Source organism: Talpa occidentalis, unplaced genomic scaffold (genome assembly GCF_014898055.3).
Source record: "Talpa occidentalis isolate TD23 unplaced genomic scaffold, MPIMG_talOcc4v2.1 talOcc4.16, whole genome shotgun sequence".
Taxonomy (NCBI): domain Eukaryota; kingdom Metazoa; phylum Chordata; class Mammalia; order Eulipotyphla; family Talpidae; genus Talpa; species Talpa occidentalis.
In genome coordinates this window covers 68,420,036-68,490,637 of record NW_023601653.1, presented here as the reverse complement: position 1 = coordinate 68,490,637, position 70,602 = coordinate 68,420,036, and the positions used below count along the sequence as shown (strand labels likewise).

The following is a 70,602-nucleotide window of genomic DNA, read 5'->3' as shown; positions in this document are numbered from 1 at the left end:
ACCTAAAGGCCTTATTTCCTCTGTTGAACTGTGTTCTCTTTGACACATTACCAAAATGGACCCTATGCTGCAATCACACAGGATAATGTTGAAAAGTATGAATATCTAAATGATTTATAAAGGGTATTATTTTTTTCCATCTGTTTTGAAATTATTTCTAACAGTTTCTAAAGACATGGTCACAGCTGCCTGAAGCATGTCTTCTTCACTCATCGTATCACCGAGTTCACAGCCAAGTGCTCCTGAACTTGTGGTTGGCCTTTCACAAGGATGTGAAAGCTGACCTGGTAGATCTTATTGTTGTTGCTGCTGCTGCTGCTTTTCAAAGTAGGCTTCTCTTCTCTTCCGTAGCTCTTCTGAACTAAGATGTGTACCTGCTGTCTGTGGAGTATCTTGAGATGTATTTCTGGAACTACTTTCTCGTGGAAGATGGACTCCATGTTTATTTGTCTGGGGCCAACGGCCCCCGCGCCCAGCCAACCTAAAAGGAGTACTTTAAAAGCTTGCATTAAATTAAAAAAAAAAATTAGTATATTTAAGTTGTCTTATGCTATTTCCAAAAAAAGATTATTTATGCATACAAGAGCTGCTCCCAGAGGAGCAGGGGTTGAGAGGATTCACCAGAGACAGAGTGGGGAGCAGACAGGCAGACTGAGTGAAATACACTGCTGAGGGGAGCAGCGGGAGAGTCAGGAGAGGTTTGCTGCGCCATGTGGGTTGCTCCCTGGGGACCGGGGATCAAACTCCTGCTGCAGAGGCTGCAGATTGCTTCATAGTGCTGAGATTAACCCTTTGCACCAATAGGGAGGCCCGGGATTTGTCACTTTAGAACAACCTAATATGATTTCCAGAATTTGTCTAATGTATATTGAAAGCTTATAGACCAGAGCTCCTTATTTTATAGTCTAATTCACACCTTTTTTTGAAGACAAACCACCTCGACCTGAGGACGTTGTCAACATGTCCACTAAGTACGGGTTATTATTGATGATGTTTTATATTTTACAGTCATATAAATGCCATGTTCTTGTTAGTAGACATGAATAAATTTAGGATATGATGATCTGGAGCAATCGTCCCAGAAATACCATTAACAGGTATAATAAGTAATATAGCTGAGAAGGAAACTGCTGGCAAATTGATCTGCGGCTCTTTATCAGTCCAAGAAGCAGATTGACCGCTGCTGGGCTACCTGTTTAGCAGAAAGACACCAAGAGTGTCACAGAGAGCCCTCTATGTGGAGGTGCAGGAGCTTCCTTTTCAAGCAAATCTAGAAATCTCTTCAGCATCTAGTACAAAAAGCAGTACCACCATTTGCTCATTTCTCAGGTGGAGGATTGATATTTTCTTTTCCCATTCCAATTGTTCAGAAACTCTCTTCTTAAAATATTCTCCTCTTATTAGTTTGGAACTTCTCAGAACTGCTTCTTTTGTTTGTTCAGCTTTGAGGGTGCAGACCTTCCTAACAAAAACCTGTTTGTAAAAAAGAATCTTGGAAATATAAGAAGATATTCTTCCTCCCCTTAAACTACAAAAACCAAACCAAAACAAACAACACCACCAAAAATCCCATACAGTCTGCCTCATAAAACTGTCTTTATATGAAAAGTCCAATTCCTTTCCAAGGTCAACACCTTCTGTTTTGTACATGCTCTTATCCTGCCTAACTGTTCAAGGACATTACTCTGGGAATTCTCCCTGCTTTCACTGCATCATAGATATTTCCTTCAGTACTTGCTTGATCTTTCTCATCAGCACACAACCATGCTATTAGGCAAAATTCTAGAGCCATCTGGGAATATCTGGTAGTAGTCATTAAAATCCCTAAATCTATTAAAAAACTTTCCTTCAGGTGGTTCTAGAAAGCAAGAGCATTTCAATTTTTTTTTTAAGATTTATTTTTAAAAAAGATTTATTTATTTATGCATACAAGAGCTGGGGTGCAGGCCAGAGATGCAAGGGGTGAGAGGATTCACCAGAGACAGAGTGGGGAACAGTATAGGCCAATTAACTGAAGTACACTGCTGAGGGGAGCAGCAGGCGAGACAGGAGAGGTCTGCTGTGCCATGTGGGTCAGCTCCTTGTTGTACCCATGTGGGATGAAGGTCTTGCCACAGTGTCTGGTGCTTGATTGTGCTGAGACTTCAACCCCTGTGCCACCAGGAAGGCCCAATATTCTTTACTTTTAAAAAGGCCACCTGAGCGGCCTCCCTCGGTAGCAAAGTGGTTGAGTGCTGGGCTGCGAAGCTGCCCGCAGTCTCTTCAGCTCCGGTTCAATCCCGGGCCACCGGGGAGGGTCCCACATGGTACGACAGACCTCTCCTGCCACGCCTGCTGCTCCCCTCAGCAGTGTATTTCTTCGTCAGTCTGCCTGCTCTGTTCCCTGCTCTGTCTCTGGTGAATTCTCTCACCTTCCCGCACTTTTGACTGTACCCAGTGCTTGTATAAATAAATAAATAAAAATCTTTTTTCTTAAAAAAAAAAAGGACAGCTGAAGAGAGAGTCAGATCTAGATTTGTTGAATCAGCTAGAGCGATCTCAGTCTGTCAGTCACATTTCCTTCAGGTAACAATATCTCTAGGTATCTTTTTTCTCTAATGGAATCATCTCTTTCTTCTTGGATCAGCTATTAAAGTTTGAAAGGCTGTGTCCTTTTATCTAGGCTGATGATTATGTCACTGATGCTTGTTTAAGAAAGTGTAAGAAGGAGCATTAGAAACTGTTGAAAGAAGAAAGCAAAGAAGAAGCATTATGTTAAAATAGAAACACTCCAGACTTAACTGTCACTGGACTAACACACTCCTTAGCAGATCCACGATAAGTTATGGGGAATTCACTGGAGGTGGGAGATAATAGAGTAGTTGAAGCACTTGGCTCTCAGATGTGGAGAGGCAGGAGCTGATTAACTTTTCCAAGGATACACAGCACTTCCTGGGACATTAGTCTTGTCTTTTAATCAGATTACAAGGTACTATTTAGCTATTGCCCTGTCAATTAGCCACTGTGCATATAATGGAAAGAGTGAAAATACATTCAGTTGAATGTTCTCTGTATTCAGGATATGCCTGTGTCTCCTGGAAGGTAATTAATTTATAAAGAAGATTGAAAACAGGTGCAGTTGATCCTTACTTCCTTTATCTGATATGCCTGGTTCCAATTAACCTTCCCCCAAACCTCTTGACCATTGTGCTTCTTTGTATTAGAGGCATCACATATCATTTACCAATTCTCACTAAGGTGTGACAAAATAGAAGCTGTAAATATATCCACAGGTATATGCAAATATTAGATTAAACATGCCTTATTATAGAATTTCATTTTTAAATTTTTATTATTAATTTTATTTATTTTTTAAAGATTTATTTATTCATGCATACAAGAACCGGAGTACAGGCCAGATGTGCGGGAGGGTGAGAGGATTCACCAGAGACAGAGCGGGGAGCAGAACAGGTGGATTGGCTGAAATACGCTGCTGAGGGGAGCAGTGGGTGAGACAGGAGAGGTCTGCTGCGCCATGTGGGATTCTCCCTGGCTGGCCGATATCAAACCCACGCTACAGAGACTGCAGACAGCTTCACAGTGCTGCGCTCAACCACCTGCGCCACCAGGGAGGCCCCAGAATTTCATTTTTATTAAGAAAAACCTGTCCATGGTTGGCTAAGAGCTTTAAGTCCTGGTGCTCTTTGTGAAACACAACATATTGATTGATTTAATGCAGCCACATAATGAAAAATTTACTAGCTCTAAATTTTACTAAAACATTACTATCAGTATATTTGAACATGGTTACCTATAAAAATATGTAAAGGGCCTCCCTGGTGGTGCAAGTGGTTAAGACACAACCTATGAAGCTATGAAGCTATCCACAACCACTGCAGCATGAGTTCGATCCCCTGCCAGGGAGCTACCCACATGGTGCAGCAGACCTCTCCTGACTCACCCGCTGCTCCCCTCAGCAGTATATTTCAGTCAGTTTGCCTGTTCTGCTCCCCCCTGTTTCTGGTGAATCCTTTCACCACCCGTCCCACACCTCTGGCCTGTACCCCAGTTCTTGTATGCATAAATAAATAAATCTTAAAAAAAGGTCAATAATTTCTTAATATGAAACCTTAGTTTCATTCTTGGCTTCCTTGACCTGTGGTTTCCCTACTACTCTGAACATTTATTTCTTGTGTTTTTTGCAGCTTCACCTTTGATATAATTCCTCCTCCTTCTCCTTCTCCTTCCCCCCACCATAATCCTTCATTCCTAGTTTCACATTAAATGTCTTACAGTTTATACTTTATTTATTTATTTGTTTGTTTGTTTTGTTTTTTGTTTATACAAGCACTGGGTACAGTCAGAAGCGCGGGAGGGTGAGAGAATTCACCAGAGCCAGAGCAGGGAGCAGAACAGGCAGAAGGACCGGAGTACACTGCTGAGGGGAGCAGCGGGCGGCAGGAGAGGTCTGCGCGCCATGTGGGACCCTCCTCTGGTGGCCTGGGGAGCAGCCGGGGATCGAATATTAAACATTTATCCAGTTATGAAGGCCTGTGCCTTTCAGAGACACATTATTTCAATCCAGTAAGAAAATCAGAGAAACTGCCTTTAGAAAAAAACCCAAGAAACAAATAACCAAACTCTCAGGTTTAATTGTGTTATCTCATTCTTTAAATTATTGGTCCTTTCCTGCTTTGCTTTCTTGTCTCCTTCCGGATTGGACCTAGCTTCAACACGATCATAATCCCTGACTTGGAAGTTGGGTATGGGCTATGTTAGTGTCAACCCCTCTGTGAGAGGTGGCCAGTCACCTGGTCCCTTTACAATTAGGATGACTCAGTTAAGGGGTAGTGTTCATCTTGCAAAAGAGCAAAAGGTGTAGGGTATGTCTGGTAGCTGAACCTACCAGGATTTAAAATTCCTATCAGATCAGCTAGATCAACTAGAATCAGGGATTTTGCTGATTTCAATGAGGAACAACACCTGCATTCATCTTTTAAATTGATTACACCAGTATCTCCAGAATGCTTTCAGCACTTTTTTCCAAGTTGTATGTGATGCAATGGCTCCATCTGCTGTCAGGAAAAGGAACATCATGTCATCCCTCACATTTTAGTTAGTACTGCCAAGGCAATCAGCGGTGATGGGGAACTAGCTGCCTCCTGATGTTTAATGAGAAAACTCTTGCGCTGATGACTGAATGGATGGCTTTTGTGGCAGTGTTTATTTTCTCTGATTAGTTTTCTGTTTTTTTCTTTTTTCTTATGGAGGTAATTGGTTTACAGCACTGGATATGTTTTAGGAATACAGGTTCACACCTCTTCAAATGTAAGTTTCCATATTCACCCACCTAAGGTGCTAATAACTCTATTTTTAAAAATGATTTAATTATTTATGGATACAAGAGCTGGGGTACAGGCCAGAGGGGGGTGTGTGTGTGTGTGGCGGGGTGGAGGGGGGTGAGAGGATTCATCAGAGACAGAGTGGGGAACAGAACAGGCAGACTGACTGAAGTACACTGCTGAGGGGAGCAGCGGGAGAGTCAGGAGAGGTCTGCTGTGCCATGAGGGTAGCTCCATGGCCGGCTGGGGAATCGAACTCATGCTACAGAGACTGCGGACAGCTTCCTAGGTTGTATCTTAAGCCCTTGAGCCACCAGGGAGGCACAGTGTTAATTACTCTAAAGCACACTCCACTGGGTCGCCTCCTTCAGCTCTCACTGCCTCCCCCCAACCTCAGTGCTGAGTGAGAATCCAAAGGTTGGTTTGGTTTAGTTTTGTCTGTTCCTTTGCTTTGTTTCTTGATATCTCACATATGATTACATGATTGAAGTACTTGTCTTTCTCTTTCTGGCTTTATTTTATTTTTTTAAAAAATTTATTTATTTATACATACAAGAACTAGGGTACAGGCCAGAGGTGTATGTGTGTGTGTGTGTGTGGGGGGGAGTGAAAGGATTCACCAGAGACAGAGTAGGGAACAGAACAGGCAGAATGACTGAAATATACTGCTGAGGAGAGCAGTGGGCGAGTCAGGAGAGGTCTGCTGCGCCATGTGGGTAGCTCCCTGGGCAGGGATGGAACTCATGCTGCAGCAGCTGCGGTGATCTTCATAGGTTGCGTCTTAACCCCTTGAGCCACCAGGGAGGCCCTGGCTTTATTTTGCTTAGAATATTCCCTCCAGCTCTATCCATGTTGTTGCAAAGATTTCCTTCCTTTGAATATATAGTATGCTAATGTGTACATGTACCACATCTTCTTTATCTAATCCTCTGTCTTTGAGCACTTAGATTATTTCCATATCTTGGCTATTGTAAATAGTGTTACAATGAACATAAAAGTGCATATATATCTTTGAATTAGTGTTTTCATAGTCTTCAGATGCAGACCTAGGAGTATAATTGCTGGATCATATGGTGATCTAGCTGTGACTGTGTTTATATTTTAAGCCTGTGACTGCTATTAAATTAACACTCCAACTTATTGGGCCTCCCAGGTAGCACAAGGGGTTAAGCACAGCACTATAGAGCTATCCTCTGCCTCTGCAACATAAGTTCAATCCCTGGCCTGCTAGGGAGCTACCCACATGGCACAACAGACCTCTCCTGTCTTGCCTGCTGGTCCCCTCAGCAGTGTATTTCAGTCTGCCTGTTCTGTTCCCCACTCTGTCTCTGGTGAATCCTCTCGCCCCACACACCTCTGGCCTGTACCCTAGTTCTTGCATGCATACATAAATAAAATAAATCTTTAAAAAAAAAAAGAATGGAGGGCTTCCCCAGTGGCGCAGTGGTTGAGCGCTGTGTTGAGAAGCTGCCTGCAGCCTCTGCAGCGCTGGTTCGATCCCTGACCCCCGGGTGAGTGTCCCACATGGCGCGCAGACCTCTCCTGCCGCCCGCTGCTTCCCTCAGCAGTGTATTTCGTCCGTCTGCCTGTTCTGTTCCCCGCTCTGGCTCTCTCACCCTCCCACGCTTCTGACTGTACCAGTGCTTGTATAAATAAATAAATAATTTTTTTTTTTTTAAAGGGGCATGTATTTTTATTTATTTGTTTGTTTGTTTGTACATGCACTGGGTACAGTCAGAACGCGGGAGGGTGAGAGAATTCACCAGAGCCAGAGCGGGAAGCAGAGCAGGCAGAAGGACCGAAGTACACTGCTGAGGGGAGCAGCGGGCGGCAGGAGAGGTCTGCGCGCCATGTGGGACCCTCCTCTGGTGGCCGGGGAGCAGCCGGGGATCGAACCGGCGCCACAGAGGCCGCGGGCAGCTTCGCAACCCAGCGCTCAACCGCTGCGCCACCGGGGAGGCCAATAAATAAATATTTTTTAAAAAGGAGAAAATATGAATAAAAATATAAGATAGAAACACAACAATGGATAATGAGATGCCATGCATGTTTGCTTTCCCTCCAGCCTTTTATTTTATTTTTAAAGATTTATGTATTTATGCATACAAGAACTGGGGTACAGGCCAGAGGTGTGGGGTGAGAGGATTCACCAGGACAGAGTGGGGAGCAGAACAGGCAGATCCACTGAAATACACTGCTGAGGGGAGTATCTGGGAAGATAGGAGAACAGCTGGGGAGACAGGAGAGCGCTGCTGTGCCATGTGGGTCAGTTCCCTGACCCACAGCCCTGCAGAGGGCTTTTCTTCCTTCATTGAGAAGATGGAAGGGATTGTGTGATTTCCCATATATTTTCCTCTCATTCATAGGTTCTCTCTGCTCTCATGCTATCAGCTCTAAGGCTGAGGTGCTCTACATCCCCTTTCTCCTTTTCCCTGAGGCCAACCACTCACCAGAACCCTGAGGTTCCTCTTCCACAAAATTCAGGTTTACTGCTTCCTCTTTCTAATAACACGCACAATTCCACCTTACGTAATACCAGAAAGCCCAACCCTAAACTTGTCAACTATCATCCATCCTCTGCCCATCCATAATTCTCAAAAACAATATTTATATTTGCTGCCTTAAATTTCTTGCAATTCCATAGAAATCGCTCAAATTTACATCACCAACAATTATCTTCATATTTTGGGAAATAATGAATGGTTTTCAGCCTTTCATCTTAAAGGTTTCTTTGTTGACTGTGATTTTGTTATTGGGAATCATCTGAGCAACACCCTAAAGAGTCCACCTCCTCAGCCCATTATTCTGGGGTACAGGTGAAGGATTCATAAATGTATAGTTTCCTTTTTGACCCCTTATTCACTTTAGGGGTATCTCCATTTTAGTGCAAGCATGGAAACACCAGAGATTTAAAATGTTTGGGTTCTTCTGTTTATTGCTGGATGGAAGATGGAAGTGATTTGAAAGGTGTACACAGGCAGCACAAGCTTCATCCTAGCCCCCTCCACACCAGATGACCCTTTGAGAAGTAGAGGGAGTTGGGATACAGATTTCTTTTTTTTTTAAGTTTTATTTATTTTTGCATACAAGAACTGGGGTTCAAGCCTGAGGTGCGGGGGAAGGGTGAGAAGATTAACCAGAAACAGAGTGGAAAGCCTAGCAGGCAGACTGACTGAAATACATTGCCGAGGGGAGCAGCGGGTGAGAGGGGAGAGGTCCATGTGGGTCAGCTCCCTGGCTCAGGATCGAACTAGTGCTGCAGTGGCTGTGCTAGCATCATAGTGCTGAGACTTACCCCTTGAGCCACCAGGGAGGCCCCTTGTAATTTATTTTAAACCATTTCAGTATAGACAGCAGGATATATTGTAGGCACTATCTAGTTTAAACTTGAGGAGTAGTTAGCTGCTTTCAACCAATATCCATACTTCAGTGGTAGTCAGGTTTACGTAAGATAGACCACATTCTGGAGACACTGAAGTCCAGGATGGGTAGGGTGACAAGCTTCTGCATATGAACTGTTTAAAACCCTGCCACTTCTGTTTTTTGGGCTCAGATTTTTGGGGGCTATCCTACTGAGCCTGCCGGTGTGACGAATAATTCTCTCTCTTCCTCTCTAAGTGTCTCCTGATCTCTCTGGGAAATTGCCATAACAGTACCCATGAAAAAATTTTTTCATTACTTCTTCTTGATTAAAACCTGAGACTCTGTGAATTTGCAGAATGAATATGAGAAGTTGGTTTTTATTGGTGAAATTATAGACTGATAGCTAGCATCTTAAATTTTAGAAATGGATTCTTCATTGAAAATAAAGGTATTTAAGGGCCTCCCCGGTGGCGCAGCGGTTGAGCGCTGGGTTGCGAAGCTGCCCGCGGCCTCTGCGGCGCCGGTTCGATCCCCGGCTGCTCCTCGGCCACCGGAGGAGGGTCCCACATGGTGCGCAGACCTCTCCTGCCGCCCGCTGCTCCCCTCAGCAGTGTACTTCAGTCCTTCTGCCTTCTCTGCTCCCCACTCTGGCTCTGGTGAATTCTCTCACCCTCCCACGCTTCTGACTGTACCCAGTGCATGTATAAACAAAAACAAACAAATAAAATAAATAAATAAATAAAACATGCCTCTAAAAAAAAAAAAAAAAGAAAAAAAGAAAATAAAGGTATTTAAGGGCCTCCCTGGTGGTGCAAGAGTTGTTAAGCACAGCACTCTGAAGCTGTCAACAGCCTCTGCAACAGGAGTTAAATCCCTGGCCAGCCAGGGAGTTACCCATATGGCGCAGCAGACCTCTCCTGACTTTCATGCTGCTCCCCTCAGCAGTGTGTTTCAGTCAGTCTGCCTGTTCTGCTCCCCACTCTGTCTCTGTCTCTCTCACCCCCTGCACCTATGACCTGTACCCCAGTTCTTCTGTGCATAAATTAATAAATCTTTAAAAAAATAAAGAACAGAAAGGTATTTAAGATATGTGTATTGGCAAAAATATCTTAAAGACAAGCTCCTTTCTTGCAGGGAGAAGGAAAGAGAACTCAACAAGACCTGAGGGCTTTTCCATAGTGAAGGGCTGAGCACTAACATTTCCTGTTTGACAGAAGTTTTCTGTTGCTTCTGGAATATTGTCACATCTGCCCTGCATGGACCTCTCATGAAAGGAATTAGAACCAGGGACCTAAAAAGAAGAAATGTGGGTCCGCAGAGCTTGTAGAACAGTTTGTTTTAGAACAGGCAGTTATGTGTATCCTCACTAATGAATAATTGTCATATGTCTGAATGTGACTCAGTGTTCAGTTTGGAAACTTGCTTTCCTTATAACCTGCTAGTGAGGGTGTGATGGGCGAACCTTGACAATTTTTCACCTCTACTTTCATGTACTTCTTTAATCATTATTTTCCTCTTGAATCTTGGGTATATAGAAACGGATCAGTAAGAGTCTTTGGTTTATAACAGAGTCAAGTTATCACTAGTTCACAAATGACCTACTTTTATTTATTTAACAAATATGCCATCACCATGCTTCCCCCTTTTTTCTACAGGGGATTCATGCAGAGGGGATGCTTGAAACCACAGATAGAACTGACTATATATAAATGTGTGTGTGTGTATATATATATATTTATTTATTTATCATATATACCTATGATGAAGTTTAACTTATAAATTAGGCATGGTAAGAGACTAACAACAACAATAAAAAATAGAGCAATGGATACAATATATTGTAATAAAAGTAATGCAAACATAGTTTCTCTCAGAATATCTTGTGCACAGTATTTTCCAATTCTAGGAAACTGAAATTGCAGAAAGCAAAACCACAGATGGGATGGGGGTGGGGAAGGATTGCTGTAGTTAGTTTTAATAATTCTTTTTAAAGATTTATTTATTTATGCATACATGAGCTGGGGTACAGGCCAGAGGTGTGGGGGGTGAGAGGATTCACCAGAGACAGAGTGGGGAGCAGAATAGGCGGATCCACTGAATTTAACTGCTGAGGGGAGCAGTGGGGAGACAGGAGAGGTCTGCTGAGCCATTTGGGTATCTCCCTGGCTGGGGATGGAACTTGTGCTGCAGTGGCCGTGGATAGCTTCATAGTGCTGACACTTAACCCCTTGCACCACCAGGGAGGCCCCAGTTTTAACAATAAAATGAGCATCATGAGACTTGCATTCAAAACAAACGCCAACACCTTGTACTTTGGACAGTCCTGTACACTGTGGGTGTCTGGCAGCATTCCTGACTTCCACCCAACAGATACTGATAGTACAAGCCATGAGAAGCAAAAATGTCTCCAGACATTGCTAAATGCCCCTTGGGGGAGAAAAGTGCCCCTGATTGAGAACTACCCATTTATTCACGCTGTCTCCTCCCACAGTCTTAATTTCTGTTACTGTGGCAACAAATCACCACAAATTTAAGTGACTTGAACCAACAGTTTTGTGGTTCTATACTGATAGATCTCCAACTGCCTTTGATAAGCCTGTCTTCCCTATTGGAGGTTTTAGAGAGGAATGTTTTTCTTGCCTTTACTAGCTTTTAGCAGTCACTGGCATTCCTTGGCTCCAGGTACCCTCTCCGTTCCCCATCACAATATCCTGAATCATTCTACTCCCTTAACAGACTCTGACTTTGTCTGTCTGACTCATTCTTGTTTTCTGCTTCCATTATTCTTCCATTTTTATTTATTTATTTGTTTTTTAAATAGTGATTCTTTTTTTTTTTTTTTTAAGATTTATTTATTTATTTATACAAGTGCTGGGTACAGTCAGAAGCGTGGGAGGGTGAGAGAATTCACCAGAGCCAGAGCGGAGAGTAGAACAGGCAGAGTGACGAAGTACACTGCTGAGGGGAGCAGCGGGCGCTGCAGGAGAGGTCTGTGCGCCATGCAGGACCCTCCTCCGGTGGCCGGGGAGCAGCCAGGGATTGAACCGGCGCTGCAGAGGCTGCGGGCAGCTTCTCAACCCAGCGCTCAACCGCTGCGCCACCGGGGAGGCCTTTCACTTAATATTTTTTACTAAGATTCATCTACCATATTGCGTTTAACTGTACTTCATTTATTTTGATTTCTGAATCAAGTGGGTAAATATGTCACAAATTACTAATCAACTTTCCTACTGATGGACATGCATCCAGGTTTTAGTCACTGGAAACAAAAGTGTTATGAACATCCTGGTTTTGTCCTCTGTTGCATATCACCGAAAATTTCCCTTGGATTTGAACTTATGAGTATAATATCCATGTCATGAGTTTGCGAAGTTTTTTTCTTCTTCTTTTTTAAAGATTTGTTTATTTATGCATACAAGAGCTGTGGTATAGGCCAGAGATGCAGGGGTGGTGGTGGTGGTGGTGAGAGGATTCACCAGAGACAGAGTGGGGAACAGAACAGGCAGACTGAAATACACTGCTGAGGGGAGCAGTAGCCAAGACAGGACAAATCTGCTTCTCCATGTGGGTTGCTCTCTGGCTGACTGGGGATTGAACTCGTGCTGCAGAGGCTCGGAGGCTGCTTAACCCCTTGTGCCACCAGGGAGGCCCTTTCATTTTTTTAAAAAAAGATTTATTTTATTTATTTATGTATACAAGAGCTGGGATGTAGGCAAAAGGTGCAGGGGTGAGGGGACTCACCAAAGACAGGGTGGGGAACAGAATAGGCAGACTGACTGAAACACACTGCTGAGAGGAGCAGCGGGCAAGACAGGAGAGGTCTGCTGTGCCATGTGGGTAGCTCCCTGGCTGACCAGGGATCCAACTTGTGCTGCAGAGATGCAGACATCTTAACAGTGCTGTGCTTAACCCCTTGCGCCACCAAGAGGGCCCTAAAAGTATTAGTTTTATAAGAATTAACATGATTTCATGATGATAGATAAGGGGACCTCTCCTGTCTCACCCACTGCTCTCTTAGCAGTGTATTTCAGTCAACCTGCCTGTTCTGCTCCCCATTCTGTCTCTGGTGAGTCCTCTCACCCTCTGCACCTCTGGCCTAAACCCCAGTTCTTGTATGCATAAAAACCCAAAAATATGGCCTCCCTGGTGGCGCAAGGGTTAAGGTGCAACTTATGAAGCTGTCAGCAGCCTCTGCAGCACGAGTTCGATCCCCTGCCAGGGAGCAACACACATGGTGCAGCAGACCTCTACTGTCTCGCCTGCTGCTCCCCTCAGCAGTGTATTTCAGTCAGTCTGCCTGTTCTGTGCCCCACTCTGTCTCTGGTGAATCCTCTCACCCTCCACACCTCTGGCCTGTACCCCAGTTCTTGTATGCATAAATAAATAAATCTTTAAAAAAAAAAGGGAACTAAACAAAGATCAGAGATGCACTTGTGAAATTTTTCATGAAGTTTCAACTTCCTTTTTGTGTGTTCTCATTTCTGAAGATAATGTTTATTTTAAACAGAAAACTTTATCTCATCAAAGGAAGGCTTCTATGACACAACTCCTAGCTTTTTTAGATAAGGTACAGGAGGAACTACAAATTTAGCCTCTTTGAATTAAGTCAGAGAGACATCAATGAGAGCGATACACCAACTCTGAACTCCTGGCCAGAGGGAACCAAAGTGAGTGCACACACAATGGTAGAAGGACAGCCTCAACATAGAGGTGAGCACTTGATGTCTTCTGGGTTCTAGAGAAGATGGCGGGGGCATAATGAAGTAAGAGAACAGGCATGGAAGTTGTAGGGATGACTGGGAGAAGAGATAGACAATTCATTTTTTTTTATAGAGGCATGTATTTTTATTTATTTATTTGTTTGTTTGTTTGTTTGTACATGCACTGGGTACAGTCAAGCGCGGGAGGGTGAGAGAATTCACCAGAGCCAGAGCGGGGAGCAGAGCAGGCAGAAGGACTGAAGTACACTGCTGAGGGGAGCAGCGGGCACCATGTGGGACCCTCCTCCAGTGGCCGGGGAGCAGCCGGGGATCGAACCAGCGCCGCAGAGGCCGCGGGCAGCTTCGCAACCCAGCACTCAACCGCTGTGCCACCGGGGAGGCCCTTTTTAAAGTATTTTTAAAAAAAGATTTATTTATTTATGCATACAAGAACTGGGGTATAGGCCAGAGGTGTGGGGGGGTGGTGAGAGGATTCACCAGAGACAGAGTAGGAAGCAGAATAGGCGGATCTACTGAAATACACTGCTGAGGGGAGCAGCAGGCAAGGCAGGAGAGGTCTGCTGCACCATGTGGGTTGCTCCCTGGCTGGGGATCGAACTTGTGCTGCAGTGGCTGCAGACAGGTCATGTCTTAACCGCTTGCGCGATCAGGGAGGCCCCCCAGATAGACAATTCTTTTTTTTTTTTTTTTTTTTTTTGCTAACATTGTTGTTTTTTTTTTTTTTAGAGGCATGTTTTATTTATTTATTTGTTTGTTTGTTTGTTTTGTTTATACATGCACTGGGTACAGTCAGAAGCGCGGGAGGGTGAGAGAATTCACCAGAGCCAGAGCAGGAAGCAGAGCAGGCAGAAGGACCAAAGTACACTGCTGAGTGGAGCAGCGGGCGGCAGGAGAGGTCTGCGCGCCATGTGGGACCCTCCTCCAGTGGCCGGGGAGTATGCGGGAATCGAACCTTCGCCGCAGAGGCCGCGGGCAGCTTCTCAACCCAGCGCTCAACCGCTGTGCCACCAGGGAGGCCCCAGATAGACAATTCTTAATGAAAGAATGGTGATAAAGTAATCCCAAGGAGAGGGGAGGATCCAGATTCCCTGTCCCAACCTAAGGAAGGGTGGAGCTGGGCAGGGAGTTGAAAAGACTGGGAAAAGGACTAAAAAGGCAAAAGAAGTTGAGGAAGAGTAGGAAGATGAGAGGTGAAGAGAGGACCTGGAAGAAGCACATGCAGACAAGGCATGTGAAGAAGAAGCTATGCTTGCTTTTTGGCTGTGGACTTGTACCAGGGACTTGGGGGACATGGAAGGAGACCCTTGAAACAGACTTGGATGAGAAACTGTGGGGAGGCTGACAATGGCAGCTTTTATCTTGATTTTACTCTTTTCCTACCAGACTTGCCTGGCCCCTTCTGCCCTTTTCTGTGGGTCCCCACCACCCAGGTGCCTTAGACTTGTGGCAAACTTTCTTGGACCTCAGTGGTCCTGCTTTGGGCTAATCCTGTTTGACTGGACATTTACCCATGAAGGGTTGAATATCTTTGGGTGTTTCATGTGGAAATTATTTTAACTATATTCTTTGTCTTCTCTTCATCACAAAATTGAAAACGTGAAGACATTCCCTTATAACAACTAGCATTGCATTAAAATTGTTTTCTACTGAAATTCTTACATACTAGAGTATGTTTTGTCTTGATGGGTAGATGGCAGAACCTACTTAGAGCAAGCAGCTTTGGTGATCTCGGGGTTCCCTTCACCCTGCCCACTTACAATAACATAATTAAAATAGATGTGGAACCAATATGCTGGGATCAGAATAAGATGAAGGGGAAAGCAAAAACAAAATGACCCTGAGCTAGAAACCTTTGAAAGAATAAGAATGTGACTGTATAAAGAGAAGAGAAACTGAAGACCAAATTATATATATTGGAGAAAAGTTGGACATCCTGGGAAACATAAGAGATTTACGGGGAGAGAGAATAGGGAATTGGAAAGTGCAGTTTATTCTGGATGAATTTTTTTGCATTTGTTTTGGGCTCCTCGTTATTTTCTGTTCATTTGTTATAAGAGAATGTCTTTACTTTTTCACAATTTTCTTTTTTTAAATTTAGTTGTTCATAGTCTGACTTCACTTCTGAGCAGCTTGGGACTCTGGTTTTCCTGGCTCTCTGGCAGTGAAGATTGTAACTCTGTCTATTTGTCATGTAGATCTGCCAGAAAGAAGGGGCTTGTGGCTCCAGGTGAAGGATTGGGCTCCTATTTTAATATGCATCTCGCTCCTCAGCACCTGTTTTGTGGTGAACGTGTTGGGTAAGTTCTTGATGGAAGTGCAGCCATCGCTGGATCCTTTTCTTACTCAGATTTTGTAGATTTCCTGAAAAGATAGTTTTCCCTTTCCTGCTATGAAACAGCAACCCTTACTAGATAGTCATACTTCTTACAAAATAAGTTGTTATTTTTATTTATTTATTTTGTCTAGGATAATTGTCTGTACTTCCAGATTTACGTTATCTAGTTTTATTGCATTTCTCCAATTATAATCACAACTGTCTTAGTCAGCTCGGGTTGCTATAACAAAATGCCGTAGACTAAATGGCTTAAATAGCAGAAACTTATTTTCTCACAGTTCTGGAGTCAGGAAGTGAGAGATCATGAGGCAGGCAAGGTTGGGTTCTGGAGAGAACTCTCTTCCTACAGATGACTGTTCTTATGTGATAGGATAGAGATTGAGATAAAGATAAAGGTAGAGGTAGAGATAAGCTACAGAGAGCCAAAAGTAGAGAGTTAAAGGTTGAGGTAAATAGCTGGCGAATATTAGATAGATAGATAGATAGATAGATAGATAGATAGATAGATAGATAGAACAAGCGCTATCATGGAAATCCCACCCTTATGCCTCTTCTGATCCTAATTGTCTACCAAAGTTACTATGATACTGTGACTAAGGTTTCAACAGGTTGGAGGGACACAATTCAGTCCATAGCAATAACTCTCCCTCTGTGTGTGCAGTTGTAGTCACCATGTAAGATAACACCTCTCAGTACTAGGTTTATAGTCATAGTGTTCAGTTCACTGGTGTTGATCTGTTCCTTTGTTTTAAAAAGTCCTCTTTGACAGCAGAACTGCCGTTCCTTCTGCTTGTGTCTATGCAAGTGTCTTTTACTCTTCTGTCCCTTTTCTAATAAACCTGCTCTTTCAAATATATATATATGATCAGATTTTTATCTTATATATATCTTTTATATATATTTTATATATAGATATATATCTTTTATATATATAAAAGATAAAATCTGATCTTATGATTATATGATTTCTATTTATTATTCTATTTGTGATTATAAATAGAAATAATGTATTCCTGAGGAAGTTACTGAATCTAACTTCCTATGTCAAGTGAAAACATGTAGTCCCTCTTAGTTATAAATATATTTCTGTTTTGTAGTGTAACCCTGAGACCAAAATATGACTACAGTTAAATTGTTTTACTTTTTTAGTCAAGGACAGGAGACAGAGGGGTTAAAGGATGCTTATTTATTATTTGAGAGGGGAAAAGACCTGCAAGAATGTAAAGACATAGGGCCTCCCTGGTGGTGCAAGGTGTTAAGACTCAACCTATGAGGCCTCTGCAGCACGAGTTCGATCCCCCTGCCGGCCAGGGAGCAATCCACATGATGGAGCAAATCTCTCCTGCCTTGCCCACTGCTCCCCTCAGCAGTGTGTTTCAGTCAGTCTGCCTGTTCTGTTCCCCACTCTGTCTCTGGTGAATCCTCTCATCCCCTACACTTTTGGCCTGTACCCCAGCTCGTGTATGCATAAATAAATAAATCTGAAAAAAAATTTAAAGACATAAGGAGCCTCCCCAGTGGTGCAGCGGGTTGAGCGCAGCACTGTGAAGCTGTCCACAGCCTCTACAGCGCGGGTTCAATTCCCAGCCAGCCAGGGAAATACCAACATGGCGCAGCAGACCTCTCCTGTCTCGCCCACTGCTCCCCTCAGCAGTGCTTTTGGTCCATCTGCCTGTTCTGCTCCCTGCTCTGTCTCTGGTGAATCCTCTCACCCTCCTGTGCCTCTGGCCTGTACCCCAGTTCTTGTATAAAAATAAATAAATCATTTTAAAAAAAAAGAAGAAGAAGAATTTAGGGCCTCCCCGGTGGCGCAGCGGTTGAGCACTGAGTTGCGAAGCTGCCTGCAGCCTCTGCAGCACCGGTTCAATCCCTGGCCACCGGGCGAGGATCCCACATGATGCATAGACATCTCCTGCCTCCCGCTGCTCCCCTCAGCAGTGTATTTCGTCACTCTGTCTATTCTACTCTCCGCTCTGGCTCTGGTGAATTCTCTCACCCTCCCATGCCTCTGACTGTACCCAGTGCTTGTATAAATAAATAAATAAATCTTTAAAAAAAAAAAAAAGAATACAAACCCTCTCTTAAAATAAATAAATAAAATAAAATAATTTAAAGACATAAATTAATAGAAAGAGAAAGGCTTGTCTGGGTTTCATCTCAAAATCAGAATGTGAGATAAATGAGTAAAAAATGAAATGAGGGTAAATGAAAGGTTAGATCTTGTTCAGGGTGCATGCCGATTGAACACAAGAGACTTGTTTTTAGTAAAAATTATAAAAGGTTCCACCTTATTTTAAATTTTAACTCATCTACTTAGAGTTAAAACAACTAAGAGAACAATTCATAGAATTAGGGAAAAGCTGTTAGCCAGTAAGACAACAAACCCTTATTGAATATTTACTCTTTTTAGCAGATCACTATTCTAGGTGCTGGGTATACAATGGAATTCCTTCCCTAGACTGTAGTTTACATTTTAGAAGGGGCAGATCAATATATGTAAACTTGTTACAGGGCAACCCCAGGACAGATGTAGGCAACCCATGTTTAAGTCCTTACCCCTGCACCTAAGAACAGGGGAGAAGACCAAAAGCAGACATACAGAGAGAAAAAAATCTTTAAATTTATTTACAAAGGAAATGAGAAAAGGAAGAGAGATCAACTGGCTTATACTTCTTACCAGCAATGCTGTCTGTCTGAGCTGAGACACCAGGATGTAAGTTGAAGCCAGAACAGCAAGCGAGTGAAAGCACACATGTGTTCAGTTATAAGCCCAGTATGGGTTCTTAACTCCCTTCCTAACTCCCAGCAAACATCTACTCATGAAGTCAGGTTCATGGCATGCTGGGAATTATAACCCTTGACACCTGAGGCCTCCTTGGCACAGAGATAGGGATGGAATCTGGTTCAGAATATCATTAACTGTATTGGAGTTTGCCCCTCACTGTTCATCTGATAATCTCATAAACAAATAAGTGGGTACCATAAAGTAGAGTGGGCGACACTTTTTTTGTGTGTGGGACTTACACAGAAAGAAGCATGACAGGCAGTGTGGTGGCGATTGTAAGAGCATGAGGCGCTACAGCCCAACATGGAGATGATTAAATGACAAGAACTAATCTTTCTTTCTCTTTCCCAGTGATTCATAGTATCTCTGAGTACAGCAAAATTGGCCAGAAACTGACCAAGTTATAAGAACATCCAGGTTATTTACCCTGGAACTGCATCATCAAAGGAAAGGCAGGAAAAGGTACAGATTTACAATGAGCAACAAAGCTTCCTTTCCTATGAATCAAATTCCTAATCTAATATTTTATGTTTTTGGCATTGAAATTTTCAAGCTCCAGACTTTTTTATCCTACTGCTCTATTAAACTGTCTGATTGGATATCTAAATAGACATCTCAAAATTAAAATATCAAACCAGTTCCTAGACTTTTTTTTCTCAAAACTGTCTCTTCTCCCTGCCCTATCATTGTTCGAATCTAAAACTTCAGACTCAGACTTATTCTAGACTTATTCTTTGTGATGGTTTGCTAAACTTTGAAGGGTATTTACATTTATTAATAGGAGGCTTTAAAAATAAGTAGAAACTTGCCAAGATTATTTTTACCAAAGGTGTGGACATGGGCCATAGAAGACCCCCATGAATGATGAACTGGAGCCAAAATATTGATCTGTAGGATAATTTTTGTGGATTTAAAGCAGCAGTTGGGGGACCTCCCTGGTGGCGCAAGGGGTTAAAACTCAGCACTGTGAAGCAATCTGCGGCCACTGCTGCATGAGTTCGATCCTGGGCGGGGAGGTGACCCACGTGGCACAGCAGTCCTCTCCTGACTCGCCCACTGCTCCCATCAGCAGCGTATTTCAGTCAGTCTGCCTGTCTGTTACCCACTCTATCTCTCTGATGAATCCTCTCACCTGCAGTACCTCTGGCGCAGTTGTTGTAAGTATAAATAAATCTTAAAAAAAAAAAAAAAGTAGCAGTTGGAAAACTAAGGTTCAAAGGCCAAACCTAGCTGGATGCCTGCTTTTGTAAAAGAAATTTTATTAGACAGAGCCATGCTCACTCACTCACAAACTGTTTATATGTGCCTTCGTGCTATATCCCAGCAGAGCAGTTGCAAAGGAGGTTGTATGACCCACAAATCCTAAAATATTTGCTCTCTGGCCTTTTTCAGGAAAAATTTGCAACAGGCTCTAGTTGAGAGTAAAATTATCTAGGCTTTAGTAAATACACCAGTATATGAATTCAGCTCTGGAAAATTAGGAGGGTCATCGATAAACCTAATTTAAACTTAGTGAGTCATAACTTCATATGAAGAGTCTTCCCTCTTAATATTTTTTTTTCTTCTTCTCCTATACTTACTCTGGAAGATTGGAGCTGTTGCCCTGTTGAATGGCTTCCTTTTGGGTCCAGCTGCTACAGTATTTCTAAAACGAAGAAATCTTGGACCCAGAGTCAGAAGAACTGCTTTGGAATGGGGGCTAATCTGATGGTGAACGTTTCTAAGACTGAGAAGGTATTTCCTAAAAGGTCTGATGTCACTCTTAGTTGAGAAGTTCTCTTATTGCTGTGAACTGTAGAGACCAGGAGAAAAGTCTTCTGGGGAAGGAAGGAAGGAAAGTTGAGTTTGTAAAACCCTGGTGTGGGAAATTAAGGTGTGGAAATGGGGCCTCTCTGGTGCCACAAGGGGTTAAGTTGCAACACTATGAAGCTATCTGTAGCCACTGCAGCACGAGTTCAATCCTCAGCCAGGGAGATACCCACATGGCACAGCAGACCTCTCCTGTCTGGCCTGCTGCTCCCATCCGCAGTGTATTTCAGTAGATCTGCCTGTTCTGGCTCCCACTCTGTCTTTGGTGAATCCTCTCACTCCCCACACCTCTGGCCTGTACCCCAGTTCTTGTATGCATAAATAAATAAATCTTAAAAAAAAATTTTCAGTTCAACTTGAGTATTCTAAAGGTTTATGACTTCTTTCTTTTTTCCCTTCAGGATTTCATCACCAAGAAACTGGAGAACAAATATCCTTATTTTATGGGGTGTTCATACCTAACAGGAAATAGCCAACGGCAATGGGTTAATCAGACACAATACAATGAAAGTAACGCGTGAGTATGGAATTAGATAAGGGAGCCCTGAGTCTTGGACCATTTTGGCATTTTAGGGTCCTCCAACTATCAGCTGTTAAGCCAAAAAAAACCTGCCACACTTTTTTATAAAATTTTAAAAAAAGATTTATTTACTTATGCATACAAGAGCTGGAGTATAAGTCAGAGGTGCAGGGGGTTGAGAGGATTCACCAGAGACAGAGTGGGGAGCAGAACCAGCGGATCTACTGAAATACACTCCTGAGGGGAGCAGCGGGCCAGACAAGAGAGGTCCGCTGCACCTTGTGGATCAGCTACCTGACCGGGGATCCAACTCATGCTGCAGTAGCTGCGGATTTCTTCACAGTGCTGTGCTTAACCCCTTGTGCCACCAGGGAGGCCCCACAATTTTGTTAACTCCCAGACCTTGAGCCACCAGGGAGGCCCAGTCCCCAAATTTTATGATCAGAAAACTAAGAGGAATGTCTCCCTGGTGGTGGAAGGGGTTAAGTGTCAACACTATGAAGCTATCTGCAGCCACATCAGCATGAGTTCGATCCCCTGCCAGGGAGCTGACCCACATGGCATAGCAGACCTCTCCTGACTCTCCCAGTGCTCCCCTCAGCAGTTTATTTCAGACAATCCTCCTGTTCTGTTCCCGACTCTGTCTTGGGTGAATTCTCTCACCCTCCACATCTTTGGCCTACATCCCAGCTCTTGTATGCATAAATAAATCTTTAATATATATATATGTATATATATATACATATATATATATGGCCTCCTTGGTGGCACAAGGGATTGAGCGCAGCATTGTGAAGCTGTCCCAAGCCTCTGCAGTGCAAGTTCAATCCCCAGCCAGGAAGCTACCCACATGGCACAGCAGACCTCTTCTGACTTGGCTGCTGCTCCCCTCAGCAGTGTACTTTGGTCTATCTGCTTGTTCTGTTCTCCATTGTCTCTGGTGAATCCTCTCACCTCCCACACATCTGGCCTGTACCCTGGTTCTTGTAATCATAAATAAATAAATCTTTTTTAAAAAAATAGGAGAGGGGCCTCCCCGATAGCACAGCGGTTGAGGGCTGGGTTGCAAAGCTGCCCGCAGCCTCTGCAGCACCGGTTCGATCCCCGGCTGCTCCCCGGCCACTGGAGGAGGGTCCCACATGGCGCACAGACCTCCCCTGCCGTCCGCTGCTCCCCTCAGCAGTGTACTTCGGTCCTTCTGCCTGCTCTGCTCCCAGCTCTGACTCTGGTGAATTCTCTCACCCTTCCGCGCTTCTGACTATACCCAGTGCTTGTATAAATAAATAAACAACAACAAAAAAACAAGAGTTCTCCTTAAAAAAAAAAAAAAAAAAGGAGAGAACTTAAAAAAAAATAAAATAAAATAAAAAATAAGCAGAAAACTAAGAATCAGGGGGATGAAATTACTAATCCTAAAATAATAGGGTGTAATTGCAAATCCTGAGATTTTTAACTAGTCCTTCAGATTCCAAAAGGAACACATTTTTCAAAAAAGTAATGAGCTGGGGCCTCCCTGGTGATGCAGAGGTTAAAGTCACAGCACTATCAAGCTATCACCAACAATTGTTACAAGAGTTCAATCCCAGACCAGGGAGGTGACCCACATGGTGCAGCAGATCTCTCCTGTCTCTCCCGCTGCTCCCCTTTGCAGTGTATTTCAGTAGATCTGCCTATTATGCTCTCCACTCTGTCTCTGGTGAATTCTCTCACCCCCCCCATACCTCTGGCCTACACCCCACTTCTTGTATGCATAAATAAAAATAAATCTTAAAAAAAGAGAAAGTAATGAGCTGTATTAATTGTTAGCACCAGGGGGAGATTATTATTTAAGAAAACCCAACAGGATTGGAAGTTCAGTGGGGATAGAATATAAGGTGGATAAATAGGAGGAAGGCTCTAGATATCTGTCTGTTGGGAGGAAATTTACTGAGTACTGAGTTACATAAGATGACAGAGCATATTGGGTGATGTTGGCCTAATTTTCAAGGGAAATGCCAGAAGCACAGATGGAGAACCTGCCCAATCATGAAGACCTTTATAAAATGTGTCAACAGAACTAGGGAAGTCATATTTGGTGTACATCTGACCTTGACTTAGACTCAGTGCAACCCCAGCCCCCTCAGGGTCTCTAACCTTTTCTCAGATTGAAGAAACACCACCATCTCTTTTCTTCCTTTCAGAATTTGGCACCAAGGTGAACACAACAGTTCTGAAGACCTTTGTGCTACACTCACTCATTCAGGAAAATGGACCTGGAAGAATGTTTCTTGTAACACATCTTTGAGATTCATTTGCAAGATGATGAAGCAATACTTATAATGGAAACATACTCCATGAAAATGTTTGAATTGGCATCCGCCATTATAAAGATAGTTCATTTGAGGCCCTCCCCGGTGGCGCAGTGGTTGTGCGCTGGGTTGCGAAGCTGCCCACAGCCTCTGCAGTGCTGGTTTGATCCCCAGCTGCTCCCCGGCCACCAGAGGAGGGTCCCACATGGCGCGCAGACCTCTCCTGCCGCCCGCTGCTCCCCTCAGCAGTGCACTTCGGTCCTTCTGCCTGCTCTGCTCCCAGCTCTGGCTCTGGTGAATTCTCTCACCTTCCTGCACTTCTGACTGTACCCAGAGCTTGTATAAATAAATAAATAAATCTTAAAAAAAAAATAAAGATAGGTAATTTATTTCTTATATTATTCACTCTTAGAATAAACACTTACTGAGCATTTTCCTTGTACTAGAGCTGTGTTGGAGAGCCCTTTGCAGACAAATTGAGGGGGCATGAGCTTTTTTTTTTTTTAAATTTTTTGCCAACATGTCAAAAAGAGCCTTTATTCCTTTTATAATATCCTCATGTTTTCCTGCCAGATGTCTTTGGAGCAGGTGATTTCTATACTGGACCTTTCTGACCCGGTTCTTCAGTGACAAGTCTGAACTCTCATAAAATCTTGTCTAAGGAACTAGGTACTTTTTAATGAGCTGAATTTTGCCCTCTCAAACACTTCTGTTGAAATCTTAACTCCCAATACTTCAGAATGTGGCTGTAGATAAAGATACAGGACCATTAAAGATGTGATTTCATGCTTCCCTAGTGGCACAAGGGGTTGACCTCAGCGCTGTGAGGCTGTCAGCAGTCTCTGCAGCATGAGTTTGATCCCCTCCCCACCCTAGGGAACTACCCACATGGCGCAGCAGACCTCTCCTGTCTTGCCTGCTGCTCCCCTCCGCAGTGTACTTCAGTAGATCCACCGATTCTGTTCCCCAGTCTCTGGTGAATTCTCTCAACCCCCCCACACCTCTGGCCTGTACCTGTTCTTGTATGCATAAATAAATCTTTGAAAAGCCCACTTTAGGGCCTCCCCGGTGGCGCAGCGGTTGAGCGCTGGGTTGCGAAGCTCCCTGCAGTCTCTGTGGCACCAGTTCTATCCCCAGCTGCTCCCCAGCCACCGGAGGAGGGTCCCACAGGCCACAGGAGGAGGGTCCCACATGGCGCAGACCTCTCCTGCCGCCCGCTGCTCCCCTCAGCAGTGTACTTCGGTCCTTCTGCCTGTTCTGCTCCCCGCTCTGGCTCTGGTGAATTCTCTCACCCTCCCGCGCTTCTGACTACCCAGTGCACGTATAAACAAACAAACAAATAAATAAACAAACAAATAAATACATGCCTCTTAAAAAAAAAAAAAGAAAAGCCCACTTTAAATTTTGACTTATAGGGCCTCACTGGTGGTGCAAGGGGTTAAGACAGCTTATGAAGTTGTCCGCAGCCATTGCACCATGAGTTTGATCCCCGGCCAGCCAGGCAGGTGACCCACATGGCACAGCATACCTGTCTTGCCCGCTGCTTCCCTCAGCAGTATATTTCAGTAGATCTGCCTGTTCTGTTCCCCACTCTGTCTCTGGTGAATCCTCTCAATCCCCACACCTCTGCCTTGTACCCCAGCTCTTGTATGCATAAATAAATCTTTAAAAAAAATAAATTTTAAGTTATGTGCAATTCAGAGCTCTTCCTTTTTGGTGGCAGACAAGGGTTGTTTGGGTCCTTACTAGTGAATGACCATCTTCCCTCTCTAAAAATGGTCTGAGTCTTGCTTATTTCATGGGTCATATTTATTGGAGAGCCCCCTGGGCATCTCCCCTTGTCTGGTCTTTTGTCATAGAAATAGACCTAAGACACAAACTTTTGCTCCTTCACTTCCCACAAACTTTGTTTTTGAGAATCTCACCTAGTTCCTTCTGAGTGGACAGTCAGTAGCTGCTGACAAGGTGATTTGGGGTTCCAGCCACTTCCTGAACTTTACTTGCCTCAACAAATAGCAATATTATCTCAACATCTGACCCACATTATCCTCATGGCTACCTCCTTTTCTCAGTCATCATTTATATTAGGCCTGGGCAAATCAGGCTGTCCACCAGTTCAAACTAGAGAAGACCACCAGCTCCCAGCTTTATGAGGCCACAGAAAATGAAGTGGTCACGCCAGTCGCTGTAGGAAGATGAAATCCGTGTTAAACATCCTTCCCTTTCTCCACTAAAATGCAGTAGAGGGCCTCCCCGGTGGCGCAGCGGTTGAGCGCTGGGTTGCGAAGCTGCCGGCGACCTCTGCGGCGCAGCGGTTCGATCCCCAGCTGCTCCCCGGCCACCGGAGGAGGGTCCCACATGGCGCACAGACCTCTCCTGCCGCCCGCTGCTCCCCTCAGCAGTGTACTTCGGTCCTTCTGCCTGCTCTGCTCCCCGCTCTGGCTCTGGTGAATTCTCTCACCCTCCCGCGCTTCTGACTGTACCCAGTGCATGTACAAACCAAACAAAAAAAAACAAACAAATAAATAAAAAAAAAAAAAAAAATGCAGTAGAGACAGGATTTTCAAAAACCTCTGTTCCCAAATGTTTTGTCCTATCCTATCTCTGATCTCCTTTAACAGAGGACCATATGTCCTCATGTCTGCCCTCATTAAATGGTGCCCTCAGCTAACTGCAGGGAGGAACAGCTGGGGTACCTCAGAAAAGAAATGTGAGTCCTGGTAACCAGGACACAGGAGAGATCTCAGTTAGCACTTTATTAGCAAGTTGCACACATTTCCTTCCAAAGTTATGACTAGATGTTCACATCTTGGGGAGGGGGGAAGGGTTGCTTCTTAAGATAACTTATCCCAAATCAAGACTGCGGTACTAGCATAAGAACAACTATATAGATCAAGTATATAGTATGCCACTTATATTTCAAAAAGGCTGTTATCAAAAAACTTTTTTTTTAAAATATACTTTTTTTTTATTTGTTTATTTTTTTTTATTTTATTTATACAAGCACTAGGTACAGTCAGAAGCGCGGGAGGGTGAGAGAATTCACCAGAGCCAGAGCAGGGAGCAGAGCAGGCAGAAGGACCGAAGTACACTGCTGAGGGGAGCAGCGGGCGGCAGGAGAGGTCTGCGTGCCATGTGGGACCCTCCTCTGGTGGCCGGGGAGCAGCCGGGGATTGAACCGGCACTGCAGAGGCTGCGGGCAGCTTCGTAACCCAGCGCTCAATCGCTGCGCCACCAGGGGAGGCCCTCAAAAAACTTTCTTAAAGATGACAAAAAGAGGGCCTCCCGGGCAGCTCAACCTATGAGGCTGTTCATAGCCACTGCAGCAAGAGTTGGATCTCCGGCCAGGGAACTACCCACATGGTGCAGCAAACCTCTCCTGCCTCCCCTGCTGCTCCCCTCAGCAGTGTATTTCAGTCAATCCAAATCCTGTAAAGTTTCTTCCCAATAGAACAATGTCATAAAATATTAGAATGTCAGATACTTATATATTAATGTGACGAGGATAAGACTTATGGTTCGTTGACTACACAGTTAGCAAAAACAAGTTAAATGAACAAGTTTCTTAAAGACATCTCATTTTTAATAAGACTTTTTAATACACACATTTGTTTGCTCCTGAAAATTGAAATTGCAAATCAAAAACCATTACAATTCAAATTTTTGAAAACCAGGAACTCAAAAAAAAAAACCAAAACCAAAAAACCACAAAACAAAAATACAAACCAGGAATTCTAGGTAGAACCTCTTACCCTAATTATATCCTAGCCAAAACACCAAATAATTGTTTTTATTGACTCAGACCTTCTAAAATACTCAAGCAACTGTAGTGCTTCTTTGAGTGAGATTTAAAAAAAAGAACTGGAACTAAAGTATATTTGAAGTCACTAAATGCAAGCTGTTAAGATTCCTTTTAAGTTACTGGAATCAAGTTAGATGCAAGAAAAAAAGACATCATAGAACTTCTATCACAGGTTAACAAAATACTGGCATATAGTCCATCAGAGCATAAGTAATGTTCCCAAACTGCTGCATAATGATCCTAAAATAATCATCAAGAAAAAGCAGTACAATTAAATGTGATTAGGACTAAATTGAATCAGTGTCAGAATTCTTCTCCATGGTTGTCTTCTCCTCGGGAAACTCTCTGTGATATAGGCAATAATGACAGCTACACTGAAATTTTTTTATCCTTTTTTCAATCTGAAAAAAAAAAAAAAAAAAGAATTGGGTCAATAATTTAATGAAATGGATCATACCTTCAAGGAGATATAACAGCCCTCAATGCTAATGTTGGTTATTAAACCAACTAAAAAAAGGGCAAAACCAAAACATTTTTCTGGGGTGGAGCGGGCAGGGAGAGGAAAATTATAGTATTATAATATTCGGGGTGGGGAGGGGAGTCGGGGGGATGACCTCCCTGATGGTACAAGGTGTTAAGATGCAGTACTATGAGGTTACCCGCAGCCATTGCAGCACGAGTTGAGGGGATCTCTGGCAGCTCCAGAGGTGTGGGGGGTTGAGAGGATTCACCAGAAACAGTCAGGAACAGAGAAGGCAGACTGACTGAAATACATTGCTGAGGGGAGCAGCAGTGAGACAGGAGAGGTCTGCTGCGCCATGTGGGTCAGCTACCTGGCCGGCCGGAGGATTGAACTTGTGCTGCAGAGGCTACAGACAGCTTCATAGGTTGTATCTTAACCCCTTATGCCAACAGGGAGGCCCATAAATTAATCCTTTTTTTTTTAAAAAAAAAGAAAATGTTAATCAACATTACTTTGTTTAAAATACATGGGTATCAAAGAATGCCAGATTGTGTTATTTTTGTAATAGCAACAGTGGCTGATTATCAATAAAAATGTATTTTAGGGCCTCCCCTGGTGGCACAGCGCTTGAGCTCTGGGCTACGAAGCTGCCCGCAGCCTCTGCAGCGCCGGTTCGATCCCCGACTGCCAGTGAGGGTCCCACGTGGCGCGCAGACCTCTCCTGCAGCGCCTGCTACTCCCCTCAGCAGTGTATTTCGTCTGTCTACCTGTTCTGCTCCCCGCTCTGGCTCTGGTGAATTTCCTCACCCTCCTGCGCTTCTGACTGTACCCCAGTGCTTGTATAAATAAATCAATAAATCTTAAAAAAAATTAATCTTAAAAAAAAATGCATTTTAGTGTCATTTCCCTGAATGTCATAATCAGGAGTTGACTCATTCAGCTGCTGGCCACTCTGTTCAGGTGTTTGTCCTCTTTCTAATAGTATCATGAAGATTGTGTTTGTTATAGCACATGAAAAAGTCCAAACACAAACAAGACAACCTTAATGGAAACTACAAATTTCCAGGTGAGGGTGTGTCAATGTAAGTCACCAACTGGAACTAACACTCTGGTGTGGGATGCTAATTAGTGGGAGGGTGGAGTGTGTAGGGTGGGGGAATATAGGGGAACCCTGCACTCAATTTCCCCAATTTTGTTGTGAATCTAAAAAAGCAGTTTAACAAACTGACTTAACTCCAGAGATCCAGCAAGTCCAAGCCCTCTCCTCTCCAAAAGTATCGACCAAACAAAAGGAAAACAAACCTGACACCAACCCACGAGTGTAGTCAAAAAAATGTTTTATTTACCTCCATTTCCTTCCTCCGTATTTCTTCCTGCAGCTTCATGGAAAGAAAAATAAAATATTGAGAACAATTAAGAAAGAGTTAAAATACTAATATTACACCTCTAGTACTTGAGAGGAGTTGGAGAATCTTCAAAATGCCTGCCCACACCAACTTACCAGAGAAAATCGGTTAAGATATTGGTATCTGATTTTTACCATCCTTTCCCTCAGTTCTTTCCTCACAGACAGCAGTGTCCTTACTCCCCGCCTCTTGTAGGGTGTGCCCTGTAGGGTATTTTCTTGATTCTGCTGTTGGGATGGATATTCTGGTAGAGGGGATGGAAGTGTGATATTAGGGTTGAGAGTCAAGTTACTGAGATTCTTTATTAATCCTTCTGAGACGGGTTGAGAAGTAGCTGAAAGAAAAGTGAAAATGAAGATCCATTAAGGGGGATTGTATTTTGCAGAAGTTACCCCCCTCATATTTGGTCAGTCTGCTCTCAAGCCAGAGAACCACAACGGGTTCTTCTTTAGGTGCCAGATCATTTATATGACAGCATGAACCTCACCTACTGTGCTCCCAAAAGCCACTATGATGGCTAATGGTCCACTGTCCAAAAAAACAAACAAAACCTCTTCTTGTAATCACTTGCTTCAATATTAGAGATTCCCCCACCACCTCCTGGTCAAAGGTACCGGGGAGTAGAGTATGTACCAAATGGGAAAACAATGGGCAGAAAATTTGAGGACATAAAGCATTACAATACAAGTCAAAATGTTCTGGTGAACAAATTTTAGTTTATCTTTATGACAATTATAAACAGACCGGTTAGTTTCTTTTGCAGGGGGGCAGGAGGGCGACAAAAAACATCAACAACGCAGCCTATGACAAAGAAAGAAAAAAACTCAAAATTCAAGTCTCCCCCCAAAGTTGCATTGGTAAGCAGAACTAGGACAGGAAGAAGTTATCATCCTCTGCAGCTAAACTGAGCTTTTTCATGGTATCAGATCTTTCTGTTCAAACTCAGTATTTTTGGAAATCGAACACTCACTTTTGCCTCTTCCTATCCCAACTATTATGCATAAACACACACCTCCTACACTAAGACAGTTAACATTAATTTTTTCCCTGTGTGTGAAAGTATTCAATTAAGTCAGTATCCATTCAGCTTCTAGGACTTTGATCCCTGGTTGTGGAATCGTCAGACACATCAAAGGAAAAGCACAAAAACCTTGGACACACCCAAGGTTTATTATAAAAATATTCTCTTCATTAATTCCCTCCACCTTCATTCTCTTTTATCTATCGACCAGGGTTCCTTCCTCAACCTGCCTGTACTGTGGCCGATGGGATGCAATGCAGCTGACGCAGCTTCACAGCCTTCCACTGGGTAGTTGGGGCTGTGGGCTCCAGACCACCCAAGCAGCACCCTACACCACCCAACCCTGCCATTAACCAGGGGTTCAAACATGGCGATTGGTTCAGAGCAAACCCCAAACTGGCTTAGACTCTAAGAAATCCACAGAACCGAGGCAATATTTTTGGCGCGCATTTTCTAAAAAAAAGCAGCCCTCCAGCTTACACCCTGCAAATTTACATTATAGAGAACATTCACTGGCTTTTATGAAACTACCCCCCCCCTTCCTTCAATTTCCTCTGAAGAGCCATTTCCCCATTTATTAACATTCCTAAAGGGTAAATTTCGCTGAAAAGCCACCCCCCAGAAGTTGGGCGAGATTAAGAAAGCCTTTAGGTGAAATTGAACTTCAGATCTCTTGTCTTTTGTCCCTTTCTAACTTTCTTGGTGGATAGGGGAAAAACTGATCGCAGATGCTCTGAGCCAAGTTCTGGGGGGAATTTCAGTTGCTTTCTCCCACAAACTGGATTTAAGAGATCCAAGTATTCCCGAGCATAGTAAGCAAATAATACAATCCCCCACCCCTCGTTTTTCCCCCTTATCGATTGAGAAATCATTTTATTTTTAATTGGAAGGACCAACAAGTCCTGGCCCTTCTTTTCTTGCTTTTTACAAGACTGAAGTCAAAAATATAAAAAAGCAAGCATTAAAAGGAAAAAAAAAAGACTGCCATCAATATAAGAAAGGAAGGGAGCCTCTTCACTCTTCCCGAACCCCTAGTCAAGGAGGCACCCTCTAGCTTACCTGAATCTTCCTGGGAACTGTCTTCAGTGCACATCTGAAAAGACTCAGGGCTCAAGGTTGGGTTCAAACTCTTTGAGGAGTCCATTGGAAGTCTGGTCACAGCTTGAAGCTCCTCCAAGATCTTTGGGTTTGGGCGGAAGGTGATGTTCAAATTACAGGTCAGACCCTGGAAAAACAACTAGAGAGTCCAGAAAAGAAAAAAACCTGAGCTCCAACAAAGCGTGGTGAAGAAAGGAATTAACATCAAAATTTCCGTCCTGTCCTCCAGAACTCCAGAAAAGCCAATCTGCCGCCTATTTTAATGTAAATGACTAATGATTAAAGGGATTAAGGTGAGTGGGCGTAGACCTATCCGTGAATTAATAGGCTAACTCCTCATCTGCTCTGCATTAAAATAATCAAGACTTCGTCAAGTCCATTGGAAAAATTTATGAAGCACGCCTCAAGGATTGTGTCTTCATAAGGTTACCTTAAAATTCCATTTCCCCCCAAACTCTATGTGTGGAGATGGATAATGATTTGTGAACTGCGCTTTAGGTGTTTTAGAGCAGTGAGGGTGCTCCCCCAAATTCAGATGAATTTCCAATTACCTGAGAAAGTTTCCCTGCTTTACTTTGTGAACTAGTAAAAACAGGAGACATAAAGCGCTAGCAACAGTTTAATAGCTTGATACACTTAAGGATGTGTATTTTGCAGCTGTAGTTTTAGTTTGTTTTATAGACTGTCTATTTAATTGCATTTAACATTTGGGAGTAACTGAAAGCTAAGTTTATACACTGCTACCTTCAGATATCTCAGTATCTCAGTCAGATACTTGAATGAATTCTAGCAAAGAGCCAGACATTAACTGCTGATTATCTGCAGGAGGTGGGAGAACCTGTCTCCAACCGCCCCACCCTTTGTTTTACCCATCTCCTATTCAATGCCCAATCTCCCCCATTCTCCCTTTAGTTGGAAACTAGGAAGAAGTACTCCAAAGCAATCTTGTTTTACTTTTAGTAAAAAAGCAAAAACAGAAGTATTGGTAGGGGGTGAGGAGAAGCCATAAATCTTTGCCCTGTTACAACACTTTATTCCATTGGTTCTCAAAGGTATGGCCTCCAAGCAGCATCTGTAGCATCTGGGAACTAGTTAGATAAGAAAAAAATGTGTGGAACTCCAAACAAGACCCACAGAATCAAAGACCCGGGGTCCTGCCATCCTGTGTAAACAAACTTCCCAGGTGATTCAGATCCAGGCTGAGATTGAAGAAGCCTGGCTTGGAGGCACACTTAACTTCTTCCTCCTGCCCTGGGAGCCTTTCCTGGAGCAGACCCTGAGAATTCCATTATGAAAGGCCAGGGCAGGACCTCCCCAGTGGCGCAGCGGTTAAGCGCTGGGTTGCGAAGCTGCCCGCAGCCTCTGCAGGACCAGTTCGATCCCCGGCCGCGTGGCGAGGGTCCCACATGGCGCACATACCTCTGCCGCCCGCTGCTCCCCCCAGCAGGGTACCTCGGTTCCTCTGCCTGTTCTGCTCCCCACTCTGGCTCTAGTGAATTCTCTCACCCTCCCGCACTTCTGACTGTACCCAGTGCTTCTATAAATAAATAAATCTTTAAAAAGAAAGGCTAGGGCAAAAACCAGATTGCAACGAGACACAGACTCTCATTCAAGAAACCGGGTTGAGCGCAGCGCTGGGAAGCTGTCTGCAGCCTCTCTGCAGCATGGGTTCAATTCACCGTTGGCCAGGGAGATGCCCACATGGCACAGTAGACCTCTCCTGTCTTGCCTGCTGCTCCCCTCAACAGTATATACTTCAGTCCGTCTGCCTGTTCTGCTCCCCGCTCTGTCTCTGGTGAATTCTCTCCCCCTCCCGTGCCTCTGGCCTGTACCCTAGTTCTTGTGTAAAAATAAATAAATCTTTAAAAACAAAACAAGAAACCAGGGCTTAAGAAAGAAAAGTGAGGAATTTAACTTGCAGAAGTTGAGCCCCAAACTAGAGAAAGTGAAAATACTGAGAGAATTGAGAAAGCATAATCCCTAAATATGTTCAAAAGATAAGATTAAAAATCTAAAAATAATTTCACGCTTTTTATGATATATATGCTTTATATGATATGGAGTATGAGATTAAAAGCCAAACAGAATGAAGGAACTTGAAAAAACAGACTAAAAGATTAAGTTTAGAAAACTACTATTAATTTCTTCAAAGGTAAGAAATGATATATTACTTGTATACAGGATGCGCTTGAAACAGTGGAAACTCAGCCAAAAAAAAAAAAAAAAAAGAGTACCTGGAAATTGGGCCTCCCTGGTGGTCCAAGGGGTTAAGTCTCAGCACTATCAAGCTATCTCCAGCCACTGCACCACAAGTTCAATCCCCATCCAGGGAGCTGACCCAAATGGGCAGCAGACCTCTCCTGTCTCGCCCACTGCTCCCCTCAGCAGTGTATTTCAGTAGATCTGCCTGTTCTGGTCCCCACTGTCTTGTGAATATCCACATCCCCCCTCCCCCCAACCTCTGGCCTGCATCCCAGTTCTTATATGCATACATGAATAAAGATAAGTCTTAAAAAAAAAAACAAACTTGTAAATTCTGCCACTAGTTTTGAAACAACAAAAATAAACTTGGAGCTTCTAAATCTCAACAGAAGTCATACAGTTTAGTTCAAAGAGTAAATGTCAGGAAGGACATCTTTTTAATGACCTTTTGAATACTTTCAAGAATTTGTTATCTAAGAATGCAAGTCTTACAAACATTGGTATCCACATCAATAAACTGACCTTACCAGTTCTTATCAGCTGCAAATTATACCTTTGCAGGAAAGGAAAACTATCTTGCTTTCTTTACTCTAGGCTAGAGGTTAAGGATTAGTCTTTTAGATAAGACAATTTAGACATTGAAGCATTTATTTTTTTTTAATCCTTGCCTTTGGGGAAAATCAAGAAAATAGGCTATTCTGATTACAAACATCTTCTGAGCATATCAGTTTATAGAATAAAGCTAGCAATTTCCCTTGTTGTTGTTGTTGCTTTTGGCTTTTCACTATTTATGAAAAATATTCACATTCCTGATCTCCCCTTCAGAAGTTCCTTGAGACTATGTTTGGGTCTTGGCCAGTCCATCTGACAAGCCCATCATGCTAATGGCCCTGCAGCCCTGGTAGGTTTTAAACTGGCCTTTGAGCCTGCCTGTCACCTTGTCAATATCCTCCACTCCTCGTCCTTCTGGATGGTCCCCTGGTCCTGAGTGTGGATCACGTGGTTGGTTGCTGGAGAAGCGTTTCCTCCGCTTGTTCAGGTCCACCAAATCACTTCTAGCCTTCTTCAAAGTGAGGATGCCCCAGCTGCCCCCACCACGAGCAGAGAGACTGCTTCTTTGAGAAGAATGAAAGGGCTTCGTTTTTAAATTCACCTTAATTCTCCAAGAGAAACATGAAAATGCCAAGTCATCCTGGTCAATGATTCTCAGACTGTGACTTAAAATAAAACAATAGCATTTTGGGGCCTCCCTGGTGGCACAAAGGGTTAAGACAATACCTATGAAGCTGTCCGCAGCCGCTGCAACGTGAGTTCAATCCCTGGCCAGGGAGCTAACCACATGGCTCAGCAGACCTCCCCTCTCTGGGCTGCTGCTCCCCTCAGCAGTATATTTCAATCAATCTGCTGTTCTGCTCCCCACTATGTCTCTGGTGAATACTCTTACCCCACCCCCCACCTCTGGCCTGTACCCCAGGCCTTGTATGCATAAAGAAATAAATATTAAAAAAAAAAAAAGAGTATTAATGAAAAAAACACTACCATTTAATCTCACCATCATTTCATGAAATATATATTAGGGTCCTCCCTGGTGGTGCGAGCGGTTCAAGTGTCAGCACTATGAAGCTATCCGCAGCCTCTGCAGCATGAGTTCGATCCCTGACCAGGGAGGTGACCCACATGGGGATCGAAGATCTACTAACAGTACATCCCCCACCACATGCACCACACACCGCTTCACCAATACTGTTTTTGTCTTCTTAATCCATAAGAAAAAACGTATGATTGTTTTTCATTTAAATGTATTGCAGGGGCCTCCCTGGTGGCACAAGGGGTTAAGCACCGCACTATGAAACAATCCGCAGACTCTGCAGCACAAGTTCAATCCTCGGCTGGCCAGGGAGCTACCCACATGGCTAGGCAGACCTCTCTTTTCTTGCCTGCTGCTCCCTTCAGCATTGTATTGCAGTCAGTCTGCCTGTTCTGCTCCCCACTCTGTCTGTGGTGGATCCTTTCACCCCCTGCATCTCTGGCCTGTACCCCAGTTGTTGGATGCATAAATAAATAGACAGGCAAATAGATAAGGTGATTTAGATGATCTGATGGGTAGTAACTGAGATAGCTAAAACTCATAAAAAGCAACAGAGGGCTTTTTAATTTTATTTACAACTTGGAACAAATAATTTGCTTACCATTTGGACCTGACATGTGTATTTGTGGAAATCAGGTCTGTCTGGTATAGTCAAGAATCGGGCTTGGGGATAGGGGGTTTGGGGGTGGTGGGATGATTCACCAGAGACAGAGTGGGGAAGCAGAACAGGCAGATCTACTGAAATACACTGCTGAGGGGAGCAGTGGACGAGTTGAGTCAGGAGAGGTCTGCTCTGCCATGTGGGTGAGCTCCCTGGCCAGGCATTGAACTCATGCTGCATGCTGCAGTGGCTGCTGCTATCTTCATAGTGCTGAGACTTAAACCCTTTGCTACCAGGGAGGCCCTGTAGATGTTATTTTTTAACTTTGTTTTGTTTTGTTTTCAGTAGGAAGGTGATGTGAATGTCAATGTTGGGGAAGTTTAATTAGGGAAGTTTCATTATATGTTTGATGTTTCCTTAGTTGTTAATATACATTTTCCCAGTTCTTTACCTATGAATCTTTATTGCTAAGTCCTGGTACTTAGAACAGTTTTCTAGGCAGTAAATATCTGCTCACTGACCAGTAAAAGCACCCACATCACTCCATATATTGGTGATAACGGTATTATTTTGTATAATATTTCAAAATCTGCTTTTATTTGCCTAACAATATTCGTATGTAGGTTTCCATGCCATTAAATATTCTTGCACACATATGGCTGAGTGAATGTGATTTATGGATTTGCTATAACATCTTCACTATCATACTGTTTGTTTTCAAGTTTTTTCTGAGGAATCAACTAGTAATTTATAATAAAATGAATAAATTTATAATTTTTTTAAAGATTGATTTATTTATGCATACAAGAACCGGGGTACAGACCAGAGGCATGGGGGGGTGAGAGGATTCAGCAGAGACAGAGTAGGGACCAGAACAGGCAGATTGAAATACACTGCTGAGAGGAGCAACAGGCGAGCCAGGAGAGGTCTGTTGCACCATGTGGGTTGATCCCTGGCTGGGGATGGAACTCGTGCTGCAGTGACTGCCGATAGCTTCATAGGTTGCGTCTTAACCCCTTGCGCCACCAGGGAGACCCATCTTTTTTATGTTATTGAAATACCTTTGCATTATAATGTTATATAAGCTTCAGATGTGATTCACTTTTAGTTTACCACTAAATGTCCAGTTCTATCCTTTTCTATACCATTATCCCCTTTGTCCTGATTTACCCACCTCCTACCTCCTTTCCTCTGGTAACCACTAATTGATCTTATGGTACAGTTTATTTTTGTTTTATTTAGTTCATCTCTTTGCTTTCTCCATATGTCACACATGAGTGGAAACGTGGTGGGCTACCTAGGAATATCGGGAACGTTCTTAAATGCCAAGTTAAAGGGTTTGGCTTGTATCCTGCTGATGATGGAAAACTATTATATTATTATATATTAAATACAACATTTTGTTTTTCCTTTAGGGAAACAAGTTCTTGCAATGAAAGTAGTAAAAACATAAAGTTCTGGGACTTCCCTGGTGGTACAGGGGTGAAAGTCAAGCTATTGCCAGCCACTGTGGCTTGAGTTGGATCCCTGGCCAGGGAGCTGACCCACGTGATGCAGCAGACCTCTCCTGTCTCGCCCATTGCTCCCCTCAGCAGACTATTTCAATTAATCCACCTGTTCTGTTCCCCATTTTGTCTCTGGTGAATTCTCTCATCATCTGCACCTCTGGCCTACACCCTAGTTCTTGTATGCATAAATAAAGAATACATCTTTTTTTTTTTTTTTTTTTTTTTTTAAGAAAAAGAGGGAGATAAAGTCCCCATCCTCAAAAAGCTTGGAAATGATTTTGGTAACAGGCAAGCTAGCTCTTTTATAGCATTTTAAAAGCTTCTTGTAGTTTAGCCAAAAAACAAAACAAAATAAAACCAGAAATTGATATCTGTTGCCATACTTAAGCATTTCATTAACCTCCACACCCTTTTTCATGTAATTTCTTCACCCTTAAATGCCTGAGGATCTTACTGAAAAACATCCACTCAGACTCTGAAGTCAACTCCTAGTTGACTTCAACCATTTAGTAGGCTGTGTACAGAGCACTTTCAACACACCATCTTGTCAATTTACATGGCCAATTAAAAGATCAGTTCTTATTTTCAGTTGAGAAAAAAGTTTAAGGTTAAGTGACATGCCCAATGTTATATAGCTAATAAGTAAAGGAATCAGAATTAACCCAATCTGCCCACTTTTGATTTTAATCAGAAAAGACAAAGTGAAATGAACAAAATAACTTACTGGGAAAAGTTCTCCCTGGTTTGATTTCCTACATAGCTGTGCACACAGTTAAAAAAAAAAGAAATCTAACTATGTGTTTGTCTAATTAGACTTTGAATTATAAAACTCCTAATTATTCATTAACATGTGTTTATTACCTATCTCAGGGCTTTGCACATCATAGATGTTTAGCACAATTTGTTGAGTGAATAAAAGCCACTCTACTGCTGACATGGCTCAGAGTTTTTGAGAGTTAGCTCCAAGCATGGGTAATCATTGTTTTGTGGGGGTTTTTTGGTTTTTTTTTTTGTAATCATTGTTTTGTGAACTTTTTTCTCAAAGAGCAGAGCAAAGGAAGAGAAAAAAAATTCAACATCTTTTCACATCCAATCGCCTTTGAGGAGCTGGGAAGAGAGCAATTCACACTTGATTATCCTACATCAGATAAATTAACAGCACCTGAATTGCTGGGCAGTCAGGAGCTAGAGCTCCCTTCAGCGGGATTAGCCAGCTTTGTCTCAGCTCAGAGGCCATGCTTCTGTCCCAGACAGTCTTCCTTCTCTGCCTCCTGTTAACTCTGGCCTTGGTCCAGACGTCCCAGTTCCAAGAACATTTCCTTCAGTTTCTGGGCTTAGATAAGGTGCCTTCTCCCCAGAAATTTCAACCTGTGCCTTATTTCTTGAAGAAAATGTTTCAGGATCAAGAGGCAGCAGCCACCATTGGGGTTCCCCAAGACTTATGCTACGTAAAGGAACTGGGTGTCCGTGGGAATGTACTCCGACTTTTCCCTGATCAAGGTAAGGAAATTGTAGTATTTCTAAGAGAAAAATCTGGCAGAGGGTGGTGTGAAGAAAGGAAAGAAAGGGGAAGTAACCATTACTGAGGGGTTCCTAGAAGGCCCTGTGCTGGTCTTTTATATATTTTATCTCATTTAATCCAAGCACAAATATTGAGGTAGAAGACATATACTAGGATCAACTTTTTAACTTAAGGAAATTAAGGCTTAGACAGTAGATAACCTGTACTCTATTCAAGATCCTATAGATAGTGCTTGAAAAAAGTCAGGATTCCAAATAGATTCATTCTGAATCAACAGTTTTGTGTTTACAATTTAGGTGGAAGCATTGAGGGTGGAATTAGGCCTCAGTCTCCATGTCCTAAAGACATGGCAAGCAAGGGACAAAAATATTGAGTTAGGTTTATAAATCCTGCTTTGTTTCTCTATACCTCCTCACTATTTTTGGATGGAAAGGTTATTCTTGATTTGTGAATACTGATCCATGATATATGCCTTTCTCATCCTTTACATAAGCATCTGTCTGAGTGCCATTTAGTATACTCTGCCTAACTGACCAGCCACCAAAACTACCTAGGTGCCCGGTTTGAAGTAGATTCCCCAGTCCAGTTCCTGCCTGTCATTCTCCCACCCAATTCTTATTCAAAATTAGAGATGGGTGTTTAATCTGCATTTCTATACAGCCTTCCAGGTGGTTTGTAGGTGAAGTTGGAGAGCCCTTGTTAGTAGTTTTATGGCAACTGGAGATAAGATTTGAATTTGTCCAAGAAGTATTGATTGGATACCCCACTCTGTGCTGGGAACTATGTATGAGAATATAGAGATGATAGATAAATTTGCCCTATAAGAATTTATAGAGGGCCTCCCTAATGGCACAGGGGTTAAAGACACAGAGCTATCAAGCTATCACCAGCCACTACAGCATAAGTTCGAGCCTGGCCAGCCAGGGAGCTAACCCACATGGCCATAGCAGACCTCTTCTGTCATGCCCGTTGCTCCCCTCAGCAGTGTATTTAAGTAGATCTGCCTGTTCTGCTCCCCACTCTGTCTCTGGCGAATGAATCCTCTCACCCCAGTGCACCTCTGGCCTATACCCCAGTTCTTGTATGCATAAATAAATCTTAAAAAAAAAAAGAAAGAATATAGAAGGGGGAAAGACCAACTAATCACTTCCACACATAGTCTCAGTATTACTGGCTCAGGGCCTCTGTAGTGGTGGTGGGGAGTGGGGGTGAGGGTGAAGTTTCAGGGAAAATTCCGGGGTTTTTCATGGAAGGAGTAGAAAATAGCTGAGGATACAGTTTGGAGATTGAGCCCTCATTTATCCCTCTCCCATGGACAGAACAGATTTTTGTGGTGATCATAATCTCAAATGATACAGAGAAAGGGCTTAATCTTAGCATTTTCCCTCCCTAATGCTCCTCCTAAAGAAAACCACTAATAGTTGTATATTCTTCCACATTTTTCTCCTTTTAATATATGTATATAGGGCTTCCCTGGTGGCTCAGCGGTTGAGCGCTGGGTTGCGAAGCTGCCCGCGGCCTCTGCCGCGCCGGTTCGTTCCCCGGCTGCTCCCCGGCCACCGGAGGAGGGTCCCGCATGGCGCGCAGACCTCTTCTGCCGCCCGCTGCTCCCCTCAGCAGTGTACTTCGGTCCTTCTGCCTGCTCTGCTCCCTGCTCTGGCTCTGTTGAATTCTCTCACCCTCCTGCGCTTCTGACTGTACCCAGTGCATGTATAAACAAACAAACAAACAAATAAATAAATAAATAAAACATGCCTCTATTAAAAAAAAAAATATTAATATATGTAATATAAACTTGTAATATTATTTTATAAATGTGAATATTTTGTACTTTACATTCCTCTAGTATTATGAACATTTCTGTCAAGTCAGAACAAGCAGTCCACTTACCCCTTTTTTTTTTTTAAAGATTTATTTGTTTATGCATAAAGGAGCTGGAGTATAGGCCAGAGGTGTGGGGGGTGAAAGGATTCATTAGAGACAGAGTGGGGAACAGCACAGGCAGACTGACTGAAATACACTGCTGAGGGGAGTCAGGAGAGGTCAGCTGTGCCATGTGGGTTTCTCCCTGGCCCGCCGAGGCCGAGGGATGTGTGCTGCAGTGGCTGCGGACAGCTTCATTGGTTTCGTCTTAACCCTTTGCACCACCAGGGAGGCCCCAACTTACCCTTTTTTTAATGGTTGCCTGACATTCCATTGCGTGGACAGGAAATAATTTATGTAACTGATGCAATTAGATAGGTGTAGGTATCCACTATGTGTGTGAGTGTAATTCCTAGGATAAATTCTTAGAGATTCCTGTACCAAAGAGTAGCTACATTCATACTTTCAATATATAGCAAATGTCCTACAAAAGTTATATAGCCCACTGGGCCTCCCTGGTGGCACAAGGGGTTAAGCAACGCACTATGAAGCAATCTGCAGCCTCTGAAGTACCAGTTCAATCCCTGGCAGGCCAGGGAGAAACCCACATGGCCATAGCAGACCTCTCCTGTCTTGCCTGCTGCTCCCTTCAGTAGTGTGTTTCAGTCTGCCTGTTCTGTTCCCCGCTCTGTCTCTGGTGAATCCTCTCACCCCCTCCCCGCCCCCCAACCTCTGGCCTGACCCCAGCTCTTGTATGCATGAATAAATGAATCTTTAAAACAACAACAAAAAAGAAAACAAAAGTTATAGCCCACCATAAGTATGTGAGAATTCTCACTTTCCCACAATTTGACAATTTTAAAAACTAGATACTAGTTGAAATGTAACATACATTCTGAAAATGCATAAACCATAGAGAACAGCTCAATGAATTTTCAAGGAATAATCAGCATTCAGATCAAGAAACAGAACATGGGGCCTCTCTGGTGGAACAAAGTGTTAAGACACAACCTGTGAAGCTATCTGCAGCCACTGCAGTATGAGTTTGATTCCCAGCCAGGGAGCTACCCACATGGCGCAGCAAACCTCTCCTGTCTCACCCACTACTCCCCTTAACAGTGTACTTCGGTCAATCTGCCTGTTCTGTTCACCACTCTGCCTCTCACCCCCCACACCTCTGGCCTAGGAGGTGAATCCTCTCATCCCCCACACCTCTGGCCTGTACCCCAGCTCTTGTATGCATAAATAAATAAATCTTTAGAAAAAAAAAGTAAGAAACAGACCGTGACAGAACCCTAGAGGATTCCTCATGCCTCCTCTGGTTAATCCCTTTTCCTCTACTGGTCACCTTTATACTGACATCTCAGAACAATGGTTTATCTGCCCCAAATAAAATATTTTTCAAAACCCAGAAATCTATTAAATACTAAAATTCTTTTACAAAATTAAAAATATATATTTTAAAAATATTTTGTTTAGGGCCTCCCTGGTGGCGCAGCGGTTGAGCGCTGGGTTGCGAAGCTGCCAGCAGCCTCTGCAGTGCTGGTTCGATCCCCGGCTGCTCCCCAGCCAGCGGAGGAGGGTCCCACATGGCGTGCAGACCTCTCCTGCCGCCCACTGCTCCCCTCAGCAGTGTACTTCGGTCCTTCTGCCTGCTCTGCTCCCCGCTCTGGCTCTGGTGAATTCTCTCACCCTCCCACGCTTCTGACTCTACCCAGTACATGTATAAACAAAACAAACAAACAAATAAATAAAACATGCCTCTATTAATAAATAAATAAATAAATAAATAAATAAATATTTTGTTTAGTAAATTGTCTGTCTTAATTTAAGCAACAAATAATAAGATCTCGCAAAGGGACTAGAATTATAATTTCAAAGTAGTGTGAGCATAAATGCTGTTTTAAGATATTTTTCATTATCTAACATATGAACATTCCTGTGATTTTTATTGGTAACAATGCCACAGGCCCAGATAATATTGGAATTTGTTGCTGATAGTCATGATTAAAGGATATGCTCAATTTCATTTAAAAGAGTTTAGTGAAAATAAATCTTTTTCCCATCTAAGTTAATGGAGCTTCCAAAGTCTATTCAGGACTGCTTGGGGGTCCACAGGTGTAAAGATCAGGGTCTCTGGCCTTGAATGAAGAAAGAAATAATGGTCCCAAATGCTAAGCTTTGTGTATAAATGATAATTTCCTGCCCTTCCTTGTTTTGCATATGTGGCTATACATGTTACATTGGGCATTTATTTTTTATTTATTTTAAAAGCTTTTGTAAAAAGATTTTTATTCATTTATGCATACACGACCTGAGGTACAGGCCAGAAATGCAGAAGGGCAGAAGGAGGTGGTGAGAGGATTCACCAGAGACAGAGTGAGGAGCAGAACAGGCAGATTGACTGAAATACACTGCTAAGGGGAGCAGCAGGCCAGTCAAGAGAGGTCTGCCTCGCCATGTGATTTGCTCCCTGGCTGGGGTTGGAACTCGTGCTACAGAGGCTGTGGATTGCTTCATAGTGCTGTGCTTAACCCCTTGCACCACCAGGGAGGCCCACATTGGGCATTTAAATCATGCAGGTGGATAGGAAGTAAATATGTTACAATGACTCCTACATGTGTCTGTTTCTACCTAGGTTTCTTTCTGTACTCTAAACCTCCCCAAGTCTCCTCCTGCCTGCAGAAGCTCCTCTATTTTAACCTGTCAGCCATCGAAGAGAAGGAGCAGTTAACAGTGGCCCGGCTGGGCTTGGACTTGGGGCCCAACACCTACTACAACCTACACCCAGAGCTGGAGTTGGCTTTGTCCCTTGTCGGGGAGCCTCATGTGTGGGGTCCATCCATCCCACCATCAGGTCGAATGTTAATCCTGCAGTCAGTACCATGGCCTCAAGGCGCTCTTCACTTTAACCTGCTGAGTGTGCTTAAGAATTGGAAGAACAACTCCCTGAAGAACTTAGGTTTATTCCTGGAGATACTGATCAAGGGAAATCAAGGTTCAGAGAGGAATTTTCAGCATGACGACACCTGTTCTAGACTGAGAACTTCCCTGAATGCTCACCTGCTGATGGTAACCCTCAACCCTGAGCAGTGTCACCCTGCTTTCCGAAAAAAGAGAGCAGCCCCCTCTGTCCCTATGACTTCCTATAAGAATCTCTGCCATCGTCACCAGCTCTTCATCAACTTCCAGGACCTGGGCTGGGACAAGTGGATCATTGCCCCCAAGGGCTTCATGGCAAATTACTGTCACGGAAACTGTCCTTTCTCACTGACCACCTCCCTCAACAGTTCCAATTATGCTTTCATGCAAGCACTGATGCATGCAGTCGAACCAGATATCCCCCAGGCCGTCTGTATCCCCACCAAGCTGTCCCCCATTTCCATGCTCTACCAGGACAATGACGACAACGTCATTCTACGTCATTATGAAAACATGGTAGTGGATGAATGTGGCTGTGGATAGCTGTCAAAAATAGGAACAGGGTGTTTATAAAGTAAATCTTTAAATAATAAATCTTTTTATAACTGTTATGTCTGAAATATCAATACATTTGTGTTTATAGAGTTTTTCTTCCTTAAAAATCCATCATGATTGTACTAGACTCTAGATAGAGGAAAACTGACACTTATTAATGTCAGGCATTATTCTATGTGTTATTCATCAACATCATTTCACTGTCTTTTGAGGTAGGTGTTGTTACTTTTGTTTCATAGATAAAGAAGCTGAGCTTTAAAGAAAGCAAGTTACAGGGGCCTCCCCAGTGGTACAGGGGGTTGAGCGCTGCGCTGTGAAGCTGTCTGCAACCTCTGCAGCGCGGGTTTGATTCCAGGCCCGCCAGGGAGAAACCCACATGGCATGGTAAACCTCTCCTGCCTCACCTGCTGCCCCCCTCAACAGTGTCTTTAGTCCATCTGCCTGTTCTGCTCCCCACTCTGTCTCTGATGAATTCTCTCACCCTCCCACATCTGTGGCTGTACCCCAGTTCTTGTATAAATAAGTAATGAATCTTTAAAAAAAATAAAGAAAGCAAGTTACAAATTTTCCTAGTCATCAACTTTCCATGGCAGATCTCATGCTTAAGCACTCTTACTTTAAAAACAAACATATATATATATATACATGTATATATATATATATATAATATAGAAAAATACCAAAGGAGTTATGTGACTCATAATAGGAAAGAACAAGGATCTTTTGCTTTTATCAACTTTTTTTTTAAAGATTTGTTTATTTATGCATACAAGAACTGGGGTACAGGGCAGAGGTGGGGGGTATGTGAGAGGATTCACCAGAGACAGCAGGGAACAGAACAGGCATATTGACTGAAATACACTGCTGAGGGGAGCAGGAGGCGAGTCAGGAGAGGTCTGCTGCGCCATGTGGGTAGTTCCCTGGTGGGGATCAAACTCATGCTGCAGTGGCTGCAGACACCGTCATAGGTTGCGTCTTAACCCCTTAAGCCACCAGGGAGATCCATTTGAACAAAAATTTGTCACAAACCTTGCAACCCTTACCTTTGTCATATGGCAATAATATAAATTTATCTTTCTGAGAAAGATGCACACAGATCTTAGGGAAACTTCCTTGAGGATGACTATTTTAGCTACCATCTATATTTTCATGTTTAAAATAAAGATGAATTTTTATTGTGATGATTGATGGAGGAATTATCCACAGGCTCCTGGAAAAATAACAAATCAATAGCAATTTTGAAGGGAAAACTATGGTAACTACCATAGGTATTGAATAGAAATAGAAACTGAAAGGAAAAAATGACTCCATCTCAATTAAAGACAAAGAGCTGCTTTTGATATGGGCAGAGATGTAGGATTTTGCCAGATGAAGGAGGCTTGTAGCAAGGGAATTTCAGCCTAGAGACAAACTAGAACAAGAGCAGAAATAGCAGAAATCAAGGACTTGAATTTTAGAAAATGATAAAGAACTGACTGCTAATTGTATTTCTGCCCTCTGCTGATTAAAACAGGGAAGAGCAGATCTATTAAAACATGGAAAGAACTTACATCTTGGAGGATCAAGCATCCTACTGAGAATCTGATGAAACATAGACTTCCTCAGAAAATAGTACATATATATTGTTTTGCATATAATTTCAGCTGCTCCATGTAATTCCTACAGTCTGAACTATGAGCTTATGAAAAATCCATTACTATAAAATCATGTCCCCCCATTTTTTATCTGTTTATGCCTATGTGTGGGTACAAATGAATTCTTTTGTAATAATCAATCGCTTTAAGGGACTCATTTCTCACGTCATCTATTTTCCCCCAGTCCTCTGGCAACCACTTGATGGAGGACAAGAATAGAAAGACTGGAAAGGAGGTGCCCCAAGACCAGAACATGACTCACAAGGAAGTGGGGTCGAGGGGAATAACAATGACCATTAACCCAGCTGTAGAGGTCAGACCCTCAGGCGCCAGTGCCTTATCACAAGGCTTGAGACCCAAGCAGGATCAGATGCTACGGGGAGTGGAGCACAGGCCTGAGGGTAAAGATATGGAGATTGGGCCCACCCTGGAATCTCTGGTCCCTTTCTAGTTTTGCCTGTTACCCAACATCAGCAACAAATAGCCACTCCACGGAGGATCAACCACTCCCAAGGAGAAAAGGACTATATCAGTGCAGTCTCTGCACAGGCTTGGGGCAGCACTCCCACTGCACACCTGTGACTATACAGGTGCCTCTTCTCACCAACTCTCTCCCTCTGCAGGGTGGCAGCTTCCTGCCTGCCCATGATTTATACCGTGCTGGGGCTTCTCACTGACCTCCCTCAGTGGAGGCAGCTCTCCTCAAGGCCACCCGTCTGTGAACATGCAGACCTCTCTCAGCAAACCTGTCCCTTTCCCTAACAAACCTGCTCTTTAAATATAATTAACATCTCTGTCTCATGGAGAAACCCATCTGGGAAACTCGCTACGTGTTTCTGAAATGGGAGCTCTGGGGAAATCTTTCACAGAGTGAACCCCAGGATCCCACACTCTACAAACTACATCACCACTAATCTACTTTCTGCCTCTATGTATTTGCCTTTTTTTTTTTTTTTTAAGATTTATTTATATAAGCACTGGGGTACGGGCCAGAGGCACGGGATGGTGAGAGAATTCACCAGAGACAGAGCAGGGAGCTGAACAGGCAGAAAGACCGAAATACACCGTTGAAGGGAGCAGCAGGTGAGACAGGAGAGGTCTGCCGTGTCATGTGGGAATCTCCCAGGCCAGCCGGGAATCGAATTGGCGCTGCAGAGGCTGCAGACAGCTTCACTGCGGACATCTTCACAGCGCTGCGCTCAACCTGCTGCACCACCCCGGCTGCGCCAACAGGAAGGCCCCAGATTTGCCTATTCTGGAACCCATGGATGGTGCAGCTATGAAAAACAGTGTGGTGATTCCTCAAATTTTACATAGAATTTAAGAAGTTCCACTTCTGGATATGTATGCCAAAAGAATTGAATGGAGGGGTGGGATTAAAAGATATTTGCATTTCTATGTTTGTAACACTATTCACAATAGCCTAACTTGTGTTATGGTTACTAAATTTAAAAACTAAGCCCCCACTCCTTGGCCAGCAGGCAAGTTTGGGAGGCTTGAAGGGATAAAGGGAGTGGATGGGATTGCCAAGGGAAGGGACCCTGGACATTAAGCTGATGATCCTCTATGCTAATTCAGATCGTAAGACAGGACACACCCAAGACTGGTCACCTTAACCAATCAATGACACCTGAAGTATAAACAGAGCCTCGGGACCCTCCCTCTGTGTGTAGTAGAGTCCTTGCGTGTCTTGCCCACTGTTTCTCTCTACAGTATATGTCAGTAAATCTATTTGCTCTGCTCTGTTCTTCACTTGGTCTCTGGTGAACTCTTATACTTCTCCCTGGCTGCCCCCATAATACAAAAAGGTGGAAGCAAGCCAACTAAAAAGTTAAGTAAGATCTGGATATACCGGACCTCCCCGGTGGCTCAGTGGTTGAGCTCTAGGTTGCGAAGCTGCCCGCAGCCTCTGCGGCGCCGGTTCGATCCCCGGCTGCTCCCCGGCCACCGGAGGAGGGTCCCACATGGCGCGCAGACCTCTCCTGCTGCCCGCTGCTCCCCTCAGCAGTGTACTTCGGTCCTTCTGCCTGCTCTGCTCCCCGCTCTGGCTCTGGTGGATTCTCTCACCCTCCTGCACTTCTGACTGTACCCAGTGCATGTATAAACAAAACAAACAAATAAATAAAAACATGCCTCTATAAATAAATAATAATAATAAAAAAAAGATCTGGATATACCATTAATGATGGCATGTTACTTACCCTTAAGTAGGAAATCTTGTCACATGCTACAACTTGAATTAATCTTGAGAACATTATGCTAAGAGAATTAAGTCAGTCACAAAAGAAATACTCTATGATGTCTCAAATAAAATATCTAAAGTTATTAAGTTAATGTAAACAGAAAGTAGAATGGTGGTTGCAGAAGTTGGGAGAGGAGGAAATGGGGAGCTGATAGTATGACTTTTTTTTTAAAGATTTATTTATTCATTTATACAAGCAGTGGGTACAGTCAGAGGCATGGGAGGGTGAGAGAATTCATCAGAGCCAGAGCAGGGAGCAGAACAGGCAGAAGGATCGAAGTACACTGCTGAGAGGAGCAGGGGGCGTGGCAGGAGAGGTCTGCGCGCCATGTGGGACCCTCGCCGGTGGCCGGGGATCGAACCAGCGCTGCAGAGGCTGCCTGGCAGCTTCGCAGCCCAGCGCTCAACCGCTGCGCCACCAGGGGAGGCCCTTTAGTATGACGTTTTAATTTTGCAACATGAAAACATTCTGTAGGGCTCTTTCCCAACAGAACGAAGACACTTGGCACTACTGAACTACACACTTAAAAATAGTTAAGGTGGAAAAAAAAATTTCTGTGTCTCATACTGAGCACTTGTGAGATCAGATGTGTGGAGCTTTTCCCCACCAAGCAAGACTCTGGTTTTCTTTTTTTTAAAGATTTTTTAATTTAAGTATACAAGAGCTGGAGTGTAGGCCAGAGGCGAGGAGAGGTGAGCGGATTCTCTGGAGACAGGAGACAGAGTGGGGAGCAGAACAGGCAGATATACTATATACACTGCTTAGGGGAACAAAGGGCAGGCAGGAGAGGTCTGCTGTGCCACGTGGGTTAGCTCCCTGGCCGGGGATTGAACTCATGCTGCAGTGGCTGCTGATAGCTTCATAAAGCTGAGACTTAACCCCTTGTGCCACCAGGAAGATCCAAGACTCTGGTCTTCTGCAGACAGCAGCTGGGTGTCTTACAGTGCAATTCAGTTTTGACATAATCTACTGAGAATAAATGTCAGATCCCTTTCATTTCAGATATCATTTGAAGTCTAGATTGTTAACTGTTATTTCACCTCCTGTTTATAAATCCAAGATTCCCAGATCTGCCACTTTGCATTCCATTTATTTTCTAGAGAAGCACACCCAACTCAGGAAAACACTTTACCTACTAGATTGCCAATTTACCACAAAGGATAATGAAGTATACAAATAAATACCCAGATGGAGAGGTACATAGGGTGAGATCAGGAAGAATCCTGCACACAGAAGCTTCAATCTTTTGCATCTTGGGGTGCATCATCCTTTCAACACATGGATGCCTTCTTGCTCACAATTCAGAATGCCTCTGAAGCCCTCCTTTTGAGTTTTTATGGAAGCCTCTTTACATAAGGGGATTGATCACATCATTTGCATCCATCCTGAATTCAACCTCTAGCTCCTTCACTTCTAGGATGGAAAGGTAATGGTGGGGTATTTCTAAAAGATACAGATGTCTCATCACATGATTTATTCCCCAGGTAAACAGACACCAGCTTTGAATTACCTATGACTATCCAAAAGTCACCACATTCACATAAAGTTACTCACACATATATACATAAAGTCACTCCCAAATTCTTGGCACACATATTGTGAGATGATAGCTGTTTCTTGACAAAGCCACTAGGATTTAGGGTAATATGTTATACCACAATAGAGATCTAATACTTAGAAACAGAAGTTTCTGGCATTTAATTTTCCTTTTTCTAAAGCCATATGTGAGCAATCTTTTCTATTTTCTTAAACAATAATCCTCAAAATTTTATAGATGAAGTAATCTTAACACCACCTACAAAAATTAATTCAAATGGAATAAATACCTAAATATAACTTAAATTCATAAAACTCCTAAAAAATTGGAAAATGGCTCCTTGACATTAGTGTTTGTAATGAGTTTATGAATGTGTCACCAAAAGTCCAAGCAACAAAGCAAAATAAACAAGTTGTGCTGCTGTAAACTGAAAGTGTCTACACACAAAAAGAAATAGTCAGCAAAATGAAATGGCAAACTATAGACTGGGGGAAAATATTTGCAAACCACATATCTGGTAAGGGACAAGTATTCAAAATATATAATGAACTTCTCCAGCTGAATGGTAAAATAAACAAATAATTAAATTTCAAAATAACCAAAACCCTTTATTATTGATAAAGGACTTGTTTCAGTCTTTTTCATGTGAATATTGATTTTTCCAGCACCATTTATTGAACACATTGTCCTTTCACCATTGAATATTCTTGGTTTCATTGTCAAATATTAGTTAACTACGTGTGCATGGATTCGTTTCTGGGCTGTCAATTCTGTTCCATTGGTCTGTGTCTGTTTTTAGGCAAATACTACAGTTTTGATTACTATTACCTTGTAATATAGTTTGAAACCAAGAAGAATGATGCTTCAGATTTCTTCTTTCTCAGGATTGCTTTAACTATTCAGAGTCTTTCCTGGTACCATAGGAAATGGGATTTTTTTCCTATTTCTTTCTGTAAAATAGACAATGGACCCTTGATAGTGATTGCACTGAATCTCTAGATGACTTTGGGTAGCATGCACATTTTAACAATAGCAGTTCTTCCAATCCATGGGAATCTTTTCATTTATTTGTGTCTTCAATTTCATCAACATCTTGTAGTTTTCAATGTAGAGATTTGTTATCACCTTGGTTAAATTTATTCCTAAGTATTGTATTTGTTGTTTTTTGATACTCTAGAAAATAGGATTCTTTTCCTTATTTCTTTCTCAGATAATCCATTTTCAGTGTATAGAATCACACACTGAAAACTTCTACATTCTTCACAGTGTTCACCATTTAGGGCGTCATCTTTGTCTGTTCTTGAAACAATATACACACCAAATCATTCCATTCAGCTCGAAGTCACAGGAAGTTGGAGTAAAGGGGTGAACGGAAATCATAGGCTACGACTGAAAGGATATGTGGTGGAAACATTTCATAATGACAGTTCTGAAGAGTAAGTGTGAACCAATTAAGTGTTTTGTGACGTCTTGAAATCTTGAAACAAGAAGGGAGACTCTGAAAAAAAGACAGAAATTAGTATATTTTTCTTAAAGCTATTATCACCACTAACATTTAAAGACACCATAGGAAGACCATTAAGCTACTTTACAGTGAACATAAACAGACACTGCAGCCTTCAGTCCATGACACACACCAATACAGGGGAAGATCTGCATCTCTAGAGCCAGGGTGAGCTGTGCTAACAATAAAAACCACAGTCGAATTACAATGGGATTGACCTATATCCTATACCCATGTATCCATTCCCTTCCCTGACTTAACTCCCACAAAAAAAGTTGTTTTGTTCTCACATTTTCCAGGGATGGGTAAACTAACTAAAGAAATAAATCTCCATGTACGTGGCAAGGAGATGGTGAGGACAGTCCATGTCAAAAAGATCAGGGGAGGGTCCTCCCTGGTGGTGCAAAGGGTTAAGTCTCAGCACTATGAAGCTTTCTGCAGCCACTGCAGCACAAGTTCGATCCCAGGCCAGGGAGCTAACCCACATGGTGCAGCAGACCTCTTCTGTCTCCCCTCAGCAGTATATTTCAGTCAGTCTGCCTATTCAGCTCCCCACTCTGTCTCTGGTGAAATATCTCACTCTCCGCACCTCTGGCCTGTACCCCAGTTCTTGTATGCATAAATAAATAAATATTTTTAAAAAATCAGGCAAGAAGACTGAAGAAGGATGCTGCTTTGTGGATCAGAATTTTTTTTTTTTTAAGGATTTATTTATTTATTTATTTATTTATTTATTTATACAAGCACTGGGTACAGTCAGAAGTGCGGGAGGGTGACAGGACTCACCAGAGCAAGGGTGGGGAACAGAACAGGCAGAGTGATGAAATACACTGCTGAGGGGAGCAGTGGGCACAACAGGAGAGGTCTGTGTGCCATGTGGGACCCTCGCCGGTGGCCAGGGATCAAACCAGCGCTGCAGAGACTGAGGGCAGCTTCACAGCCCAGAGCTCAACCACTGCGCCACCAGGGGAGGCCCGTGGATAAGAATCTTTAGCGCTGTATGTTACTTACTAGAAAAATGCAGTGGAGTTCCAGTGAATACAGATTCATAAGCTCATGTGGGAATCTTGGACAGTTACCTTCTTCCCCAGGTGAGTAGTTCACAAAATTCCTCCAGCAGTAGTGGTAGTCTAAGGAATGCACAGGTTGGTTCATCAGCAAAAACATATCAAAAATGTCCACTTTAAAAATATATCAGAAAAAGAACCCTATTGCCAGTTAGTTGCTAGAGCTGGAAAGACTCGCCCCGAATCCAAGAAGAAAAACCAAGGCAGCTCATTTAAAGATAGCTGGGCAGCCAGAATGGGAAGGGTGGAGAAAGGAATGAGATCTTTGATCTTGTCCTTACTCTGAATTTCACACCTGGTTCTCTCTTGCATTCTTTTGAACTTTCACATCTGAGACTTGCAGCCTGGGATAATCTCCTGGCCCAGAATCAAACCACCAGCCCTTGTCTCATAGAAACTTAAGATTCTTCATTGCTTTTACCTGGGACTTTCATGACCTGGATGCGCACACCGCTGTTTCTGAGGTCCCTGAGTCCTTGCCGGTTTGATTCATTCAGGTGATGGTAAAGCCGGGCGACATATATAATGAGAGTCACATTAGGATGTTGACTCAAAAATTCTCTAATAACCCGCGAGCATTCAGAACAGGGGCTCCAGGACAAGAACCAGATGATGGTGCAGTGGACAGCTGGATGAAAATCTGCAGTAAATTTTTCTTTAAAATTGACTTCAGCGTGTTTGTTAGTGTTTTCAACCGAATGTCGCCAGATCTTTTGGCTCCTGTTCCATAGGATTTCATAGAGCAGACAGGTCTCTTTACGGAGTTGTTTTGGGTCAAAGAAGGCTGCAAATTCCTGGGGTTCGATTCTCCTTCTGAAATATAAAAAGCACTCCTTGTTTTCATGCCATCTTAGTGGGACATTAGAACTCACTTCATGCTCCCTCTTCTGTCAGGAGTTCTAAAACCTGACACCCCTACAAAAGTTAACATATCCTCATTAAAGGGAGATATACAAATAGGTACTGGAAAAAATATATTATAGGGGGCCTCCCTGGTGGCGCAAGGGGTTAAGCACTACACTATGAAGCAATCCGCCACCTCTGCAGCATGAGTTCGATCCCCGGACATCTAGGGAGCTACCCACATGGTGCAGCAGACCTCTCCTGTCTCATCCGCTGCTCCCCTCAGCAGTGTGTTTCAGTCAGTCTGCCTGTTCTGCTCCCTGCTGTCTCTGGTAAATCCTCTCACTCCCCGCATCTCTGGTCTATACCCCAGCTCTTGTATGCATAAATAAATAAATCTTTAAAAAAATAATAAGTCATGATACCTTTTTTTTTTTTTCCTCTTTCAGCCTCTAAGTTATCCAGGGGCCCATCTGAATGACCATCATTTCCCTCACAAACACTGAAGAGATCATGCCCCACTCCTGTTGTGTGGTTACCACTGTGTACACGGTCTGGTGCTCCTGTTCATGTATAAATGTGTCCTTCTTTCTCTTTGAAGGTTTCTCATGATGTTCTCATCTTTCCATTTCATGCCTAGAGGTGCCATAGAAGCCTAAGATTCTTCATTGCTTTACCTGGGACTTTCATGATCTGGATGAGCACACCTGTTTCTGGGGGCCTGAGTTTTTGTTGGTTCTGTTCTTTCAGGTGATAGTAAAGTGGGGCGACATTTATAATTAGAGTCACATTAGGGTGTTCCAATCATTCATTTTCTTATTCCCTGGTGAACTCTGACTAGGTTTTCTCTGGTGTGGAAATCTCAAATTGCCAACAAGATTCTATAGTCAAGTCTGAGAAGGAAGTAGTTTGGCCTTAGGACTCTTTCACATCAATTCCATATTTTTTCTTGTTCTCTGTGGCAACTTTAGGTTCTCTTTCTTGTTCTCTGCGGCAACTTTAGGTTCTACATTCTCCCGATCTCACATCTGAGACTCTGAAAGCTCAGGTGTGTGTTGAGGACTGTTCTTTGCCTTATCGTGGAGCGTGAGCTGTAGCTTCCAAGTATTTCCCACTCATCTCTAAGGTATCACCTGCATTTATTCCATAGGTGGGTAGAAGAACATGATATAATACTGCCTGACAGTGGTCTCTCTTTAACGGTGTGACTGGAAAATGGGCATATATTAAAAAACTATCAATGGAACAGGTAACTTCCCTGGATTTTTCACTAATCACCCTAAAAATGTGATTTTTTTTTTGTGGGACCCTCACCGGTGGCCGGGGAATGAACCGGTGCTGCAGAGGCTGTGGGCAGCCTCACAGCCCAGGGCTCAACTGCTGCACCACCAGGGGAGGCCCCTAAAAATGTGGTTTATTTTTATTTTTTTTTTTTTTAATAGAGGCATGTTTTTATTTATTTATTTAGTTAGTTTTGTTTGCTTGTTTATACATGCACTGGGTACAGTCAGAAGCGCGGGAGGGTGAGAGAATTCACCAGAGCCAGAGCGGGGAGCAGAGCAGGCAGAAGGACCGAAGTACACTGCTGAGGGGAGCAGCGGGCGGCAGGAGAGGTCTGCGCGCCATGTGGGACCCTCCTCTGGTGGCCGGGGAGCAGCCGGGGATCGAAGCGGCGCGGCAGAGGCCGCGGGCAGCTTCGCAACCCAGCGCTCAACCGCTGCGCCACCGGGGAGGCCCCCTAAAAATGTGGTTTAAAGAGATAAGAGGAGTAGTAAGATAGTAATAGAACAAAGCTGAAGAGAATTTATTTAAATAGAAAACAAAAGACATAGGAGCAAAGATAAAATGTTTAATAATCATAGAGAATGAAGTGGAAAACACAGAAAAACAAAATGAAAGAAAGAAAAAAGAAGGGGAATACAATAAAAAAAGAAAAACAAAGGGGAACAAAGGAAAGCTGTAGGCCCACAGGCCCCAAATATGCATTTATTCTGGGCTGAATACCTGTGTACTATGATAGAGTCATTCTTACCTGAAGGCAGCTTCTTCAGTAGGACCTGTTGACAGAGATATGAATATATCAAATTATATCCACATGCATTGAACAGCTAAGAAAAATATACCAGGAAAAAGAAAACCTTCTCAGAAAAATGAAGGTAGAAGTTCTCTCCTGAAATAATTGGATTGGACCAGTTCACTGCCTCAAGAAAAACAAGCCTTGAAGGGCTCTGCTAAAATTCATTTGCCTGGGCCTCCCCTGGTGGCACAGCGGTTGAGCGCTGAGGCTGCAAAGCTGCCCGCAGCCTCTGCAGTGCCAGTTCGATCCCCTGCCACCGGAAAGGGCCCCACATGGCATGAAGACCTCTCCTGCTGTGCCCGCTGCTCCCCTCAACAGTATATTTCATCAGTCTGCCTGTTCTGTTCCCCGCTCTGGCTCTGGTGAATTCTCTCACCCTCTGTACCCAGTGCTTGTATAAATAAATAAATAAATCTTTAAAATAAAATAAAATAAAATAAAATTCATTTGCCCAACTGCAAACAAGGTTTTCTTCTACAAGGCTCTAACAGAAAGGATTGAATGCAAGGACAAAGTTATTCTGAATGGGTCTCCCTGGTGGCACAAGGGGTTAAGATGCAACCTCTGAAGCTATCTGCAGCTACTGCAGCAAGAATTTGATCCCCAGCCAGGAAGCTACAGCAGACCTCCCCTGACTGGCTCGCTGCTCCCCTCAGCAGTGTATTTCAGTCAATCTGCCTGTTCTGTTCCCCACTCTGTCTCCGGTGAATCTTCTCACCCCCACACCTTTGGCCTGTACCTCAGTTCTTTTATTCATAAATAAATAAATCTTTTAAAAAAGTTATTCTGAAGAGGCTCCTAGGTGTAATTTTTATGTTGCTTCATGGCCTCCTGTACTTCCTTCATGATAGTGAGCATTATGTTATATATTCACACACCTGTGACAACACTGAATAGTAATGACGTGAGCTATGGATTATGTATATCTGACGCAAGGTGTTTCAGGCTCTGTCACGCTGCCTGAAACATGTTGGTTAGCATAGATTTTTACTGATAAAGGACTTAATGAACTCTAATGGCATCCACACCAGAGTAGCTGACTCCCTGTGCAAAATGAGACCTTGTAAAATATCATTTCAAATCTACTTTCCTTAAATTGCAAACACCATCTCTGGAAATTCTCTCAAAATTTTTTAACTTGAATCTTCTTTTCTCTTTGCCAATCCAAACTCTCCTCTTTTGTAGTCTTCTGCTCAACTCCCACCCCATCCAAAAATCTTTTTCTTCCAAAGTCTGAAGTATTCCTCTCTTTCACAATTTTTTTTAACATTAACTATAGCAGGAGTGGTTTACTTAATTTTTCATTGTGGTAATACAAACAATTTTCTGTTACTTGATGAAAATTCTTTGTGGATGTGAAGAGCTATTAGTAGTATAGTAGTGCAAGTAGTAGTAGTAGATAATAAATCTTAGTAAAGGGTAATACGAATATCCTAATATGCTAATATTGACCCTGATATCCTAATATTAATGTTAATATCATACTAGTAAATGCTAATGTAAGAATAGAGCGTAACAGCAGCCATTTTAAAGTACAGCAGCCATTTAAGAGCTTAACTGACTGTGAGGTTGCAATTCCTGGAATCCTAGATTCTAAGAACCAGAGTCTGTAACCATTAGATTACCCTAACAGTTGGATTCCTAGAATCCACATGTGAAGCTGTCAGATTACCCTAAGGGACCCATTCTGTATGCCTATTTATTTATTTATTTATTTATTTTTTTACATTTTTTTTTTTTTAAAGATTTATGTATTTATACAAGCACTGGGCACAGTCAGAAGCACAGCACAGGAGGGTGAGAGAATTCACCAGAGCCAGAGTGGGGAGCAGAGCAGGCAGAGGGACTGAAGTACACTGCTGAGGGGAGCAGCGGGCGGCAGGAGAGGTCTGCGTGCCATGTGGAACCCTCCTCCGGTGGGCGGGGGGTAGCCTGGGATCGAACCGGCGCTGCAGAGGCTGCGGGCAGCTTTGCAACTCAGCACTCAACCGCTGCGCCACCAGGGAGGCCCAATATCCTATTATTAATAATAGGAAGGTTGTAAAATATTCCAGGACATAAGCACAAGCAGTACACATGCACACACACACACACACACAGAGCTTTTGTATTTTCTTAAAAATATGAGCTTGCCAGTCACCCCCCACCCCCATCCTGTGCATTTTACCTGTGTCAGAAGTCATGGTGCTCTGTCACTGTCCCTTGCCTCTGGAGTTATATATGGTGCTGGTCGCTTCTGTCATCAACATAACTGAACACTTCATGTGTAATTATCTGCTTAGTGGAGGATGACTCATTACTGAGTTTCAGGGAGTTACTGGTTATATGTGCTGCACAGATAGGTAGGAAATCGAGAGAGAAGTGGGTGCAAGAGTTTCATTCTTGAGTTGGTAGAGAAAGCTTATGGCACAAAGGTACAAACAACATGAATCCGCTAGAGATTGAGGCTATCTTAATTCCAAATTTCTTCTCTGTCACATCCCAATTTAGAGATCTTTCTTTCTTTCTTTCTTTCTTTCTTTCTTTCTTTCTTTCTTTCTTTCTTTCTTTCTTTTTTCTTTCTTTCTTTCTTTCTTTCTTTCTTTTCTTTCTTTCTTCTTTCTTTCTTTCTTTCTTTCTTTCTTTCTTTCTTTCTTTCTCTCTCTTTCTCTCTCTCTCTCTCTTTCTCTCTCTCTTTCTCTCTCTTTCTCTCTCTCTTTCCTTCTTTCTTTCCTTTCTCTTTCTACCTGGGGCACAGGTCAGAGGCGCAGGAGGGTAAGAGAATTCACCAGAGACAGAGTGGGGAGCAGAACAGGCAGACGGGCCAAAGACACTGCTGAGGGAAGCAGTGGGAGAGTCAGGAGAGGCCTGCTGCAGGCATGTGGGTAGCTCCCTGGCTGGGGATTGAACTCATGCTGCACTGGTTGTGGATAACTTCACAGGTTTTGTCTTAACCCCTTGCGCCACCAGGGAGGGCCCCTTAATGACCTTTCTTTAAATTAAGGTTAGAGAGACTAAGTCAGGTAGAAAGAGCTATGGTAAAGACACAAGGTCGAGTCACTATGGCTAGAGTGGCTTGTCTCTCCAGGAAAGGGGGCACTTGCATTGAAGATAACAAAGGCAAACTATTCTGTATATAAAAAAGTAGAATAGGCACATCAAAGACATCTTTACAGACACATCACCCAAAGCAGTGATAGTGAAGGCAAAGATAAACAGCTGGGACTACATCAAATTAAAGAGCTTCTGCACAGCAAAAGAGACCATAACAAAAACAAAGAGAAACCCCACCAACTGGGAGAACATTTTTGCACACAACACTAATGATAAAGGACTGATCACAAAAATCTGCAAAGAGCTGATGAGACTCAGCAACAACAAAGAAAATAATCCAGTCAAAAAATGGGCAGAAGAGCTAAAAAGAAACTTCTCTGAAGAGGAAATGCAAATGGCCAACAGGCATATGAAAAAATGTTCAACATCACTTGTCATCAGGGAAATGCAAATCAAAACTACCATGAGATACCATCTTACACCAGTGAGAATGGCACATATTAAGAAAACTAGCAACAACAAGTGCTGGCGAGGTTGTGGAGAAAAAGGAACTCTCCTGCACTGCTGGTGGGGTGCAAACTGGTCCAACCACTATGGAGAGCTGTGTGGAGATTTCTGGACCTACTAAACATAGAGTTTCCATATGATCCAGCAATTCCACTCCTAGGTATTTACCCAAAGGACACAGAAACATCAATTCCAAAGAGCACCTACACCCCTATGTTTATAGCAGCACTGTTTACAATAGCTAAGCTTTGGAAACAGCCCAAATGCCCAAAAATAGATGACTGGATCAAGAAGATGTGGTACATATACACCATGGAATATTATTCAGCCTTCAAAAAAGATAAACACATGTAATTTGCAGCAACATGGATGGAGCTGGAAGGGATCATGCTCAGCGAAATAAGCCAGAAAGAAAAAGAAAAATACCAGATGGTCTCACTCATAGCAGGAATCTAGAAAACTTAAATAAGGGACCAGGAAAATGAATAACTATATGAAAGTGAAAATCAAAATCAACAAAAAACTATGAACGAGACACTTTTTGGGGGGTGGAGGGCGGGAGGGGAAGGATTGGGGTCAAAATGGGAGCTTGCAATTGTATGGGGAATATAAAAATAAAATTTATTATTAAAAAAAAAAAAAAAGTAGAATAGGGCCTCCCTGGTGGCGCAGCGGTTGAGTGCTGGGTTGCGAAGCTGCCCGCGGCCTCTGCGGCGCCGCTTCGATCCCCGGCTGCTCCCCGGCCACCAGAGGAGGGTCCCACATGGCGCGCAGACCTCTCCTGCCGCCCGCTGCTCCCCTCAGCAGTGTACTTCGGTCCTTCTGCCTGCTCTGCTCCCCGCTCTGGCTCTGGTGAATTCTCTCACCCTCCCAAGCTTCTGACTGTACCCAGTGCATGTATAAACAAACAAACAAAAAAAACCCAAACAAATAAAATAAATAAATAAATAAAACATGCCTCTATATAAAAAAAAGTAGAATATATGTATTTGAAGTTGAAAATTTCATCTCAAGATCAAGAAATGGGACAAAGGTATTCTTAAACTGTGTCCAGCTTCTAGTCATTTGTGAAGAGGGTAGCTTGCTTGAATTCAAGATTAGATGGACAGAGCCTGATAGTATTACTGGAAAGGGGAGCAATGCCTGACCCCTCAGATTGATCCCAACCTCTCCCACAAAGCAGGTGGATAAGCCTAGCTGCATATCCACTGCTAGGATATGTTCCACCCACTAGGAGTCAGAGGAATGAACCAACAGATCAGCTTTCAGGCAGGGAATAGACTGTTAAGATCTTCTGGTCCATAGTGAAAGAGAGGGGCCTCTCTGGTGGCCTAGGGGTTAAGTCTCAGTGTTATAACCCTGGGTCCTGAGTTTGATCCAGGGATCTAACCCACATGGCACAGCAGACTTCTCCTATCTCATCCACTGCTCCCGTTAGCAGAGTATTTCAGTAGATTGGCATGTTCTGCCCCAAACTCTGCCACTGATGAATCTTCTCATCCCCAGCACCTCTGGCCTGCACCCTAGTTCTTCCATGCAAAAATAAATAAAATTAAAAAACAAAGATTGAAAAGAGGACTCGACAGACACTGATTTGGGCAGACAAGAAGCCAGGGTTTATTGGTTAGAGAAAGAGCAAGAAAAGAGCACTCCCAGGAGACTTCGCTGGGCATAAGAGACCCTTTGTGAGATTTGAGGCAGGGATCTATATAGATCTTAGGAATGGATTTTGAGAAGAAAGGAATTAAACTTTATTGGCAGAGAAAGCAAGGAAAGTGGACTTGGTTAAAATCCATTAATGTTGCTGATTGTGGGAACCCATCAGCTGCAGCTTGGTGGGTACAGGGATCGTGACCTTCTTCCAAGTGAACTTCTCGTGGATGCTGTGTGATCACAGTTCAGGTTAAACGTGTCTGATCTGACTCTTTGGTCTGCACCTCCCTTTTCTTCCCATAGCCTATTTGATAAGCTGAGGAAAGAAGCTCAGAACTGGTAAAAGGAAAAAAATAAATGAGCCAAGGAAAATTTTGGCAGCGGGTATCCAGGCCTAGAGTCATCAGGTTTTTTTTTTTTTTTTTTAATATTTATTCATTTATGCATACAAGAATTGGGTTACAGGGCCTCCCCTGGTGACGCAGCGGTTGAGCGCTGGGCTGCGAGGCTGTCTGCAGCCTCTGCAGCGCCGGTTCGTTCCCCAGCCGCCAGCGAGTGTCCCACAAAAAAAGAAAAAAAAAATTGGGTTATAGGCCAGAGGTGTGTGTGGAGGCGTGGTGAGGATGAGAGGATTCACCAGAGACAGAGTGGGGAACAGAACAGGCAGATTAACTGAAATACACTGCTGAGGGGAATAGTGGTCTGCTGTACCATGTGGGTAGCTCCCTGGCAGGCCAGGGATTGAAATTGTGCTACAGTGGCTGCCGACAAATTCACAGTGCTCTGCCTAACCCCCTGCACCACCGGGGAGGCCTAGCAATCAGGTTTTTAAGCTCTGGGAACAGCAAAATTTTGGTCCTTGATTCCTGTCCCTTTCCTGCACTCTTCCTGTCTCAGTATCTTCCCTCAGGTACTAGAAAGTAATAAACTGAAGGAAATTGCAGGAGTTAGGAACAATGTATACATATTGCATATTGACACATAGTTAAAGTCATATGGAACCTTTAACAAGGTGCGTAGCAGTCTAACCAAATTGCCTGGATTGGTTGCAGTTAAGACCCTCAGTGGGACCCCACTTACCAGGGTCACTTCCCCTTGTTTGAGGACCCTCCTCTCAATGAGACTGGCTAACCTGAGGCTAATGATTTATTCGCAGGCCTAAACTGAGTATACACCCCAACACCCTATCATCCCTACTGATGGGAGACAGGTGGCACCTGTGGTTGAGGGGACCTTAGCTCTTGAGGTGACCTAAGTTCTGAGAGTGTGTGATGAAAATTCAGAGGAACTTGATGTGGGGTTCAGACAGGGGGACAATGGCAATAGTGAGTACAGCATTCATTTTTTTTTTAAGGAGAATAAAAAACCACAAGTGCATTTGGCAACATATTTATCTGTGCTTCTAGAAGGAAGAGGGATCACCAATAACTTCTGCACCAACCACCTGACTCAGAAGTCAAAGTCCTTCTGATTTCCAACTAGCAGTGCCCCTCCCCTTTCCAACAGGATTGGGGCAAAGAGCAAAATAAGAGGAAGTTATAAAGTGAGAGACTAATAGCTCAACACAATGTCACTGTATCTTCACCAGGTAATGCTGAAAGCTTCCAATTACAAAATGGGAAAATTCTCTTTTCTTTCTCTTCTCTGCAATAAAGAATGATGAATCAGTCTCTTCTTAACTTCAATTTAAAGAATAGGGAAACTTTGTTAAATTCAGATGTTATCAGGGAAGAGCTTTAGAATTGGAATGTCCCCAGTGATGTACTCTATAGGGTTTATGTTAATTGTACCATAAACTTTCTTTATCAATCCAATGTCTAACCCCCTGCACCCACTTCCCTCTTGATTTCCTACCTATCTGTCTAGATGCCCATTAATTCCCTGAGACTCAGGAATGAGTCATCCTCCACCCAAGTGGCAGGGGTGAGTTAGCAATGTCCAGACATGTTTCAATGAGTTAGCAATGTCCAGACATGTTTCTGGTAAGAGTATATAGGAGCACAGGGGGAAAGTCCAATGAGGCGCCATGACTTCTGACACAGGTAAAGTGAACCGCGGGTGTCTGGCAAGCTCCATATTCTGGAAAAGTACATAGAGTATGTTTGTTTGTGTGTGTGTGCATGTGTGTGTGTGTCCTGCTTGTGCTTATATCCTGGATTATTTTTCAAATTTCCTATTAATATCATTCTTAAATAAGATTTATTTACTACTATTTCTTCCACTTCTTTATTACTACATCTATTCACGTCCACAAAGAATTTTGATCAAATGACGTTAAATCAATGTTTGTTCCGCCGTAATAAAAATTAAGTAAACAGTTGTTAAAATAATTGTTTAAAATAGCAACAGAAGGCATAATAGCAGAGGGCATGTCATTTGATAATTTAAGGCTCAGTTTCTAAGAGGGAAAACATGTCAGACTGTGAAAGAAAATGATTTTCAGATGAGGTAGGATTTGTGCTAATACCAAAATGAAATTTGAAGTTGGAATGGCAAAGAGGAAAAGGTGATTCCTGGTTGATTGACAGAGAGTTTGAGGGAATTCCCAGGGTGGTGTTTGAAATATGAAGAGTAAATTGATTAGGTTAGAGAAGAGTTTAAGGAAAAAAATCTGTATTGAGATTAGGAAGTGAATTTGATTATTGCATTTATTTTTATTTTGGTACCATTGGTTTACAATACTGCATTAAGCTCAGTGGTACAGAATCACAGCTTTTCAAATATGTGATCCCACTCCATGCCCACCACCAAAGGTCTGATAATCTTTTTTAAAAAAAGATTTATTTATTTATTTTATTTATACAATAGCTGGGGTACAGGCCAGGGTACAGGGAGGGTGAGAGGATTCACCAGAGACAGAGTGGGGAGCAGAGCAGGCAGACTGACCAAAGACACTGCTGAGGGGAGCAGCGGGCGAGTCAGTAGAGGTCTGCCATGCCATGTGGGTAGCTCCCTGGCTGGCCGGGAATCGAACCCACACTGCAGAGGCTGCGGACAGCTCCACAGCACTGTGCTCAACCCTCTGCACCACTGGGGAGGCCCAGGTCTAATAACCTTCATTCAACTCTTTGTGCCCAGTGTTCCCACCTACCCTCATGTACCCTCCATTATCATAGTCTCAGGGTTATTTTTGTTTTGTTTTCTTTGATTGATTGCATTGTTGCTTTATGTTCCACAAACGAGTGAGATCACCCGGGATTTGTATCTCTTTCACTGTAACTTATTTTGCTTAACATAATCCCCTCAAGTTTGATTCTTATTGTCTCAAATGACAGGATTTCATGTTTGTTATATCTCTGTTATATTCCACCATGTAATATGCCACACCATCTTTTGATGGGCATCTAGATACCCATCCATGTCTTGGTTACTGTGACTGGAGCTGCAATGAACATTGGGGTACATATATCTTTTTAAAATCAGTGTTTTCTTGTTTCTTGACTGCATATCTAGATGCAGAATTGATGGAGTATATGGCAATTTTATTTTTAGTTCTTTGAAGCACCTCAACAGTTTTCCATTGACACTGAATCAATTTACAACCCACAGCATGTACACAACAGGGCTTAGAGTGTTCCTTTTTCTCCACACCCTGGCCATTGTTTGTTTCTTCTTGTCTTTTTGAAATAGGCCATTCTCACAGGTAGAGGTGATATTTATTTATTTATTTATGCATACAAGAGCTGGGATACAGGCCAGAGATGCTGGGGGGGGTGGTGAGAGGATTCACCAGAGACAGAGTGGGGAACAGAACAGAGGATCCACTGAAATACACTGCTGAGGGGAGCAGCGAAAGAGAAAGGAGAGGTATGCTATACCATGCGGGTAGCTCTCTGGCTGGGGATCGAACTTGTGCCACAGTGGCTGCGAATAGCTTCATAGGTTGCGTCTTAACCCCTTGCACCATCAGGGAGGCCCTTGTTGGAATCTTAAAGAGGGTTAGCACTTCTGTAACTGGGAAAATAAATTTTAGCAGAGCCCTTCAAAACTTGCTCTCTTGATGCAGAGAACTGGTCCAATCCAATTATTTTAGGAGAAAAATTCTAACTCTATTTTTCTAGGAATATTTGCAGGTTTAGAAAAACAGAACATTTTTTCTTAGCAGGTCATTTTCATTTTGATATTATTTAACAATTCATGTCTGGTCAACAGGTCCTTCAGCTGGAGATGCCACTTTGAGGTAAGAAAGATCCCATTGCAGTATGTATTAATTCAAACAAAAAAAAAAAAAGGATATTTAAGAGCCAGTTACTTTCCTTACTTTTTCTTTCCTCTTTTCCATGCTCACATTCTTTTGTTATTTTGTCCTCTCCCGGATTCATTCTCTATGACTATTATCTTCTATATCTTTGCTCCTATGTTTTCGGTTTTTGTTTAAATAAATTCTCTCCCAACTTTGTTCTATTACTTTCTTACTACTCCTCTTATCTCTTTAAATCACATTTTTAGGGTGACTAGTGAAAGATCCAGGGAAGTTACCTGTTCCATTGATAGTTTTTACTATATGCCCATTTTCCAGTCACACCCTTATCATGTCTCCGTGAGTGGAAGAACTCACCTATGGAATAAATGCAGGTGATACCTTAGAGAATGGGTGGGGAATACTAGGAAACTACAGCTCATGACTTCACCATATTGCAGAGAACATCCTCAATACACAGCTGAGCTTTCCAATTCTCAGATGTCAGAATGGGAGAAGGTAGAACCTAAAGTTGCCGCGGAGAGCAATCTGAGCGTCTTTCCAAGAAAAAATACAGAATTGATGTGGAAGAGTCCTAAGGCCAAATTACTCTCTTCTCAGACTTGACTATGGAATCTTGTTGGCAATTTGAGGTTTCCACACCAGAGAAAACCTAGTCAGAGTCCACTGGGGAATAAGAAAATGAATGACTGGGACATGACAGCTCTAAGTATGAGATAGAAAGTTGAGAACATCATGAGAAACCTTCAAAGAGAAAGAAGGACACATTAATATGTGAACAGAAGCACCGTACAATGGTAATCACACAACAGGAGTGGGACAAGTTCTCTTCAGTGCCTGTGAGGGAAATCATGGCCATTCAGACAGGCTCCTGGATAACTAAGAGCTTAAAAGAGAAAAAAAAATTTCCTAAGATGTCTTAGCTTATTGTTTTTGCAGTACATATTTGTATATCTCCCTTTATTTGTTTTTTTTTTTTTTAAAGATTTATTTATTTATGCGTACAAGAGCTGGGGTACATGTATGCATACAAGAGCTGGCCAGAGGTGCGGAGGGTAAGAAGATTCACCAGAGACAGAATGGGAAACAGAACAAGCAGACCGACTGAAATACACTGCTGAGGGGAGCAGCAGGCAAGGCAGGAGAGATCTGCTGCGCCATGTGGGTTGCTCCCTGGCCGGCTGGGGATCGAACTTGTGCTGCAGAGGCTGCAGATTGCTTCATAGTGCGGTGCTTAACACCTTGTGCCACCAGGGAGGCCCTGTATATCTCCCTTTAATTAGGATTTGTCAGCTCCTGTAGGGATGTCGGGTTTTAGAACTCCTGACAGGAGACGGAGCAGGAAGTGTGTTCTAATGTCCTGCTAAGATGGCATTAAAACAAGGATTACTTTTTATATTTCAGAAGGAGAATTGAACCCTGGGATTTTGCAGACTTCTTTGACCCCACACAACTCCGTAAAGAGACCTGTCTGCTTTATGAAATCCACTGGAACAGGAGCCAAAAGATCTGGCGAAATACAGCCTGCAATAACAACAGGCATGTCGAAGTCAATTTTACAGAAAAATTTACTGCAGATTTTCATCCAGCTGTCCACTGCACCATCATCTGGTTCTTGTCCTGGAGCCCCTGTTCTGAATGCTCGCAGGTTATTAGAGAATTTTTGAGTCAACATCCTAATGTGACTCTCATTATAAACGTCGCCCGGCTTTACTATCACCTGGATGAATCGAACCGGCAAGGACTCAGGGACCTCAGAAACAGCGGTGTGCGCATCCAGGTCATGAAAGTCCCAGGTAAAAGCAATGAAGAATCTTTTTTTTTTTTTTAAATTTATTTGTTTGTTTTGTTTATACAAGCACTGGGTACAGTCAGAAGCGCGGGAGGGTGAGAGAATTCACCAGAGCCAGAGCTGGGAGCAGAGCAGGCAGAAAGACCGAAGCACACTGTTGAGGGGAGCAGTGGACGGCAGGAGAGGTCTGCGCGCCATGTGGGACCCTCCTCCGGGGAGCAGCCAGGGATCGAACTGGCGCCGCAGAGGCCGCGGGCAGCTTCGCAACCCAGCGCTCAACCGCTGCACCACCGGGGAGGCCAGCAATGAAGAATCTTAAGTTTCTATGAGACAGGGGCTGGTGGTTTGATTCTGGGCCAGGAGATTATCCCAGGCTGCAAGTCTCAGATGTGAAAGTTCAAAAGAATGCAAGAGAGAACCAGGTGTGAAATTCAGAGCAAGGACAAGATCAAAGATCTCACTCCTTTCTCCACCCTTCCCATTCTGGCTGCCTAGCTAGAGCTTTAAATGAGCTGCTTTGGTTTTTCCTCTTGGATTCTGGGCGAGTCTTTCCAGCTATAGTTGCTAATTGGCAAGAGGGTTCTTTATCTGTTTCATTTTTAAGGTGGACCCTCTTTGGCTATGTTTTTGTTGTATTTGTTGATGAACCAACCTGTGCATTCCTTAGACTACCACCACTGCTGGAGGAATTTTGTGAACTACCCACCTGGGGAAGAACGTCACTGTCCAAGATTCCCACATGAGTTTATGAATCTGTATTCACTGGAACTCCACTGCATTTTTCTAGTAAGTAACTTTCAGGGCTAAAGATTCTGATCCACAAAGCAGCATCCTTCTTCAGTCTTCTCGCCAGATCTTTTTTTATTTAATATTCATTTATTTATGCATACAAGAACTGGGTTACAGACCAGAGGTGCAGAGGGTAAGAGGATTCACCAGAGACAGAGTGGGGAGCAGAACAGGCAGACTGACAGAAATACACTGCTGAGGGGAGACAGGAGAGGTCTGCTGCACCAGGTGGGTTAGCTCCTTGGCCTGGGATCGAACTTGTGCTGCAGTGGCTGCAGAAAGCTTCATAGTGCTGAGACTTAACCCCTTGCACCACCAGGGAGGACCCTCCCCTGATCTTTTTGACATGGACTGTCCTCACCATCTCCTTGCCACGTACATGGAGATTTATTTCTTTAGCTAGTTTACCCATCCTTGGAAAATGTGAGAACAAAACAACTTTTTTGTGGGAGTTAAGTCAGGGAAGGGAATGGATACATGGGTATAGGATATAGGTCAATCCCATTGTAATTCGACTGTGGTTTTCATTGTTAGCACAGCTCACCCAGGCTCTAAAGATGCAGATCTTCCCCTGTATTGGTGTGTGTCATGGACTGAAGGCTGCAGTGTCTGTTTATGTTCACTGTAAAGTAGCTTAATGGTCTTCCTATGGTGTCTTTAAATGTTAGTGGTGATAATAGCTTTAAGAAAAATATACTAATTTCTGTCTTTTTTTCAGGGTCTCCCTTCTTGTTTCACGATTTCAAGAAGACGTCACAATACACTTAATTTGTTCACACTTACTCTTCAGAACTGTCATTATGAAATGTTTCCACCACATATCCTTTCAGTCGTAGCCTATGATTTCCGTTCACCCCTTTACTCCAACTTCCTGTGACTTCGAGCTGAATGGAATGATTTGGTGTGTATACTGTTTCACGAACAGGCAAGAATCATTTATTTCAATGTCTGTGTTAGGACTTTGGGACTGACTAAATTGAGGGGTTTTTGCCCTAGATTTCTCATGTGGTTTCACTCAAATGAGGGACTTTTGAGGGACTGATTTCATCTGATGTCTGGATTGAGATTAGAGGTTCTAGTTCGGTCATTCTAATAAAAGTCTCTCTTGCCCACATATCCCTTGGGAAGAGTACTCCATACTTCTCAGGCACTATACTCCCCATCATCATTCAGGAAATATATCCCCTTCTTTGAATAAAGGCCATCAAACTCATTAGTAAATTGCTTTATTTTTGTCATTTCCCATGGGATCTGCCTCTCCTCTTCTACCTCCAAATATAGCACTTGGGCATGTGGATTATTTTGAGCTGAAGGCAATTAAGCATAATGCTTTATTTTTTTAAAAAAGATTTTTTTTATTTATGCATACAAGAGCTGGGGTACAGGCCAGGGATGTGGGGGGTGAGAGGATTCACCAGAGACAATGGGGAACAGAACAGGCAAATTGACCAAAGTACACTGCTGAGGGGAGCAGCAGGCGAGACAGGAGAGGAGTGCTGTGCCATGTGGGTTGCTTCCTGGCCAGCCAGGGATCGAACTCATGCTGCAGAGGCTGCGGATTGCTTCATAGTGCAGTGTTTAACCCACTGCGCCATCAGAGAGGCCCTTCTTTTTTTTTTCAAAGAATTTATTTTATTTATGCATACAAGAACTGGGGTGTAGGGCAGAGATGCAAGAGATGAGAAGATTCACCAGAGACAGAGTGGGGAGCAGAACAGGGGGATCTGCTGAAATACACTGCTGAGAGGGAGCAGCAGGCGAGGCAGGAGAGGCCTGCCACGCCATGTGGGAGTCTTGCCGGCTGGCCGGGATCGAATCCGCACTGCAGAGGCTGTGGACAGCTTCACAGCATTGCGCTTAACCGCCTGCACCACCCAGGGAGATCTGTCTTTACTTTTCTTTTTCTCTTTGCAACATCATTTTACCACGTTATTCTTGGAAGTTTTAGGCATCCTTGACTTGTTGACTCTTGAATCCCTACTTCTCTGTGTAAGATATTGAAGGACTAAACATAGCAAGACAGCAGCCATTTTAAGGAAGACGACCATTCTGAAGAGCACAGCTGAGCCCAAGTTTCGTTTCAGGGTAAAACTACAAGAACCACAAGGCAAGGGTAAACAAAACTTAAAGGTTGTCAAAGAAAAGTACCCAATCAGATTGAGCTTGGTCCCTGTTGTGAAAGGTCCCCTTTTTCTGATATGAAAGGTCCCCTTTTTCTGCTGTCAACAAAGTATAAAAAACAGCTTGTCACCCTTGAAGAGGTCCTTCTCTCAACCTGATGAGGCTGCTGAGTCAGTACACCAGGCAGAGTCGGACCCTAGCTTAAGCTAGCAATAAAGCCTTTTTGCTTTTGCATCTCTGGCTTCGTGTAGTTTTTGGGAACCCCAGACAGAGTTGAGGCGCCAACTCCTAACATTTTGGGGGCTCGTCCGGGATACCCAATTACTGCACGAAGTGGCCAAAGAAAGTCTCAGGCCGGAGGAGGACATCTGATTCCTGGTATATGGGCTCCCTGGGTCAGGCGGACGCGCCATACTACCAGGGGCACGGGGTTTGGAGAGACGTCTCAAACCCGCGACGGCCCACGCCCAGGGAAATTCAGATTTTTCTGGGGCGTATGAGGCCCAGTTCCGACAAGGAATCCGGAAATCTGGGGCTTACGAGGCCGTCAGGCTCCCACGGTTTTTCCGGAGCCGGTTCCGACGGTTTTTCTGGAACCCGTCCTGAGGCTCAAGCCTGGACGGGGAGGCAAATTTGGAAAACAATCACTGTCCTCTCCCATAAGCCCGAGTGCCTGTTTCTGTTATCTGTGGTCTTCAGTTTGTGTCTCATGGGAATTGTTGTCCCTGTCTTGTTTTTCTTTCTACAGGATGGGCCAGGGACAAACCACACCATTGTCCCTCATGGTGGACCATTTCTCGGAGGTCCGGGTGAGGGCCCAAAACCTTAGTCTTGATGTTAAGAAAAGGTTACTGATCACTTTCTGTTCCAGTAAATGGCCAACTTTTACTGGCATCCAGTGGCCAAGTGGAGGATCCTTAGACCTCGCTGTCGTTCAACAAGTCAAAAAGCGAGTTATGGCTCTTCACCCTGATCAAATTCCTTATATACTTTTGTGGGAAAATATTACTACCTTTCCCCCTGAGTGGTTGCAACCCTTTGTTCCTCGACTTGCCCTAGCAGCCGAACAAGGAAAAACCCTTGTTTGTCTGGCACAACAAGAAGGGCCCAAAAAGCCTGTCCTCCAAAATTCTTCCTATCCCCAGGATATTGATGAGAGCCTTGAGTCTATGACGCCTACGGCTCCACCTCCCCCTTATCCCGCCTTAGACCCAGAACCCGATCCTGAGCCTCTAATTCCGGATCCCGAGCCAACCCCCGCCCGGCTCCCCTGTGGGTGCCCGGACAAGACATCGCCAGCCGGGAAGGGAAGGAACTGACCAGAGAGGGCGACCCGATCAAACCATAGTGGCCCCATTAAGGGTAGTGGGCCCAGTGGGTGAGAACGGCCAGCAAAACCTCCAAAACTGGCCGTTTTCAACCTCCGATTTGTATAATTGGAAACATCAAAACCCTCCCTTCTCTGAAAATCCTAGGGGACTTATTAACCTCCTTGAGTCCATTCTTTTCACCCATCAGCCTACTTGGGATGATTGCTTGCAGCTAATGAGAGTTCTCTTTATCACGGAATAGCGGGACAGAAATTTTGGGGGAAGCCTGCCGTCAGGTCCCAAGGGGGCCGATGGGAGGCCGACCCAGGATCAGGCAGTCATCAATCGCCACTTTCCCACGGAAAGACCTCAGTGGGATCACAATACGCCTGAAGGTGGGGAAAATCTCCGAATCTATCGCCAGACTCTTATGGCTGGTCTCTGCGCCGCAGCGCGCAAACCCACCAATTTGGCCAAGGTAGGAAATATACGTCAGGGGGTGACTGAGACCCCGGCTGCTTTCCTGGAGCACATAATGGAGACATTTCGACAGTTTACTACCCTAGACCCTGAGTCAATTGAGAGCCGCGCGGCTGTT

The 70,602-nt window shown here is 43.4% G+C and overlaps 4 protein-coding genes across 4 annotated transcripts; 2 read left to right on the top strand and 2 right to left on the bottom strand.

Moving 5' to 3' along the window:
• Positions 1–26,812: 26,812 nt before the first annotated feature.
• On the bottom strand, positions 26,813–31,045 carry DPPA3 (developmental pluripotency associated 3). The gene is made up of 4 exons (XM_037513264.2): positions 30,894–31,045; positions 28,909–29,147; positions 28,754–28,786; positions 26,813–27,345 (listed from the first exon to the last, which is right to left on the bottom strand). The coding sequence occupies exons 1-4, from the start codon at positions 30,976–30,978 to the stop codon at positions 27,232–27,234; spliced, it is 471 nt and encodes a 156-aa protein (XP_037369161.2). The 5' UTR covers positions 30,979–31,045; the 3' UTR covers positions 26,813–27,231.
• Positions 31,046–38,021: 6,976 nt separating this feature from the next.
• Positions 38,022–43,742, top strand: GDF3 (growth differentiation factor 3). The gene is made up of 2 exons (XM_037515325.2): positions 38,022–38,331; positions 42,855–43,742. Exons 1-2 carry the CDS (start codon positions 38,067–38,069, stop codon positions 43,679–43,681), a joined length of 1,092 nt encoding a protein of 363 aa, XP_037371222.1. The 5' UTR covers positions 38,022–38,066; the 3' UTR covers positions 43,682–43,742.
• Positions 43,743–50,445: 6,703 nt separating this feature from the next.
• On the bottom strand, positions 50,446–56,781 carry LOC119247038 (C->U-editing enzyme APOBEC-1-like). The gene is made up of 5 exons (XM_037513263.2): positions 56,766–56,781; positions 54,554–54,578; positions 52,100–52,491; positions 51,623–51,741; positions 50,446–50,605 (listed from the first exon to the last, which is right to left on the bottom strand). The coding sequence occupies exons 1-5, from the start codon at positions 56,779–56,781 to the stop codon at positions 50,450–50,452; spliced, it is 708 nt and encodes a 235-aa protein (XP_037369160.1). The 3' UTR covers positions 50,446–50,449.
• Positions 56,782–61,817: 5,036 nt separating this feature from the next.
• APOBEC1 (apolipoprotein B mRNA editing enzyme catalytic subunit 1) lies at positions 61,818–67,631 on the top strand. Its single transcript, XM_037515324.1, has 5 exons — positions 61,818–61,833; positions 63,944–63,971; positions 65,397–65,788; positions 66,452–66,570; positions 67,292–67,631. The coding sequence occupies exons 1-5, from the start codon at positions 61,818–61,820 to the stop codon at positions 67,448–67,450; spliced, it is 714 nt and encodes a 237-aa protein (XP_037371221.1). The 3' UTR covers positions 67,451–67,631.
• The last annotated feature ends 2,971 nt before the right edge of the window (positions 67,632–70,602 follow it).

Bases quoted from the DNA above. Each gene is read 5' to 3' on its own strand.
- DPPA3 (XM_037513264.2), bottom strand. From the start codon at position 30,978: ATGGACTCCTCAAAGAGTTTGAACCCAACCTTGAGCCCTGAGTCTTTT. The intron at 29,148-30,893 runs GTAAGCTAGAGG...CTTTTCTTTCAG, and splicing joins CAGTTCCCAGGAAGATTCAG to CTACTTCTCAACCCGTCTCA. The intron at 27,346-28,753 runs GTAAATAAAACA...TTTTTTTTTCAG, and splicing joins TACGGAGGAAGGAAATGGAG to ATTGAAAAAAGGATAAAAAA.
- GDF3 (XM_037515325.2), top strand. From the start codon at position 38,067: ATGCTTCTGTCCCAGACAGTCTTCCTTCTCTGCCTCCTGTTAACTCTG. The intron at 38,332-42,854 runs GTAAGGAAATTG...GTTTCTACCTAG, and splicing joins CCGACTTTTCCCTGATCAAG to GTTTCTTTCTGTACTCTAAA.
- LOC119247038 (XM_037513263.2), bottom strand. The intron at 52,492-54,553 runs GTAAGAATGACT...TTTATATTTCAG, and splicing joins ACTGAAGAAGCTGCCTTCAG to AAGGAGAATCGAACCCCAGG. The intron at 50,606-51,622 runs GTAAGTAACATA...TCTTTTTTTCAG, and splicing joins AACTCCACTGCATTTTTCTA to AGTCTCCCTTCTTGTTTCAA.
- APOBEC1 (XM_037515324.1), top strand. The intron at 63,972-65,396 runs GTAAGAAAGATC...TTTATATTTCAG, and splicing joins GCTGGAGATGCCACTTTGAG to AAGGAGAATTGAACCCTGGG. The intron at 66,571-67,291 runs GTAAGTAACTTT...TCTTTTTTTCAG, and splicing joins AACTCCACTGCATTTTTCTA to GGTCTCCCTTCTTGTTTCAC.